The 72,089-nt window shown below is 37.4% G+C and overlaps 2 protein-coding genes, 1 long non-coding RNA gene and 1 other non-coding gene across 4 annotated transcripts; 3 read left to right on the forward strand and 1 right to left on the reverse strand.

Moving 5' to 3' along the window:
• Positions 1–5,339: 5,339 nt before the first annotated feature.
• On the forward strand, positions 5,340–7,795 carry LOC145594123 (uncharacterized). The gene is made up of 4 exons (XM_081650459.1): positions 5,340–5,447; positions 5,534–5,976; positions 6,482–6,575; positions 7,719–7,795. The coding sequence occupies exons 2-4, from the start codon at positions 5,626–5,628 to the stop codon at positions 7,793–7,795; spliced, it is 522 nt and encodes a 173-aa protein (XP_081506585.1). The 5' UTR covers positions 5,340–5,447; positions 5,534–5,625.
• A 4,721-nt stretch (positions 7,796–12,516) lies between these two features.
• LOC145596396 (small nucleolar RNA R71) lies at positions 12,517–12,622 on the reverse strand. Its single transcript, XR_014103235.1, has one exon. It is a non-coding gene; the product is annotated as a small nucleolar RNA R71 (small nucleolar RNA).
• Positions 12,623–28,652: 16,030 nt separating this feature from the next.
• On the forward strand, positions 28,653–35,056 carry LOC145594952 (uncharacterized). The gene is made up of 4 exons (XM_081651301.1): positions 28,653–30,201; positions 32,355–33,503; positions 33,641–33,836; positions 33,933–35,056. The coding sequence occupies exons 1-2, from the start codon at positions 28,672–28,674 to the stop codon at positions 33,159–33,161; spliced, it is 2,337 nt and encodes a 778-aa protein (XP_081507427.1). The 5' UTR covers positions 28,653–28,671; the 3' UTR covers positions 33,162–33,503; positions 33,641–33,836; positions 33,933–35,056.
• Positions 35,057–36,924: 1,868 nt separating this feature from the next.
• LOC145596052 (uncharacterized) lies at positions 36,925–39,001 on the forward strand. Its single transcript, XR_014103068.1, has 4 exons — positions 36,925–37,167; positions 37,285–37,438; positions 38,352–38,481; positions 38,578–39,001. It is a non-coding gene; the product is annotated as an uncharacterized LOC145596052 (long non-coding RNA).
• Positions 39,002–72,089: the final 33,088 nt, after the last annotated feature.

The raw sequence follows: 72,089 nt of genomic DNA on the forward strand, positions 1-72,089 counted from the left end.
ATCATCGTAAATTATATATTTTGCTATAGATATGGATAGTTTGGATACTAGTTGGATTGATTTACGAAAAGGCAACTCTGCCTATTATGACGGTTGCATGAAATTCTTAGAGCTTGCTAAGAAGAGTCTTGTAGAAGGAAAAACTCGATGCCCATGCAATAAGTGTAAGATAAATAAATGGTATCCTATAGATGAAGTGGGAGGCCACATTCTTTTTAACATTTTCTATAGGAATTATAGATATTGGATTTTCCATTATGAGGGTGAAGGGAGTAACACCTTAAAGCCCCTTAGTGATCATGGGAAGGAAGTAGCTCAAGATGATATGGATGGGCTACTAAGAGAAGCTTTTGGGGTCTGCAATCCACAGTTCACTACTGAATTCCAGGGCCCATCATTAAGTGAATCAGATTTTGAAGACGAAGGATCAGATGACATGATGCATGAAGAGTTTAATTTTCCTTGTGAGGTAGATGAAGAAATTCCTTCAACTAAATCCGTTGAAGAAGTGGCAAAGTACAAACGTCTTATGGATGCTTCTAATGAGGGTCTATATGTGGGGTGTACTACCTTCTCAAAGTTATCATTTCTATTACACTTATTTCACCTTAAGTGTATGTTTCATTGGTCTCCCGAGTCATTTAATAAATTGCTTGAAATTCTAAATGATGCATTTCCTCTTATCAAAGAGTTTCCATCGTCTTACTATGAAGGCATGAAATAATCAAGGACTTGGGATTAGGATATGAGAAAATCAATGCATGTCCAAATAATTGCATGTTATATTGGGGTGAGTTTGCTGATCAAACAGAATGTCATAAATGTAATACATCAAGGTGGAAAACTGTGAAAGGGATGGAGGGTGAGACAATTGAGAAAGGGAAAGAAACATTAAAGAAAGGTGAGCCAGCTAAAGTGATGCGATATTTTCCTCTTATACCTAGATTGAAGAGGCTTTACATGTCTTTTAAAACAGCAGAAGATATGAGATGGCATTCTGGTCGTGCAGATGATGTGATTCTAAGGCACCCGACAGATGGTGAGGCTTGGAAAAAATTTGATAAAAAATTTAAGGAATTTTCTGCTGACCCTCGTAGTGTGAGATTGGGTTTTTCTAGTGATGGTTTTAACCCATACCGTCTAATGAATACTAATTATAGTACATGGCCGGTGGTCTTGATTCCTTACAATCTTCCCCCATGGATTTGCATGAAGTCATCGTCTTTTATTTTGTCCTTGATTATTCCAGGTAAATATAGTCCTGGTATCGATATTGATGTATACTTGCAACCATTAATTCTTGAGTTGAAATTGTTGTGGAAAGGTGTAAATGCCTTTGATGCTTATAGTAGAGAAAACTTTAAGCTGCGAGTAACCTTACACTCCACAATAAATGACTTCCCATTATATGCTATGTTTTCGGGATGGAGTACTAGAGGTTATAAAGCTTTCCTTTCCTGTGCCCTAACTACTTACGCATATAGATTTGGTGGTAAAATTGTTTATCCTGGACATCAAAAATGGTTGCCAATTAATCATCCTTATCGCTCGGAAGCTCATTTATTTGATGGGAAAAAGGAGTATGGTGTTGCTCCAATTCCCTTAAGTGGGAGTGAAATTTTGAAGCAGCAAGAAAGGGTTAAATACGTTTATGGAAGCTCAAAAAAAGATTCTAAAAAAAGAAAAAACGATGATGATGATGATCAAGATGAAGCTGATAATGATCAATGGAAGAAGAAGAGTGCCTTTTTTTTGAATTGGAGTATTGGGAACATAATCTTCTTAGACATAATTTAGATGTCATGCACATCGAAAAGAATGTGTATGACAATATTTTAGGAACTCTTTTAGATATGGAGAAAAGTAGAGATGATGCGGAAGCTAGAAAGGCTCTAGAGAAACTAAACATAAAATCTAATCTTTGGCTACAATATAATCATAGCACAACCTGAAGGATCTATAGCAGAAGGGTTCCTTTTATGGGAGACAATTACATTTTGCTCAAGATATTTAGAAAGTGTTGAGACGGTGTTCAGTAGACCAAAAAGGAATGAGGATGGTGTTCCAAATACTAATAACTATATATACAATTCCGGTGGTCGTGTAATTGGAAAGAAAGAAAATGTACGTCTTGATGACAGAAGTTTAATGCAAGCACATCGCTACATATTGCTGCATTCAGATGAGATGAAACCAGTTCTTGAGTAAGTAGTATATATTATGGGTAATTTTATAGTATATTCACTTCTTCTCATGGTATTGACACAATTTTTCAATCTGAAAAGTGAGTTCATACAACAAAAACGACAACAAGAGAATCAAGTCGGAAGAAGTCAATCGAACGAATATATCGAAAGCAAGTGGATAATCAAAGAATTCGCCGATTGGTTGCAAAATCAGGTTATATGCTTTGAAAATGTTGAAAATTTGTCTTAAATAATTATTATTACCCATCAATATGTAACTTAATTCTTTCATAATTCTAGGTCCATAACCTAGATGATAGCACAACGGAAGGAAAATTGAGAAAGTCCCTAGCCGGTGGTTTAAGTAAGCGGGTAAAAAAGATGAAAAGTGTGGTGATTAATGGCTACAAATTTGATACCGTGTATCGTGAGAGATTTCGAAAGACACAAAATTCTGGAATTATGATTGAAGCCGAAGGCCAAGAGTATTATGGAAAGCTCAACGAAATATTGGAATTTGACTATTATGGTTCTTTCAAGGCTATAATGTTTCGTTGTGATTGGGTTGATGTACATAGGGGTGTTAAAACATACCCAAATGGTGGCGTTTGCGTCAGTTTTTCAAAGTTAATGCACACTAGTCGGAATTTGCAAGATGATCCATTTATTTTTTCGTCTCAAGCCAAACAAGTTTTTTACATTGAAGATGAGATTAAAAAAGGATGGCTTCATGTTATTAAAACTAAACCTAGAGACTTGTTTGATATACCCGATGATGAAGAGCTCTTAGAATGACATTATATTTCATTTGAGAATATTATGTTGTGGTTGATCGTATAAGTTCATAATTAGCTTTTTGATTTGTTTTAAACATCTATTTCATTATTTAATTATGGATTTTATTTAATTATATATTCTGATTTGTGAAGATTTTTTGAAGAGATGTTGATGGTCTTTATGCGACATAACTTGAATTATTTAGCTTGTACATAAATGCTGCCTTATTTAATTAATGATTGATGTGACTTTGATCTTGTTATGTATACTTTTTCTTTTATATGTTACCAAGATATGCATAACATGAGTTTATATACTGAGCATAATCATGTGTTACTTGTCATGCAGGAGATGACTTATCGAAAGAAGAGAGAGAGAGAGTTGCATCTACTGCACCCCCTACATCTATGAGTGAAGATGCATCACAACCAACAAAAAGGTATGCTACTGAGCAAACGTCCCAAGTTCCCACGACTATTAAATGGGGGCCATTTTCTCCACCAACTATCACTACATCAAAGGTTGTGGCTCCTTGTGTTAACACATTAAAGATTGCCCAAAAACCTCCTACTGAAAACAAAGTTGGACCTGTATGGAAAAATCCACCAATTGGTTCAACAGGAAGCTCACTAAAGGCACCAACAACAACCTCACTAAAGGCACCATCATTAGCAACCAGCTCACGTAAGGCATCAGAGGCATTACCACTCAAAGTACCATCATCATCCAACTCACCAGCTTCAAGTTCAAAGAAGGTACCTAATTTACCATCAAGTTATGAAGGAAAAAATTCATCCACTCTTTCATCCATTAGATCACCTAACATCTCATATTCTATAGCTTCAAAACCTTTGAAATACCCGTCTAATTCTTCTCCTAATTCTGACCAGCCCCTTAAATACCCTGTTACTAATTCAAAGCCTTCTACTTCTCCTAATACTGAGCAGCCCCTTAAATACCCTGCTACTAGATCAAACCCTTCTACTTCTTATCCTAATTCTAAGCAGCCCCTTAAATACCCTGTTACTAATTCAAACCCTTCTACTTCTTCTCCTGATTCTGACCAGCCCCAATACCCTGCTACTAACTCAAACCCTTCTACTTCTCCTAATTTTAACCAGCCCCTTAAATACCCTGCTGCTAACTCAAACTCACATGATTTACATGAGAAAAGAGAAGAACAACCTGATGTTGGTCATAATGAAGCATCAAATAAAGGCTCAAAACCATTGAAATCACTGCGGTCAAAGTCTCATCCTGATTGGCCTATGTTTATAGATTTTGATGACAAGGAAGAGGTTATGACAATAGGTATGTTCACTATATTCTTATCTATTTATTTATACACTTTATTCTTATCATGCAAATGTCATCTTAAAAGCACACATTTACTCAAATTTTAAGTCCTATTCCTTTATGCAGATGCAAATGGTCATATTGTACTGTTGAGTGGTTATATTCAGCCAATTGGTGTCTGGAGTAATAATGGTGTCAGATTCTATGTTGAATTTATTGATTTATACCAACCCATTCGGAAAGGTGGACATATTTTGATCTGATTCCTTGGTAGTATTGCAAAGATAGAGACATATTGTCCGGTAGGAGAGTTGAATTGGCATGCTCTTGATTAGCATTTTAAAAAGAAGATAATTAAAGAGATAAGAGTATGTGTAATCATTCTTACTTGAATTATTTATAGATAGATTTATATATTATTAACTTGTAACCATTCTTACTTGAATTATTTGTTTTTCATGCATAAGGATCGCTTTGTGATTCCAGAAGGTGAACTATATAACAAAGCAGCCCTCAAGCATGTCAATAAAAGTTAGAGGCAATACAAATTCACTCTTAAGAGGGATCACTACAAACCAGAAGAAAAAAGTTTAGAAGAGATGTGTAACGCTGCACCACCGCATGGGATTAGTAGTCAAAATTGGGTAAAGCTACTTAAGTATTGGGATTCAGAGACAGGAAAAGTAAGTACATTTTACTGTTTAATTTTATATATTTATGCAATAATTTCTAACGATCATCTAACATTTTATCAATGACTTGAATATTATGTCTTGCATCATATATATGTCTTTTGACTGTCTAGTTATGTATGTGATTCTTATTTATTATATACGTCTAATTATTTTATTTACAACTCTTTGAATGTGAGTGCAGACACTAGCAGCATGTGGAAAAGCAGCACGAGCCAACCTAAATCAATTACATAGATCTGGTTGTAAAAGTTTTGCGAACCGACCGATTATGTATGAAATAATAGTATTACTTACCATGCATAATAAGTATTAAACTCTTTTGTTATCGATTGATTATGGTACTTTTTCCTCATATTTGAAATAATTCTTGATACATTATTACTTATAGGAAGATGAGCATGGAGAAAAAATGAGCTTATTAGCTCTTTGGATACAAGCTCATACAGGAAAGGATGGAAGCTTTCTTCCAGGCACAGTCACTGAAGATTTTGTGGTAAAACATCTAAATAAGTTTTGTTAAGCCAAATAAATCTAGTAATGATGTTCTATTATTACATTATTATCTAAAATTTTATGTAGGATGATGCAAAAGCCAAGGTTGAAGAGTTGAGGATGTTATATACCCTTCTAAGTCTCCACAGGAACTCGAAGATGAAGCCTTTGAACAGACCATGCATGGTGGAGAAATCCCTGATCGTCCTATAGGTTACGGACTTGGGGTTCGGAAGAATGACATTTATGGGGTGCATGCTTTGCTAAGAAAGGATGGGTCTCGAAAAATTCGACAAAGGACTGTAGTAATGGATAATAATGTAAAAGAAGAAGTGTGTGCTCTGCAACAAAAAAATGAAGTACTTGAGAAGGAAAATGAAAAGCTAAAAGACCAAGTACAAGAGAATAACAATCTTCTTAAAACACTTATTGGACAATTCTCTCAAGTTGTCGGTGTAGTTTGTGAAGGAAAGAGTTCAACAGGACTTATGGATTGTGCTAAATCAATCTTGGGAGTGGCAAACCAACAGGTATCTATTTATTATGATTTTTTTTATATATATGGTCCTTTGAATCTAAGGAATTTCCTGTCAAAAAAAAAATCTTAAGAATTTATTATTTTTAGAATGTTTTTATTAGTAGTTTATAGTTGGGCTAAATGCTATTGTGAAAGAAATTTGCCACTTCAACAATACAATTTTATGTGTATGTGGATTGCTATGATATAATAGGTTTGGAGGTATTTGTTAAATTACTGTTGTGTAAGAAGAATGAGAGAATTAACTATTGTCGGATTTGATTCCTAGTCCTGTGTATTGTTTGTCTTTGCATGCCAATCTGTTTCTTCTTTATATTAGTGATTTTTGCTGAAATATCTTTTTCCTTTCTCCCACCATAGAGTGTTGATGCATGATATATCATTTATGTTACTTTAAATTTGTAATGATTTATGTAAATTAAATCTGATGTTAGTTTTCATATAGGCTATACTGCAGTAAAATTTGATTTAATAATTATATAAGTTTGGTCTTTCAGGGTCCTGTGACTGGCTTTGCTGTATTGTCTCCATCTGGGTTTGCTCCAAATGCACCATCCACAATGACAACATTTTTGCAGGGTGTTAACTCAGGTAAATTGGGTTGTTGTACTCCAAATTTCAGCACACTCCGAATGTTCAGCTTATATTTATTGGGTTTTAATAATGTGTTGAAATAGCACTTGATGGGATAAATTAAAAGACGAATGCTGCAAACTATTGTTTTTTTCAAGATATGGATGCAACGCTACAGGAAAGCAAAGCTAAGGAATCTTGAGCTGCGTACTTGAAACTAGCCTACTACAGTACTACCTACGTACACATTGATGCATCATGTGTAGTTAATTAGATTGTTCCTAGCTAGCTAGTTATAGCTTTTAATTTCAAAGCTTCAATCTAAGGGTTTTTTTTTTAGCTACTATATTGTACGTTGTTATTAGGATGGTATATTTTGACAGTTCGGATTGTTAGGATGGTAATTTTTTTTTTGACAGGATTGTTAGGATCGGATGGAATTTTGGATAAAGTTATGTAGCTAGTATTTTTGTTTGATTTTAACTTTAATCAATATAAATTTCATGTTTTAATCTGCTATGTTTAATTTGATTTATACATGTTATATATATATATATATATATATATATATATATATATATATATATATATATATATATATATATATAATATTACATAATTATTACAAAAAACATAATAATGTAGATATTTTTTATTAAAAAAAAAGCCTACAAAATAATTCTGGACGCTTTTTGCTGTCAAGTTTTATGACTTAAAAAATTTCCCACCATTATCATGAGGACAACAAAAAGCGTCGCATTATGTTTGGGACAAAAATTAAAGTCGACAATTTAGACATCTTAAAGCGTCGCGGTATTTGTAGATGGCGCATGAATATCAAATCTGGACGATAAATACTATTATATGGACATAAAAAAGCGTCCACAAAAACAACAGAAAAAAGCATCGACAATTTTTGGACATTTATAGATGTCGACAATTGCGTCACCAAAAAGCGTCGCAAAATTTTCGACTCAGTATTTTGCGACGCTTTTCCAAAGCGTCGACAAAATATTTTGCGACGCTTTTAACGTCGATAAAATAGCAAAAAAGCGTCTCAAAAGCACGGGATTTGTAGTAGTGAGCAATCTCCTTTGAGAATCCAGGTCTTTTTGCATCGCTGTCTCCATAATTGAAGTTGTAACAATATATTTTCCTTAGTATTAACTATATTTGACAAATACCTAGACGCATCTGAGATAGACTGTATTGCCTCCCCTTCCGCCAAAAGGTCTTGACTGAAATTCTTCTACTCTACATCCCAGAACTTCTTGTTATTGAGACACTAGTTTCTAATCGAGGTTCAAACCACGACTATTTTCTTTGAGAGCGAAAACATAGGGGAGCTTGTATTATTGAGATGCCAAGTTTGAATAACAAAGTCATGAAAATGTTGGTAATTAAGGCACCAATTATCCAATTGGTAAGGCATGTTTGAGTGTTGTTGAAAAGTAGAGTCCTCAAAAATAATAGCAGCATGATCCGAGACGAGAATAGGTTGGTTTAACAACCTACTTTCAGGGTAATTTGTGAACCAAGTGGGTGTCATATAGGCACGATCCAACAGTTTTAGAATGAGTTGGTCCCCTTCCCGATTATTAGACCAAGTATACGGTGGACCTTTGAAAGGCGTTGAGATGAGGCTTGCTCTTAGACGAAAATCAATTAAAGAATCCCACCCTCTAATAACATTAGAGTCACCTAGCCTATCATAATGATTTTCAATTTGATTAATATCTCCAATAATCAAGGTATTAGGTGCTATAGCTAACAAGTCTAAAATTAACCCCCAAACTTGGGGTCGATCTTCTAGAACAGGAGCTCCATAAACAAACATCACACACTTATCTATTTCATTAAGAGATTTTACATTACAAAGTATAACATCCCATTAGCAGAGCAAAAACACAAGAGATATCTTCCGAGCCATACGCCAAAATAACTAGACCACCACTAGTTCCTAAAGCATCCGAGCCCTTCACAAAGCTAGGATTAGTACCACCTAATAATAAACTAGAAGCAAAAGAAACAGGTACTTTAGTTTCACTAGGAAACAAAAAGTTAGGTTTGTACTTATGTAGTAACCAAAAAACATAAGGGAGTTTGGGGGAGTTTAAGTCATTAAGACCCCGAAAATTCCATGATGTAACAATCATGGTCACCTTGGAAGCTGTGAAGGGCCAGCCGCCAAACCAAAATGCACACGAGAACCATGAGACATAGCACCCGAATTAGTAGTACCATTCGAGCAAGTGCCTTTACCAAAAGAAGAAGCAAGAACATCTAACTTCTGATATTTAAGAGTCGAAGATACCCAGCTATCTGTAACCTTCCTTTTGCATTTAGAGCGAACAGTTACAGCCTTATTGAACTCAGCATTCAAGAAGCCCGAAGCAGAGGAGCCATGAAAGCCTAAGTCTGCAGCAACCGAGACATCCGAGTAGCACTTCTCTTGTGGCAAAGAGCCAGTTGGCGAAGGAGGGAATAAGGAGAAACCGCCTTTGCTGTATAAGTTGAGATTTTTTATTTTCCTCCGTTTTTGAGACCATGTCGAACCTGCATATCCGAAGTAAGGCAGCTGATCATAAGACCTGCACCGAGTAAAAGGGCCAAGACGATTTCGCTTCTTAGGCCAAACTGTTGCAGTAGAGTGTGATTGAGATAGTGCTTGTGTTGCGTGTGATGCGGGCTTGCTGGGTAGCCCATGTAAAAGGAGGTGAGCATCATAAATTTGCGAAGAAGAAGCAGCCTCTACATTAATAGACAAAGTGTCAAACAAATATGGAACATCAATATCCATCGGCATAGAAGAATCAGAGGAAACAGAGATTTCAGAGTTGAAAACGGAAGGACCATTAGAGCTTGTCTTCGAGCTGTCACTTAAAAAAAAGCCGTCTAGAGGTGCAGCCATACGCAACCTTCCCCCTAATTGAGAAGCCGTGTGCTGGTAGGTGAATAGGCCATAAAGATCCCCTGGAGGAATACAAACATGGCGCTGCTCAGTAGTAGCATTGGCAGCCCTATGCTCTTCAATATAAGCAGCTCTATTTTCTTCAATGAAACGAGCTGACAGCGGGTTGTGATACGATTTTGGAGTAGTAGGATCCGTTTCACAAGAATTAAAGGAGTCCGAACTAGGGTTTGAAGCAGAGTGATTCGAAGTAGAGTGACCTGAAGAAGATGAATTGGCAGCAGCCGCAAGTAATTGTTTCATGTAGCCATTTTGATAAAAACCATTAATGGGGATAAAATAAGGGTCGAAAATATCATTGTTATCAGAATCCTTATTATTCGCAGCCCCATGAACATGCCCATTCGGAAGATTATTATTTCCTGCCCCTGAAGAATCAGAGTCCGAGCTATCAGGCTCATTACCTGTGTCGGAGTCCGGATTATCATCACCATTGGCATCATTATCCGGAGGTTCTTGCTCATCCGAATTTTCATCAGTGTTGCCCTCATTATTATCTTCATGGTTCCCATCATTATCATCCGAATTATGTGCATCATTATCATCATCATCATTATCCAAATTGTCATCACCACCGTCCCCATTATTATCATCATCACCATTACCCGAGCTATCTTCATGATACTCAAAGTCTTGAGCTAAGATTAAAAGATTGACCCTTGTATTCCTTGTTGAGAAATTTTCTTGCGAACCCTCCACCATATTAGTATAAAAAGGTCGACGAAGTGGATCATAGTGCACCGCCCTCCCTTGAGCCTCAAAGGCTTCCAAATGGGTGTGAATTTGCCTGGAAGCTGCATGATGAGTGACATTTATGGCACTCATTTGGTCCCTTTTTGGATGAATTTTATTTCATTTTATTACTCTCTTCTTTAGTTTTCCTTAGTTTTATTCTAGTTTTCTTCATTTTATGCTTTTTGTAGTTAGTTTCTCTATTTTATGCATTTTCTAGTTTACTTGCTATTTTTCCCTTTTACTTGCTTTTTATCCTTTGATTGTAGGTTGTGATTGATTGTTCAAGGATTCCCGAGCTTCCTCTCCATAGTTTTCCATTGATTTTCATGCCTAAAGCTTGTGCAAGAAGTCTCAAGTCAAAGGGAGGTCCAAGGAGCATGCTTCAAGGTCTTGTATATACCTTTCTCATGGCTTATACCCTTCAAGAAATTCAAGAAAGTTCCTGCCTACCTTGTCCTCCATCACCATCATCTAGGATGTGTGCACCGCATGAGCTAGGACGAAGAAGAAGAGAAGGAAGCAGCAGCCTTGTGCGGGCGCACTCGAGGAGTGTGCGGCCGCACATCTGTCGAGTGCGGCCGCACACCAGGTGCGTGCGGGCGCACCTTTCTGGGTATGTTCCCGTGCGCACCACTCTCTCTCCTCCGAGCGCCCGCACCGGCGTGGGTCTATTTTTGGACGTCATTCCCAACTTGCTCTTTGTATTTGATAGTTATTTCTTTCCTTTTATAGAGAGAGAATTAGATCTTCATTAGTGAGAATTAGATTAGATTAGATTCTAGAGAGAGAAAAACACTAGTTCTTAGCATTTTAGAGAGAGAAAATGTGGGTTTGATGATTGATGATTGAAGATTGCTACATTTGATTTGATTTCTATCAAGTTTGTAAGGATTCTTTACTCTTTAATGCAATTTAATGTTTGATTTCATTAGTATTGTTGTTTGATTCGGTTAATTGATAGTTTGATTGATTTTGATTGAATTTGTTGGTTTCAATTTGATTTCAATTGATGAATTTGGGAATGATGATTAGTTTAGCTTTGATTTTGATGTTCTTCATGGATTGTTTGTAGTTTATTTGCTAGGGTAGTGGTGAAGCATGTATTGATGATGAATTGAGATTAATTTGGGGGAAATTGATTGAGTTGATAATGTGATTAAATTGGTTGATTGATTTTGTGCATGTGTGTGCTTGATTAGGCTTGATCACCCTTGTTATTCACACTAGATTGCATTGTGAGTTCACATTGATACGGACCATTGATTTGTGGCTTACATTTACTCGATTGAATATCTTGTGATGTTTCCTAGCTAGTGTTTGATGTAGTTGACGCTAATTAGACCTCTAGGAGAATAGCTTAATGTACTCTCTTGGTTGCAATTTCGGCTTTCCCTCACATTGCTTGACTTGATTGGTTGATTCCCCAAGTTGATTGAACTTCATTGTTGATGCATGTGGATCCATTCCCCTAGTGCCTTAGCATTCAATTAGTACTAGCTTTTTGCATTCCCTAGCTTAACTCTAGTTTCTACCATAAACCCCTACTAGATTTCGGAATAGCTTGACTTAGGCATTGTGCATTCGACCTTCATTCCTTTGGGTTCGACCTTGACTTAACACTACACTAAATAGGGGTTTGTTAAATTACAAATTTTGTTTGATTGGGGGGGGGGTGGTAGCCCAACGACCTACCGTTCTTCATCCCATCAAAATGGCGTCGTTGCCGGGGAATGGTGCTTTGAGTGCATGTTGTTGTTGAGTCTATTTCACTCTATTTGCAAAATACAAAAAGATTTTACACTTTAGGCTACACTTGTTGCCGTGCTACCAATATTTTCTTTGAGTTTTGTGTGCATAGATCCCAAGCCATGGGAGGAAATTCAAGAGTTGCCTTGAAGGAACTTGGAGTGCCCGGTGCATATAGGTATGAGAGCGGCATAGCTCCACCTACAACACCGGAAATTGACTTTGAAATTCGGCCGGCAATGATCACCCTAATTGAGAGGAGACAATATAGTGGGGCTAAGAACGAGAGCCCATTGAACCATCTTAAGGAGTTTGAAAAATATTGTAGCACAATCAAGGTCAATGGAGTATCTCAAGAGATTATCCGCCTTAAGTTGTTCCCTTTCTCTCTCATAGGAAGATCTTTGGAATGGCTAGATAAGGAAGTGAAGCCCAATTCTTTGAGAACTTGGGATGATGTCACCAAAGCTTTCTTGTTCCATTTCTATCCTCAAAAGAAGATGGTGGAGGCAAGAGCTTTGATTCAAGGGTTCAAGCAAAAGCCAAATGAAAGTCTCTATGAAGCATGGGAAAGATTTAAGGATTATCAAATGGAGTGTCCACACCATGGGGTTCCTACCTATCAAATCATACATATCTTCTATGGTGGGTTGAGTTCTCATGGGAGAGCAAGTTTGGATGCCGGAGCCGGAGGCCCAATCATGAACAAAACGGAAGAAGAAGTGGTTGATGCAATTGATGAAGTGGTTCGTCATTCCATGAATTGGCAAGAAGTGGAGAGAGAACCAACAAGCAAGGGTTACTCAATCGAACAACTTAGTGCCATCAATGATTTGACTACTTTGATTGCGGATTTAGGGAAAGAAGTCATGTCTCTCAAAGAAAAGCTTGAGAAGCCCCCTTCCCAAGCTCCAATTCTTCCCTCCCAAATTAAGGGGAGAGGTACATCTTCTCACTCTAACTCTAATCTTTCTTCTTGTTGCATGATTGTGGAATGTTGGCCTTGTGAATTATGTGGAATGAATGATCATAATGCTTCTATATGCCCAAATATTCCTTGTAGTGAATGTGATGGAAGTGAAATGGAACATGTGAATTATATCAATAATCATGCTTGTGAACCTAGAATTGATGTTCAAAGGAATGTTGGAAATAGGAATTATCATATGAATCATGATGATTATAACCAAAATGGAGGTTGTAGAAATCATGGATACCAAGGGATTGATGGTAACTATAACCATCATGGTTGTAATGGTCATGGTCATGGCCATAGACATGGGGATTATAATCAAGGTTATGATAACCATGGTCAACAAAGGAGCCAAAATCAAACTAGGGGTAATTGGAATAATCAAACTAGGGGATATTTTCAAGCAAATTTTCAAAGTGGTTCCCCAATTGATTTAGTTCCAAATGCTCAAAGTTCAAGTGATAATTCCTATGATCAATCATTTTCTTCTAGGGAATTTTTGGAAAGTGTAACTTTGGAAATTTATATGGCTTTGAATGAAGAGAAGTTTAATTACATGTTGGCCTATAACAAGGATTTAAGTGAAAAAATTTCTCAATTGACTAGTGTGTTCAAGGGATATGCAAACTCTTCTTCTTTGACTCCACCTAGCCTAGATTCTAGGAACCCTATGGATGCCATTGTTACTAGGAGTGGTAAGGTCCTTGAGGGAGGTGTGCCTAAGAAGAGTGTTGCTAGAGAGAGCACTAGTAAGAATCCCAATGAAGTTGAAGGTGATGAATGTCCTTTGAGTGAAAATGTTGATGAGGAACGAGTAGAGAAGGTGATAGAGAAAGAGAAAGAGGTTTGCAAACCAAGGCTTCCCTATCCCCAAAGATATAATAGATATAAGTTGGATGAGCAATTTGGGAAATTTGTAGAGATGCTTAAGCAACTTCATCTAACTCTTCCTTTCACCGATGTTGTTGAACAAATGCCAAACTATGCTAAGTTCCTTAAGGGGATTTTGAGTGGAAAAAGGACTTGTGATATGATGGAGACAATTAGCCTTACCGAACATTGTAGTGCAATTATCATGAACAAGATGCCTCCTAAGTTGAAGGATCCCGGAAATTTTTCCATCCCTTGTGCCATTAACAAGACCCAAATTGATAATACCTTATGTGACTTAGGAGCTAGTGTTAGCCTTATGCCATATTCGGTTTATCAAAGATTAGGTCTAGGAGAACTTCTACCTTCCAAGATTACTTTGCAATTAGCTGATAGGTCGATCAAGATTCCTAAGGGAAAGATAGAAGATGTGCCTTTAAGGGTTGGGAAATTTGTTATTCCGGTTGATTTTGTAGTATTGGATATGGATGAAGATGCTACAATACCTATCATCTTAGGTAGACCTTTCCTTGCTACATCGGGGGATATGATAGATGTTAAAAGTGCTAAGATTTCTCTTAAGATTGGAGAGGAGGTAGTTGAATTTGATTTGAATGAAGGAATGAAATATCCCTCTTCTTCTTTTGAGAATTGCATGAGAGTTGAAGTGCTTGATAATATTGTAAATTCCATGCATGAGCATTTGCTCACATCTAATGATCCTCTTGAGTGTGTTTTGTTGAATAAGGAAAAGATAGGTACCCCAAGCAAGGAAGTGCAATTGTATGAAGATTTGCTTGATGGAGGTAATATAGGGAGTGAAGAAGAAACTTGTATGGGGATATCAAGTCAAGATGCTTTGCAAGTGGCCTCAACCAAAGAAGGTAAAGGTGTTCCCATGGTAGAGCTCAAACCTCTACCATCACACCTTAGGTATGAATTCTTGGGCCCTAACTCTACATATCCCGTTATTGTTAGTGCATCCTTGAGTAAGAGCCAAGCTCAAGCATTATGTGGTGTTTTGAGAAAGCACCAAGGTGCTTTGGGGTACACAATTGATGATCTTAAAGGCATAAGCCCCGCCTTGTGTACACACCACATAACACTTGAGGAGGGCACCCTACCTTCTATTGAACGACAAAGGAAGCTACATCCCCAAATGGGAGAAGTAGTTAAGAAAGAGATCACCAAGCTTTTGGATGCGGGAATCATATTCCCCATCTCAAGCTCAAGGTGGGTCTCCCCCGTGCATGTCGTTCCTAAAAAGGGGGGTATGACCGTAGTTGAGAATGAGAAAGGTGAACTCATTCCAACTAGAACAGTCACCGGTTGGAGGATGTGTATAGACTATAGACGTCTAAACACATCAACCAAAAAGGATCACTTCCCTCTCCCTTTTATTGACCAAATGCTTGAAAGGTTGACTAGGCACAAATTCTATTGCGTCCTTGATGGATATTCGGGATTCTTTCAAATTCCTATTCATCCCGAGGATCAAGAAAAGACAACCTTCACATGCCCCTATGGTACTTTTGCATATAGAAGAATGCCCTTTGGATTGTGTAATGCCCCGGCGACCTTTCAAAGGTGTATGATGAGCATTTTTTGGGACATGCTTGAAGAAGAAATGGAAGTTTTCATGGATGATTTTTCCGTGGGAGGTGTTTCATTTGAGGATTGCCTCAAAAATCTCGAAAAATGTCTTGAGAGATGTGAAAAGGTCAATTTGGTGCTTAATTGGGAAAAATGCCACTTCATGGTGGAAGAAGGGATTGTTCTAGGACATAATATTTCTCATAAAGGCATTGAAGTTGACAAAGCTAAGATTGAGGTGATAGAGAAGTTGCCCCCTCAGGTTAATGTGAAAGGAGTAAGATCGTTTTTGGGTCATGCCGGGTTTTATAGAAGGTTTATCAAAGACTTTTCTCTCATTGCTAAGCCTTTAAATGATCTTCTCCAAAAAGATGTTGATTTTGTCTTTGATGATGCTTGTTTGGAAGCTTTTAATAGATTGAAGAAAGCTTTGATTTCTACTCCTATTGTCCAAGCCCCTAGATGGGATTTTCCATTTGAGCTTATGTGTGATGCAAGTGATACGGCCATAGGAGGTGTTTTGGGTCAAAGAATTGACAAAAAGCTCCACGTCATCTATTATATGTCGAAGACCCTCAATGGTGCTCAAAGAAATTACACAACAACGGAAAAGGAATTCTTGGCTATTGTTCATTCTTTTGAGAAATTCCGTTGTTATTTGTTGGGGTCTAAGACTATAGTCTTCACCGATCATGCGGCTTTGAAGTATCTCTTTGGAAAAAAGGAATCCAAACCGAGGTTGATTCGTTGGGTCCTTGAGCTTCAATCTTTTGATCTTGAGATCCGGGATAAAAAAAGGTGCGGAAAATGTTGTTGCGGATCATTTGTCTAGACTTGAGGATTTTCAAGTTCAACATGATGGGTCCCCTATAGAGGACCGGATGTTGGATGATTCATTATATGTTATCAATGTGAAGGAGCTCCCTTGGTTTGCCGATTTGGTGAATTTTCTTGCTTGTGGGGAGTTCCCTCCTTCCTTTTCCAACAATCAAAGGAGGAAGCTCAAGAGAGAAGCTAGGCACTATGTTTGGGATGAGCCAATCTTGTACAAAAGAGGTGTGGATGGATTGTTGCGCCGGTGTGTGCCAAATGAGGAAATACCAAATGTTTTGAAGATGTGCCACTCGGATCCTAGTGGTGGTCATATAGGTGTTTCAAGAACAGCCTCTAAGGTGCTTCAATGTGGATTATGGTGGCCTAACCTCTTCAAGAATGCTGGGGAGTATGTCAAAAGTTGTGACCAATGCCAAAGGACCGGGAATATTTCAAAAAGGAATGAGATGCCCCAACAACCAATACTTGAGTTGGAAATATTTGATGTTTAGGGTATAGATTTTATGGGTCCTTTTCCATCTTCGTATGGGAATCAATATATTCTTGTTGCCGTTGACTATGTGTCAAAGTGGGTAGAAGCGGTGATGAAATTGTTCAAAAAGATAATATTCCCTAGGTTTGGCATCCCCAAAGCGGTTATAAGTGATAATGGCTCCCATTTTGTGCACTATGCTTTCCGAAAAATGTTGAAGAAGCATGGAGTGAACCAAAGATTTGGTCTTCCTTATCATCCTCAAACCAATGGACAAGTTGAGGTATCAAATCGTCAAATTAAGTTGATTCTTGAGAAGACGGTTGCAAGGAGTAGGAAAGATTGGGCAAACAAGCTAGATGATGCCTTCTGGGCATATAGAACGGCTTTCAAGACTCCTATTGGTACCACTCCTTATCTCTTGGTTTATGGGAAGTTTTGTCACCTTCCGGTTGAGCTTGAGCACCGCACTCATTGGGCTATTAAGAAGATCAATTTTTATTTAGCTAGTGCAGGTGAGCAACGTTGGTTGGACTTACATGAGTTAGAAGAGCTTCGGTTGGATGCGTATGATTGTGCTAGCTTGTATAAAGCTATAACTAAGGAGGTGCATGATAAGCTCATTGAGAAGAAAGAGTTTGTTCCGGGGGATAAGGTGCTCCTTTTCAATTCCAAAATGAGGCTTTTCCCCGGAAAATTGATGTCTCGTTGGACCGGTCCTTTTGTTGTTCAAGAGGTGTTCTCAAATGGCTCCATTGAAATTTCTCCTTTGGATTTTTCGAGGACTTTTAAGTCAACGGACATAGGCTCAAGCGGTATTATGATGGAGTATTTGTGGGGGTCATCCATGATATGACTCTCTATGATCCACCTTGAAAGAGGTTGAGGATGTCTAGCTTGAGACTCTAAAATAAGCGCTTCACGGGAGGCAACCCGTGTTTTCTAACTTTTTCTTCCTTTTTCTTTTGATTTTTCTTTGTGTTTTGATGGTGTTTTTGTGACTTAATCTTGTTGTGTTTGATGTTGTAGGATGGTTTGAGTTGATTTCCAACAATTTTGATGCCAATATTGAGGTAAACTTGTCCCAATTCTTAAGTTGGAAAAGTGGGTAAGTATGGAGGATGGTGAGTACTTGTGTTTATTTTCATGATTTTCATGTTTTTCACTCTCCTATATGAAGTGTAGCTACTGTCTATATGGTTCCCCATGACCATCATAGGGGGTGTGCGCACTAGGTGAGGGAGGAAGGAACTCGGAGGAATAAACCCAGATTTTGTGCGGGCGCACACCAGCTATGTGCGGCCGCACACGAGCTCTGTGCGGGCCAACACCTCCCATGTGCGGCCGCACCTAGCTGGGTGTACGGGGGTTTGTTTTCCCTCCTCTTTTAAGCCCGATTTTCCTTCTCTCTCTCTCTCCTACTTCATTCTACTTCCTCCATAGATCTATTGGGGTTGCTCATATTTATACTTCATCTTCATCATATTGTTTTTCATCTTTCTACATCAAAATCTCCATAATTCTCACTACTTTGATACCCAAGTCTTCATTCTACATCATTAAAGGTAATTTTCTCACTCCTAGTTTGAAAATTTTGGGTATTTTTCAATTGGAACTTGTTGGTATGATTGTTGGAGATATTTATGTGTAGTAGTGTTTTTCTTGCTTTAATCTTGTGATTTCCTATCAATTGAGAGTATAATTGCATGTTTTATGTGATAAAGTTTCAATTTTTATACCTCATGAGGCTTTGAGCATGATTAGTACTACCCTCACTCACATCACCATTGTTACCACTACTTGTTCTAATGTTGATGACTATGGAAATGTTGATGTTGGTTTTGTGAAATTTAATTATGATGATGATATTATTTGAGCACATTATGAATTTTGGCATGAATTTTGTTGGATTTTCATATGATGAGTTTTAGGGCATTTTGTTGATGTTGATGGTGATAATGGAGATAATAGTTTGTTGGTAGTATGGTATATTGTTGCTTTTATTAATTGTGATTTGGGGTAATATTTGTGTGAATTGTGATGCTTTGATTATGCATTATTCAACTCTATTGAATTTTTGCTTAACTCATTGAATATTGTACACTTTATTTTTCCCCATATTCATGATTGATTTTTGGCATACTATTCCTATTTTTGAAGACATTCTCTTTGTCCATTATTTTGTAGATGGGTGGTTCAAGGCAAGCAAAGCGCACCAAGGTTACAAATTCAAGAGGAACTATTGATCCACCTTCCACCATCAAAGAAACATACGGCATCAAGTTTAAGGTCCAAAAGCATTGGGACCGATTCAAAAGTCTATCATCGAGGAAATTATATTCTACGAGATTTTATGATCATGATACCACCACTCTTCTAGGGATCGACGATGATGTCCGAATGTTAGCACGGAATTTGGGCCTTGAGCAATTCATCGATCTTAGTGCTCCCACATTTGCAAGGCTCACATATGAATTTCTATCATCTCTCGATGTGCATAAGAGTGGCAACGACAATGAATGTCCAACACTATCTTTCCAAGTGTTCAATGAGGATTATTCTATTCCCCTCTCATTCCTCAACTAAATGTTCCATTTTCCGGAGCCCATCGAGGGCGTGCCTTTAATTTATCCGGCTTATGAAACTCTTCATCACGACCATAAGTACGATGAGGATGATTGGTGGGATAGCATTTCTAATGAAGACGCTTATTGTGCTCAATCTTCAAAGTCGGCCTCAATAGTCCATGGTGCGATGCGCTATTTTAGCCGCATCCTTACTTATGCATTTTTCTCCAAGGAATCTCTTAGAGCCATGTCTCAAGAACAGCTAAGTTGGTTATGGTTGGCAAGTCGACCCAAGGATGATGAAGTGGAAGTGATCGACTTTGCAAGGCACTTGCTCGACCGTTTCATCGACATTAGGGACGGCTTCTTTCTCTCGGGGAGCATACAAATAGGGGGTATGATTACCATCATTGTGTTGTCACTTAACAAAAAGTATGCATCCAAGATTGGGAATCTTAAGGAGATTAGGGACCCAAGAGAGAAGTCTTCATCTTGCTTGTTGGGCACGTTTGCCTTGATCAACCAAAATTTCATTGAGCGCACCATCATGGATGATTTGTTCATTTGAAAAGTGTCGAGGACTACCGATTGGTGCCTTATCCCCTACGAAGGATCTATGGTGAGGGACAAAAATTCATCCTACCCTTGGAAGCCGCCCAAGAGAGATATTCCAAGTTCTTTTCGTCGGGTTTCCATGCCTTCTCCGGGAAATGCTCATCCAAGGTCTAAGGCCTCATCATCTAAGGGAGGTAACCCTAGTACTTCTTCTCCTACTCCTCTTTCTCCTTCATCTCCTTCCTTGCATGACTTGTCTAGCTTGCATGAAAAGATTGATGCCCTTACTTTTGCCTTGTCTTCTTCCTCTTCTATGGGGAATGGTTGTTTGGAGGGTAGCTATGATTATCATGCTAGGAGGGTATATGACTATCATGTTTCTAGGGGGGATATTGAGCCTTATGTGAACTACCCGTACCTCCCGGTCCAAGAGGGCCCTATCCCATAGTGGGAGCCTTTTGACAAGGCGGTGGGGCCCCGTCTCTGCTATCCCTGTTGGGAGGGCCCACATGTGGCACGTAGTGCCATTCGTGGGACCTCTAGAGGGGATTATGATTACAAGAGGCCGGGAGGGTGCGACTGGACTTATGATCCAGCTGTTTTGGATGATTAGTCTGAGTATTTTGCTGCTGATGCCCTTAGGAGGATAGGTAGGGCTAAAGGGAAGGAGGTTGTTTCTATGGGTGGGGGGTGCTCTAGTTCTACCCCCTACTTTAGTGCCGAGTGAGCCATGTTGGCTACCCCTCTCCGTATGCATGCTTTATGATTGTGTTTCATGTTTACCCTATGGTTGGGTTTAGCTTGGGGGAGGGGTAGCTCATTTCTAGCTTAGGGGAGTTGGTTTAGGTTGGTTGTGGTTTGCATGTCCTCCTCCTTGCTAGTGGTTCATTTAGCATTATTCCTTCTTAGCCTCCATGTCCTCTGTCTGATCTGATGTCTCTGTGATGTTTTATCTGCTGATTTCTCTGATGATGACTTACTCTGTTCCCTATCTATCTACTCTGCTGTTATTCCGACGATTCTTGTTGCTGATGATGTTTCCTGTTGTTTCACTGTCTCTGATATATATTTTTCATTTACTGTCGTTATGCTGCCGAATTTTCGGCTGATTTCATTTGGAAGTTACTGACAATTTTCTTTGTATATAGATTCTTTTATTTTCTTTTTCTCACTTGGTTTCTTGAAGAAGCTTTTGTTTATGGAATGCAATGAGGTGGTTTCTACTTGCTTCATTTATTTTTGCTAAGCTTGGAAGCCCGGTGAGATCTTTCTTATTTTTCTCCTTATTTTTCTTGGTTGCATAGAATAGGATTTGTTTAGGAGAAGTTGAATGGTTCGAGGATGAATGCTTGTTAACACGTAATGTGTTTGGGATCGATGACGTTGATGTCGATCGATCACTTGTTTGACGATTGGGATTCTTATGTGTTTAACTTGCTTTCTAGTCCTTTTCATACTATTTCTCCTATATTTCCTTTTCTATGTCTCCCTTTCTTTTACTTTGTTTTCTTTTATTTTCTTTTTCTTTTACTTTCCTTTATTTTTCTTTTCATTTTTGATGTGATTTTGAGGCATTATTTTTCATTTTTCTTATGAAGTGAACTTTGTACATTGGACTTGTCTTTTGCATGATTTTCTTCCTAGGTTGTAAGGGTATGCACGGTTTGAGACTATGTTCGGTTGACTCTAGGATAGGTGTATGCTAGGGTAGTTGGTTTGAACTAGGAGGATCATGAAGCCGGATTCTACTTGTTTGTGGCATGTTGGTAGTTGCTCCCTATAGTCAATTTGACACCACTAGTGAGTTTTTGCCACAACCTTGTGAGGTTACTGGTTTTTCTAGCCTTCAACATTTTTTGTATGAGCGGCGTGGATCCTTGACTATGCAAATCTAATCAAATAAAGCTTGATGTATGATTCTCTAACCCGAGACCGAACTATCTAGGGAGGACAAAGGCACATTTTTCGGGGTGGTATTTTTCATTTTTAGGATAGCTTTATTCATTTTTGTTATTTTTGGGTTTACATTTGCCTTCTTGTAACCATTTGAGCCTTATACCTTCTTTTAAAGCCACATCTTTAGATCTTTGGCCTTTTGTTTCATTCTCTTTCTTTTCTTGGTTTTTGTGAAGCAATTGATCATTCTTGATGGAGTTTGTGGTGGAGAAGTTAGAATGTTTGGTTTTTATGATAGCAAGATTGTGTTTTATTTTCTTTGTGAATAATGGCAAATGAATATGAGTAAAAGCCGTCCTATATTATAAAAGGCATGGACAAATAAGTGCAAAATCGAAAAAGTCGTCCAAAGTTAAAAGAGGCGAGGACAAAGCTTTATTGAAAAAAAAAAAAAAAAAAAAAAAAAAAAAAATCAAACATATTTTGGTGTGAGTTTTCTCCCTTTTTGAGCATTGAGGACAATGCTCCATTTAAGCTTGGGGGGAAGCGTTCTCACGCTTTTTGTGTATATGTTTGTGGTTTATGGCTTTAAATAAGCTTGGGGGTGTGAGTATTTTTGTTTGGATTGGTGATTACTTGATTGTGATTCTAAGAAAGGGCCCATTCTTTGCTTCACTTTTAGGAAAACCACCAAATTTCAAATTTTTAGCTTACCTTCACTCTTATTGCCTTACGTTACAACCTTGGGGAAAGACCTTTCGACCTAGATAGTTGAGTCACTATTCGGGGGAGGACATCATGGGTCATTGCCTAAGGAAAGGGGATGCATAGTCAAGATTGTCGAGTAACCTAAAAATAATTCTTTTTCCGGTTCCTTCGAGGAATCATTGGGACACTCACTAAGGGGAGATTTGAGACTAGTGGGGAGAACGCGGTAAGATTGTTTGGGATGAACGTGGATTGTGATGACTAGTTCCTATGCCTAGCATACCCTATGTTTCAATCAACCTTAGATATCTTGAAAAGTGCATACCTTAACTACTTGAGAAAGATTGTCATTCATTTGCATTATAGTCTTTATGTTAGTTCATTTCGCAAAGGTTTGTTTTCATTTTATTCTCCTTTCTTTTTATGGCTTGCCTCATTGATGTTTGGTGGAGAGTTATGGGTCAAACTCTTAGGATACCCTTATGAGACCTCACTCGTCCTCATAGGCGACTTTGGGGTTTAAAGGGCTTGTTGTAGCTAAAAGCAACCGTGATTCCTACGACAGTGAGTCTTAGTGTATATTCTTATCTTGAGTCTTTCTTTTTCATTTTCAATAAAATTTTCATCCTCTATCTTTCTTGCTTTGTTTTGCTCGAGGACGAGCAAAAGTTTAGCTTGGGGGAATTTGATGAGTGACATTTATGGCACTCATTTGGTCCCTTTTTGGATGAATTTTATTTCATTTTATTACTCTCTTCTTTAGTTTTCCTTAGTTTTATTCTAGTTTTCTTCATTTTATGCTTTTTGTAGTTAGTTTCTCTATTTTATGCATTTTCTAGTTTACTTGCTATTTTTCCCTTTTACTTGCTTTTTATCCTTTGATTGTAGGTTGTGATTGATTGTTTAAGGATTCCCGAGCTTCCCCTCCATAGTTTTCCATTGATTTTCATGTCTAAAGCTTGTGCAAGAAGTCTCGAGTCAAAGGGAGGTCCAAGGAGCATGCTTCAAGATCTTGTATATGCCTTTCTCATGGCTTATACCCTTCAAGAAATTCAAGGAAGTTCCTGCCTACCTTGTCCTCCATCACCATCATCTAGGATGTGTACACCGCATGAGCTAGGACGAAGAAGAAGAGAAGGAAGCAGCAGCCTTGTGCGGGCGCACTCGAGGAGTGTGCGACCGCACATCTGCCGAGTGCGGCCGCACACCAGGTGCGTGCGGGCGCACCTTTCTGGGTGTGTTCCCGTGCGCACCACTCTTTCTCCTCCGAGCGCCCGCACCGGCGTGGGTCTATTTTTGGACGTCATTCCCAACTTGCTCTTTGTATTTGATAGTTATTTCTTTCCTTTTATAGAGAGAGAATTAGATCTTCATTAGTGTGAATTAGATTAGATTAGATTCTAGAGAGGGAAAAACACTAGTTCTTAGCATTTTAGAGAGAGAAAATGTGGGTTTGATGATTGATGATTGAAGATTGCTACATTTGATTTGATTTCTATCAAGTTTGTAAAGATTCTTTACTCTTTAATGCAATTTAATGTTTGATTTCATTAGTATTGTTGTTTGATTTGGTTAATTGATAGTTTGATTGATTTTGATTGAATTTGTTGGTTTCAATTTGATTTCAATTGATGAATTTGGGAATGATGATTAGTTTAGCTTTTATTTTGATGTTCTTCATGGATTGTGAGTAGTTTATTTGCTAGGGTAGTGGTGAAGCATGTATTGATGATGAATTGAGATTAATTTGGGGGAAATTGATTGAGTTGATAATGTGATTAAATTGGTTGATTGATTTTGTGCATGTGTGTGCTTGATTAGGCTTGATCACCCTTGTTATTCACACTAGATTGCATTGTGAGTTCACATTGATACGGACCATTGATTTGTGGCTTACATTTACTCGATTGAGATATCTTGTGATGTTTCCTAGCTAGTGTTTGATGTAGTTGACGCTAATTAGACCTCTAGGAGAATAGCTTGATGTACTCTCTTGGTTGCAATTTCGGCTTTCCCTCACATTGCTTGACTTGATTGGTTGATTCCCCAAGTTGATTGAACTTCATTGTTGATGCATGTGGATCCATTCCCCTAGTGCCTTAGCATTCAATTAGTACTAGCTTTTTGCATTGCCTAGCTTAACTCTAGTTTCTACCATAAACCCCTACTTGATTTCGGAATAGCTTGACTTAGGCATTGTGCATTCGACCTTCATTCCTTTGGGTTCGACCTTGACTTACCACTACACTAAATAGGGGTTTGTTAAGTTACAAATTTTGTTTGATTGGGGGGGTGGTAGCCCAACGACCTACCGTTCTTCATCCCATCACTGCATAATCCGAGGTCCTGCATATTTCCTCAAATTGACCCACACAACCACATTTCTTACAATGCCTAAAAACACCTTCATACCTAAAATAATCCAAAGAGGAGCAAATCCTCCTGGAACAGAACACCCAGGAATAATCGGCTTAGAGATATCAACCATAACCTGCCCACGAAACTTGTGCTCCTCGGGAAGCCCATCCCCATCATAATCAAGAGTTTCAACCACCCCTACAAGGTCTAAGGTTTTGACAGCCCACTCAGGATCAAGGAAGCCAAAAGGAAGCCCGTAAACACGAATCCACATCCTAGTCATGTTGAAATTAATAGGATCGGGCACAGTGAACCTATTACACCTACGAACATTACAAATTCTACCATCTAAGACAAAGGTGTGTTGCTCAAGTAAAGCCTCTACGTCCGCCACATGAGAACATGCAAAAACAAAGTAAACACCACTACGATGAACAACAACATTACCTCTTTTGAGCCATTGAGTATCGACCATTTGTTGAACAATCGTGAAGCTTGGAGGATTGGGCCCAAAGAAACGACCAATAACCGCTTTGCTCCAATCAATATTTGTAAGATAGTACTCCAAAGGTTCATTTAAATAAACCCCCATCTGATACATGGTCCAATAAATAGCCATTAAAAACTAGAGACCAAAAGGTGGAATCTTAAAAGCTTTGTAATTAAAGAAAGTGAAAGAGCAAGATACCGAACAGTAGAACTTGAGGAGTAGAATGGAGTAAAAGAGGAAGATAAAATTTGTTTTGGTAAAAACCAAAAAAGATTAATCCTCACAAGAAGACTAAGACACTGATGTTCTATGCATGAACACCACGTGTAAATAATCTAGAAAAGAAGGGTGAGCAAGCTTGAAAGTGGGGTCTCAAGAACAAAGGCTTGAACACTAATAAGAAAGCCTAGTGATAAGGATTTCTGTAAATAAAAAACCTTAAAAAGGCTTGATTAGCTACTAGAAACGGCAGTTGAGCACTAGAATACTAAAAATGCAACAAGGGAATACAGATAACGATTGTTAAAGATCGAACTAGAGGAAAAACCCCAAGAACAGGAACAAAACCCTAGAAACCCTAGGAAAAGACTCAAACAATTGAGAGAGAAAGTGACATGTGTACTTATGACTTAAAATTTTCTTTGCCGATGCCGTCGTGCTAGTTGTTGATGTCGTATCATTTATACAAATATGAAACTAATGAATAGTAAAAGTGATCTTGGCATAACATAAGATCAATGATAATCCATACATATTCGATAACTCAATTATGATTGTGACATGATTTCTAAACTGATCATTGTAGACACCCATTTGTGTCTCCCCAAAACCAAACCCAGTGATGAATGCCTTGTGCGTCGAAACATAATCGAATTAGGTGAGAGTGATTCGAAAGTCAAGTGTCGCGGTTTAGTTTTAATTAATTTCTTTTCTCTCTGTTTTTGAAAATGGCCTTATTTATTTGAAAATGTCCATTTCAGTTTATTTTGGTCCATGATAAGGGTCCAATAATAGTATAGTTGGATGGGGCTTGAAAAGACCTTTCCAACGATATATTATAAGCCCAATTCCGATGAATATTGAGGAAGTTATGGCCAAAATACTAAACTGGGCCCGGTGCTTTATTTTAATACGGCCCAATGATCTAGAGGAGGGCCCAATATTAATTGTTATTCCTAAAGTTATTAGGATTAATTATAGTTTTCTAGAAGTTTCTAGAAAGTTCTTTTTAATTCTAATATTGATAGGATTAATAATTAATTATCTTTAAAGGTTTTTTTTTATTTGGAGTAAAATATTGTTTTATTATCTTAAATACGTATTTTATCTTCTGTACGGATTCCGTAGATCAAGTTGATTAAAGATCGGATTCCGTGTAAAGATAAAAACGCGCTTATACAGGCTGTCGCCAAACGACAAGTCTGTCGCCGCGCGACAGACCCTGTCGCCTCGCGACAGACATTGTCGCGTCGCGACAGAGTCCATTCCTGGCGACAGCGTGGAGTTTTATTCCTTATCAAATTCCGTGTTTTTCCGGATTATTTTCATTATAAATAGCGTCCGGATTCCTGTTTTCAGAATCATCAATTCCCAATCATCTCTCATCAATTCTTACTCAATTCTCTCTATCAACTCTCTTCCTTAATTCTTATTCTCTCTCCCTCTTTTTCTAAACTACCTTTTTACAAATACAATATTCCGCATACATTAGACTTAGAGTCATCTAGCCAAGTTCGAAGTTGCCTTCGCCCTAGACGTGCAAGGTTTGATATTTTCTGAGGGTTTGGTCCAAAACTAGTCAAAACTTTATTTAATTTGATTTCTAATTTAATTCTTTAATTATTGTTTATTATTTTCATTGAAGTTTACTAACTTGTGTATTTTGTTATTAGAAAGAGGTACGAGGCTTCAAAGTATGTAATCTTATTACTCTCTTTCAATGTAGAAAGCATGCTTATTATTGTCTTATAATTCCTAGTATCATGTTAGGATGTGTTTAACATTCCTAGTATCATGTTAGGATGATTTTAATGCTTTCTAGTATCATGTTTAGGATGCCTCTTATCTTTCTAATATCATGTTAGTACCATATTAGGTTAAAGCTTTGATCTTTATTGTTTAGTGACATGCTAGGGTTTGTTATTAACCTTGTTAGTATCATGCCTAGGATCTTGCTATTATTATTAAGCTTTATTATGCCTTATCATGCTATTATCATCGTTATTATTATTTATTGATTATTATTTATTTTTTATTGTTATTGCTTGATCACACCTTTTATGATTGTTAAAGGGAATTTGTACTTGAAACCACGCTTAATAAGATAATTATTAATTTGGTTTAGGCTAATGTGATTTTAAGTCAAGTGATCGCCAATAATAGATTTATTTGTGCATTAATATTCAACCAACATAGATAAACAGGGTAGGTTTAATATAATGTTTGTATGTTATTCGAAAAGCGCGCATGAATACGAGCAGAACAAAGTAGAGGCCTATTTTATAGGGCGGGTCCTTTCTTTTGTAGATTGGATTCGTACCTTCATCCCCGGACCCTATTTGGTTCAAGACCTTATGGAGTAGTTGACGGTCCTTTGGATTGTCTTTTGGGTATAAGTTCCTTAAAACTTGTTGGCGACTCTTTTTGCTCTTTGTCTTTCCCTTTGAAACGCCACCGTACTTAAGTGTATGATCACAGTGGGGTTCAAGTTTGGGGTTATCATAATGCTTGAAATATTCCCCACAATCATACAAATAGCCAAAAATGATGTGATAATGTTAATACAAAATGTAAAAATTTGTATAGTATAAAGTATGATAAATTAAGATGATAACAATCGATAACTAAAAATGAACTGATGTGTAAAAATCTTGAATCGAAATGAAACCATACCTACTTCAACCCGACAAAACTTTTCTAGACTTGTTTTAACCCGACCAAGATTAATTCAAATCAAATAGACCCATTTTTTCCCCACCTATCCAAATCGTCCCGCCAATAAAATGAACCCGGCGATTTAATCTGCTACTCGATAAACTAGACTCGTATAATCATCAACTCAATTATAATCACCAATCACCAAACCCGCAATATCCCAGGCAAACCCACTCGGCCGTTCCCAGAATGACCCGTTTTTAACCAACCTGAGTATGACCCGAACAATTTACGACCCCAAACAATTTACGACCTTAACCAAATAAAAACCACACAAAAATAAACTAAAATTGATTTAATCAGAACAGAACCGAACCGCACCGCAATGATGAACCCGTTTAAACCGAAACCATTTCATTCCGAACCAAATCCGAATTGACACTGCTAGTGCTAGCTTACGTAAAACCGAGTAATGAGCGGGAATTGCTGTTGGCGGCGATCAATGCAGCATTGTTGTGTTCGTGCTTTCAGAAAGCAGTTCTACACCAGTTCAATTACCAGCACAAGAATTGTAACACCGCCAACATCCAAGAACTTCAATACCCAAAAAAATTTACAGAATTTGAATCAACTTCAATTCTCAGACAAAGATATAATAAAATGGAATACCCAGATAACCAATTACATGAGAAGAGGCCATTTCGAATCAGCCCTCGAACTCTTCAATTCAATGCCAAGTAGAACTGTAGTTTCTTGGAATTCAATGATATCTGGGTATTTGTCAAATCGCAGATTTCAGGATGCCCACCAGATGTTTGATGAAATGCCAATGAGAGATTTGTTTTCTTGGAATTTGATGTTGAATGGATATGTTTTGTACCAGAATCTAGCTTCTGCTAGATGGTTTTTCGAGAAAATACCTGTAAGAGATATCGTGTCTTGGAATACGATGCTGTCGGGGTATGCCCGTGGTGGGTTTGTGGATGAGGCTAGGGAATTATTTGCTAGGATGCCAAGAAAGAATTCTATATCATGGAATGGAATGATAGCAGCATATGTGCAGAATGGGAGAGTTGATGAGGCTGCTGCGTTGTTCGAGTCAAGAGGAGGGTGGGAATTGGTGTCATGGAATTGTTTGATGGGTGGGTATGTGAAGGCCAATAGGCTGGTTGAAGCCAGAGAAATTTTTGACAGGATGCCTGACAGAGATGAGGTTTCATGGAACACTATGATATCAGCTTATGCTCAGAATGGGCAGCTATCTGTGGCCCAGAGTTTGTTTATGAAGTGTCCGAGTAGGGATGCATTTACGTGGACAGCAATGGTTTCTGGTTATATACAAAATGGTAGTTTGGATGAAGCTCGGAGAGTATTTGATCAGATGCCAGAGAAGGGTGTAGTATCATGGAATTCTATAATTGCAGGTTATGTACATAATAACAGAATAGATGTTGCCAGGGAACTCTTTGAGGCAATGCCTGCTCGTAGTACAAGTTCTTGGAATACTATGATTAGTGGCTATGCGCAAAGGGGTGATATTCAAGAAGCTAGGAATTTGTTCAATAAGATGCAAGAGAGGGATTCTATCTCATGGTCAGCAATGATTGCGGGTTATGCTCAAAGTAGTCATAGCGAGGAGGCTTTACTTCTATTTGCAAAGATGCATAGAAATGGAGAGAGGTCAAACAGATCGGTGTATACCTGCGTTTTGAGCACATGTGCTGATACTGGTGTTTTAGAATTAGGTATGCAAATGCATGGGCAAGTCACTAAAATCGGTTATGAAAGTGCAACCTATGTAGGAAATGCATTAGTTGCTATGTATTGCAAGTGTGGAAGCATTCATAAAGCAAACTGTGTCTTTAATGGCATACTTGAAAAGGATACTGTTTCATGGAATACTATGATTGCTGGCTATGCAAGACATGGGTTTGGCCTACAAGCACTGGCAGTATTTGAGTCAATGACTAAATGTGGGACTAGAGCCGATGATACAACCATGGTATATACACAAATCTATTTGTTTATGTACATAAGATGTCTATTCCAGACCCTTTATTTTATTTTACTTTCTTTGCTGTTGAACTGTTATATCATACGATGTATTAGACTAACTTTGTTACGTTATTACTCATCCTACCTCCCCATTACTTTGGTCGCCTGTGCTGAGAGAAGAGAGAGGGGGGGGGGGAATCCGATAAATTAACAGTAGTGTAGCAGTATAAAAGCAAACCTGCAAAGGAACACTAATTTTAGCAGGATTTAGGGTGCCACCAGCAGTCTCATTCAATATGATGGTAAGCTGCATCGTGACTGGTCAGTTCATTAACATTCTTATTAGGTGGAACATTTGAAACTTTTCTTTCCATAGAGAAGCGAATCCATTTATAGTGTTAAACCATTACACTATATGCATTCACATTTGTACAGTACTAGGACTCTGAGCATTATTTTTTTGGTGTTTAGAGAGCCACAAGGGTGGGGGTGAGAATTGATCCCAAGATCTCTTGGAACCGGGATAGAAGCTCTAACCACTTAAGCTATCCCTCACACTCACACTGAGCATTATTTGAATCACATGATATTTGCTTTGAATTACATGGAAATTTTCTTTTCTTTTCTTTTCTTCTTGTTGGGAGGATCACTTGATCAGCGGGGGTGATAGTAGACAGAATCTTCTGGTTGAATCATGATACAGGAACTTGTACAAGTTAGGATGATAATTAAAACAGAATTGGTGAAATTTGGAAAAAATAAATAAAATTCTGCCATCTAATGGCTATTCACAACTTGGACTGTGAGATGTTACCCCTTTTTATATATCCGTCCTTGATGTTAAACAAGAAGTAATATTTGTAACTATTGAGACTGCAACATTCTTGTTTCACATTTTCCATATTGGCATACCCAACTTCATACAGAGCATGGTCAAACATTCCCAAAATGAAGCTTCTTTGTGCTATACATTCCTTTTTCAGTCACACAAGCTTTACTTATTTCAATTTTGTGTCAAGCATAAAGTTGAATGTCTCTATATCATAGTAATTAAAAGATTCATATCTAAGCTAGAGGAATGCCTCCATACTGTCCATAGCTAATTTGGTAACTGCTAATTATAGATATTGACATCCAGCACATAATGCCCATTCCTATGTCTATATCTGATGAGGCTTACGTCACACTGTCACAGTCTCCGACCTGTCTCCTTAATAACAGTTTCTTGCAGCTCCTTAACATGCATGTTCAATTGTTCATCTCATTTAGGTCTGGTCTTTACTTCATGATTTCTTGTTTTCAGCCCAAAAAAAAAAAAAGGAAAAAGAGCTATATGATTCATTGTCATAAGAAATGCAAAATTTTAATTTAATAATTAATAACCAAAATATAATAAAGAAAATTTGACTCCAAAGTAGTATCCAAACATGGACGCTTCTGTGTTGTTATCTTAGCTTTTGTTGCAATGTTTATTGGATGGTTAATTTCGTCTTCTACACCCAAAAGGAGTATGCCAATTGCTATTCCATTCGCAATTTTAGATTTGGAGCATTTAGAGAATAAGAGAATTATGAATTTGTGATTGAGCTAGATAGATTGGGGCTGAAATGGTAGGTAACTTGAAGTGACAATGATTCTCAATTGTGTCCCTGAATTATTTTTTTCCTTCATTTACGTGTGATATTTCCAGGATTTCCACATGTATATGGATTTCTCGTTCCCTTGCCATTTTTGTATTTATCTCAAAATTTTTAGTAGCTGTCTGTAATTGGATTGAAATCTAATTTTAGGAAAGAGGAGAGGTAAAAAAATCATTGCTTGGCATTGTATTTTTGTTTACGCTTTGGTTTCTACTAGCTTCCTTTGTTCTTGAAACTATTATCAGTGGTTTCTAGCTGCACTATTATTTCCCAGAGACCCAGAAGATGTCTTCCCCATCTATATTGTGCTGGTAATCTGAGTCTAATATGTTTGAAGACTGCTTACAGCTAATGTTTTGCAAATACAGAACCAAATTAATTGCATGTACAGATATGTTCATTAATAGCTGTGACAAAGGAGTAAAACTGGAAACTACTTCCTCTTGTTCATTTTTCTTTTGCACTTTTTAATACCCTTGTTTATAAAATGTCTTGCTTATTGGATTGATTGGCCTTTCAGGTGGCTGTGCTGTCGGCCTGTGCTCATGCTGGTTTAGTTGACAGGGCCAAACAATATTTCTATGCTATGTACTCTGATTATGGCGTAGTACCAAGCCCACGACACTATACATGTATGATTGATCTTCTAGGCCGAGCAGGAAATTTAGATGAAGCACAGAAATTGGTCAGGAACATGCCATTTTCACCAGATGCTGCAACGTGGGGTGCCTTGCTTGGTGCAGCTAAGGTTCATGGGAATATCGAGCTTGCAGAAAAGGCTGCTGAGAATATCTTTGAAATGGAGCCTGATAACTCGGGAATGTATGTGCTTCTTTCAAATTTATATGCGGCTTCAGGCAGATGGTATGATGTTCGACAAATGAGATTGAAAATGAGGGACAAAGGGGTTAAAAAGGTGCCTGGGTATAGTTGGCTTGAAGTGCAAAACAAGATCCATACATTTGCAGCTGGAGATACTTGCCACCCAGAAAAAGACAGGATTTATTCATTCTTAGAAGAGTTGGAATCAAGAATGAAGCAAGATGGTTATGTGTCGTCCATAAAGTTGGTGTTACACGATGTTGATGAGGAGGAAAAAGAGCACATGCTTAAGTATCATAGTGAAAGACTAGCTGTTGCTTATGGGATTTTGACCTTACCGAAACACAAACCTATACGTGTTATGAAAAACTTGAGAATTTGTGAAGATTGCCATACAGCTATTAAGCACATTTCAAAGCTTGAAGGAAGGCTTATTATAGTAAGGGATTCTAATCGGTTTCACCATTTCAAGCAAGGTGAATGTTCGTGTGGGGATTACTGGTGAGAATGAAGAAATTCAAATTGAAAATAGTAAAAGATTCAAGTCATGCAACTACTTTCCATCATCTGGCATAATTTCATCTTAGAGTGGCTTTTGGAATCAATTGTGTGCCTTTTGTTGACAAACAGTTAAGCAGTATTGATTATTGAACAAGATTAATCTTTGGACAGTAAGGTCAATCTTGGGTATGTTACTGAAACTGGGTAGTCTTGTCTGCAGAAATTTTTAGCTATCACTCCAGATTAAGTTTGAAATTTGGTCTGAGACAGCTGTATTACATGGAGCTGCCTGAAGCAATTAATGTGATTTTGATTGAGAGAAATGAGAAAGTTTTTAAGCAACAATGTAAGTCACCTGAGCTAGTGTTCAGAAAAAATTAAGTAAATAAAAATCAAGTTGCTTGCAAGAATTCTACTAATTTGAAGGATCTCATATGTAATTTCTTTTTTTTGATGAATTGGTGCTTGTTAATTTCGGAGCAGGTCAGATTACAGATGATTGGAGCTGCGACAATATGAAGAGCTTGTTTTTCGATGTATATAAGTTGGTCAAGTAGACCCTCCAGTGATACTGCAGACGAAGTGGTGAAAATGATGTTCCTATGATGAAGCAATTCTTGTTATGTTAGAAATTATGGGAAATCTCTGTTTCTCCTATGTTATGCAGTTAAGTTTGGTGGTAAGTGTCAAGTCTGTTCATACTTAGCTCTCTTAATCAATTAAATAGATGCAGGAAAGAATTCTGATCTGAAACCTAAATACCTGCTACAATCAGATGCAATGGTGCGCTGAGGTCATGTGCAATTGTGCAGTGATGCTATTTCAAGGTCCTTAGTTGTTGAGAAGTCTGGGATTGTACAGAAAGTGGACCAAAAGAAAGCAACTGACTAAGCATAAATTAGTGATATTTCATGGTGCTATTTCCATCTTCACCTCTTCCTCGCAGCAGGGGTATGTATAAAAATTGATGAATTAAATAGTTTTGATGATACACTTCAAATTTGTATTTCACCACATAGTTTTGATGATACACCTAAATTAACCAGTTATGTTGGACAAAATGTTGTTTGGACTTTTTATATGATTCCTTAAAGATGCAGGAATATGAGATGTTTAAAGGGTATGATTGGCAAATGCCTTGGATGTGTATATTTCTGGCATGTGCCTGCTAATATTTGATAGCCTGCCTTTTCCTTGAGTACAGAGATTGCTTTTTGGTTCTCATGGCGGGGATGAAAGGCACTATAATTTAACTGATTGGATTACTTTTCTCCTCTTTTGTAACATATAAATCTTGCTTATGCGAAGAATTTTCTATGGAAATGGAACTAATGTACCTTTGTGGCTTTGTACATTACTAAAAATTTCAAGCAAGCTTTCACAGTTTATCTGATCTTTCCAGACCCATGGGAATTGGGAGATTGGGGGTAACGCTAATGGACTGAATAGAAGATAGGTATACACTGTAGGAATGACAGTATTGGACTGCTGGTGAAGAGGAAATAGTAAGATTGAACAGAATGGCGTCTTGCAACTTTGTACCATTGGATGCTGGGTCTGGAGCTTGCCTTACTTTTGGTTCATTTCCAGCTTGGCAGCAAGCAGTGACAATTGTCTGGCAGTAGAATGGTTAGAAATTATATGAGGACAGATAGATGAATTATCTTGTGAATAACGTCATTTTATTTTGATCGTTGAATTGTAATTGAGTATGATAGTATGCATCTGATGTTGTTATTTAGTCCTTTCCATATTTCCAATGACTCCAATCCAATAACTAACCTCCTCATATATTGATTGTTCAAGTAGGGTATCATTTGGATTTTGTGGTGCTCTGTTGTTAGAGAAAGTAGATGGAGTGAGCATTTTCAGCTGTTCGATTTATGCTAAAGGGGCAGATTATTTCTTGTTCCTCACCGGTACTCTCGATGTTTAAATCTGAAGATAGATGGTATAAATCATACAATACAATAACTATAGTAGATAATAAAAAATATTTCAAAACACAGTGAAAACATTAAAGGCTCCATCACCTGATTGACTCCACTGTCAGAGGTGGAAGTTTCTGTTGACAATACTATCATTGATTTCCTTTACCTTACTTTAATTGGTGTACTTTATGCCTGAATAAAAAAGAAAGGAGTGGCACTCCAGAGAGAGAAGAGAGTGAGAGAGGATCTGGGAGGGGAAGCATGCTGTTGAGTGGAGAAGAAACTATAAAGGATTGCAGCTTTGACTGAATAAAAATCTGGATGTAAGGAATATATGTCAGCAGTGACCTTTTTGTATGCTGGTTCTGGTGGAAGCATATCTGCATATGCTTTTAAGGCTTACTGTTAGTACAACTTAGTATCTATATATTGGCTCTTTAAAAATTCTGTAATCTTTTATGGAAATTATGAAGAGAAAAATAATTACCTTAATTCTAAACAGCACTACATTGCTACAATGTGCTACTTTGTCTTAATTAGCCTTGAGATTTGAGGTGTGCTCAATTTTTTCATTGCATCGTGAGCTGAATACGTTTGATCAGCTTTATTTGAATTTAGAGTTTATTCTTTCTGCTGTCTTGGCTTCTGTATCTACTGGAACAGAAGCTCCAGGGTGAATTTGATAACCTTAATGCTTAGCTCAGGGTTATAGATGATATTATTAAATCCCGAAAAGCTAATTTGGCAGCACTTGAAAACAACATTAATCAGTCAAACGATGGGTTTATCACATCCAAGGGGCAAAGAGACAAGCTACAAAATGAGCGGAAGTGAGTTCTGTTCCCTTGCCCTAATGTTTCCTTGTTTGTTTGGTTCTTTGTTCAATTTTTATTTTTCACCTTTTTTGTCTATCTGGATCGTTACACTGTTTTCTAATTTGAATATTTTACATGCCAGGTTGTTGTGGGAAAAAGAAATTGAGCTGTCTTCTGAGATTGAAAAATTAACGTCTGAGGTGATAAAGGGAGATAAGAATCTTGACCATGCCACTCCCAGAGTAAGTGCTTTTGAACTATCCATTTAGTATTGCATTCGCGTAAAAGTTGCGCGACAACTATTATATGCTCTATGGAACCTGATGTGGGAGTCTGATGTCTTGATGTTGGTGTTTTACCTTTTTCCTTTTAATAAATAATTTGAGCAAAATTATTGTTTTAAATGATTGATTGTCCGACTTTCCTGTGCTTGTGCTGGTATAGCTTTAGTTCAGGACATAAAGAGGCAATTTAAGAGAAGACTTGATTTATGCTTATAGTGAAGGTGTTTGCTGAGATCCAGCTTTCTGCTTGATCAGTCAATTAGGGTTTCGAATGATGGAACTTTGGGTTGTTATGCTTTGCCTTTATATAATTATATAGACCTATAAATTATGCCCTGGGCCTTTTATATCTGCTATACTTAAATATATAAGATAAAACTTTCTTGTAATCTGGAATTTCAAACAGCAATCTGCCTCCCTGGCTCCGCACTCTTCTTGTGTAAATGAAATTTTTTACTAGCAATGTACTGCAGTATTACTCTTCTTAATGTTAAGGACTAGCGAAAGTGGATTCCATGAGTTTGTTTTGCTATTTGGAGTAGATTTGTGACCACTGATTACTTTGGTACTTGTGGACTAGTGGTACATCTATGCTTTTTTTTTTTTTTTTTTTTTTTTTTTTTTTTGAGGGGGGATGGTACATCTATGCTTGTTGGTACCTCTTTCTTTAATTTTTAATCTATAGGTTGATGATCAACTTGGCATAGACTACCTTCCCTACATGGCTATACATAATTCAAGTATATTAAAAGGCCTTTGTTTTCATCTTCCTTTAGTCATGTATCAGCAATGTGTATTACTTGATTTTTACTTTCCTAAGATTTTCTCTCCTCTATTTTGTAGGATATTAGGAGGGGACTGACTTCTGTTAGGAGAATTTGCGACCAGTACCGGATTGAGGGTGTCTTTGGGTCACTCATTGAGTTGTTGGAATGTGATGAGAGGTTCTTTACTCCAGTTGAAGTTATTGCTGGAAACAGGTATATGCTGTTCCTGTCATGGAACTTAGCCTTGAAAAGCTTTGTCCAATCTCTCAGAGACTATGTTTTTTATGTGTTATTATTGCTATGGATAAAGATACTTCTCATTATTTGCAGCTTATTCCATGTGGTGGTTGATTCAGATGAAACCGCAACTAAGATTATTAGGCATCTCAATGCCTTAAAGGGTGGACGAGTGACATTTATACATCTGAACAAGGTCAGGCCTCCACATTTCACATGCCCACAAAATGATGTAGTACGATCTTCGGTGAGAATCTCTTTTCTTCTTTATATGAATATTTTGGATTTTATTTTGTATATTTTTATCTATGACATGTTAATACCTTCACCATTGACCATTTTAGTAACCTAACGTCTCTAAAGTCTAGCGAGACTACTGCATTAGAGGGGTGTTTGATTTATTTTGACTCATCTCTTATTCGCTTAGCAGCATGAAGGCTCTTTTAACTTTAGTCCCAAAATTACAAGCAGGGTGTATCTTTTTGGCCCTTGATCTAGAAAGCAACCAATAGCCTACTAGTTAATAGATAATTACAAGTAAAATATCTTACGAATATTGAAAATTTGCTCACAAAATACTTTGTTGTGAAGGGAGGGTGGAAAGTCCTTGTGCTTGTCAACTATCTTTCCATTGCAAATAATGTTAGGCTTTTTAAAGGATTGATAGTTGTCCTTTTTTTGTATCATACTAGCTACCCTTTTCCAAGTTCTAAGAGCTTTGGAACTGGGATACGGTTGTTGTAAATACTTCTTTCTTTGGCTACGTCCAAAGCTATTGATTATCTCTTTATTTTTATTTCTTTATTGGTGCGCAAAACAACAAGTCACTTTTGTATTATGTATAGATGTGTTTTTGCCATCAGTCTTATTTCATTTCCCTTTTTCTGTAACATATTTGAGCTTATAAAGCTGTATTAACTTGCCCAAGGTTTTTTTTTATTTTTTATTTTATTTTTTTTATTTTTTTTATTTTTTGAAAGAACTTGCTCAAGGTATTTGGAAGAACCATGGTCTGTCGAAATTTAGATGGTTCTGCCAGACTTGCTCGTACTGATGGTTTCGATTGCATTATGCTGGAAGGTCACCAAATTTTCTCTTTTCTTGCTAATTGATATTGCTGTTGTTAATTTCCTTTTTTTTTTTTTTTTATATTGGAGCAGGTGACCAAGTAAGCAAGAAAGGTGGGATGACGGGAGGACTTATGATTATAGGCGTTCGAAATTAAAGTTTATGAATATAATTAAGCAGAATACACGGGTAATTAATATGAAGAAGAAAGAGCTAGAGGAAGTAAGGCTCCAACTTCAAGTTATATATCTTTCTCTTAAGGCTTTACAATGAAAACTGAAGTGCTAACCCTGTTTTTATTGTTTTTGCAAATATTAGGATTGTGAATGGTTTAGAAAAAAACAAAAAATTCTCAAGAAATGGCTAGGATTTTTGGTCATGAATTTTTATGCTGAAGGTTTTTTCGTTGCTTCCGGCTCAACATATAGTACCACCAATCCACCTTAAGTAAGACCACTTTTTTGTTTCTATTTCTTATATATATATAAAGTTTCTTTTGTATATGTAAAGTTCACTTCAATTTTTTTTTTTTAATACGTGTGATAGATATTCCAAATTGTATGTTAAATTTTTGTGCTGGTATATAGATATATTTTACTTCTTATAAATATTCTGAATTTCGAATTCAGGATTTCTTGGGAATGTCACCAAATTTGTTAATCTTTGTGATCCTAATGTTGTTAGTCTATTCCTTAACAATGCCATCTATCTGATGAATTAGTAATATGATGGTAATATGATGTGAATTGTAAAGCCATCTATCTGTAAGTACTTTTTTGCTTAAGTCGGTTAAAGAGGATTCTAAAACTCTAATTCCATACTGGTCCTGGAGCTTGTAGCTTGTACAGAGGGAGGGAGACATTTTGATACTGAAGACTTTGACAATATGTCTACCGTTTCTTATGTCTTAACAATCATCACATATAGATCAGAAAATTACTGAGATCACAGAACAACAAAAATTAAATGTTGATCTTGCTCATCATAGATCAGAATCGGAGCAGCGTTGTCAGGATATTGTGATGCTAACAAGCAAAAGTGATCAAAATCTACTGCTCTAGAAAAGAAGTGACAAGGATATGCTTCTTGCTAGGCAGGAAGAGTACTTAAAGAGAATCAGAGACTTGGGTCTGTTGTCTTCAGATGCTTTTGACATGTAATTTGATTTATACGCTAAACAAAATATCTATCTTATAGTATATGCTGTAGTTTTTTTTTCTTTTTTTTGCTTTTTTTTTTTTTCATTTTTTGCTTAGTTGACAACCGTTTAATGTATGCTGATCAAGTCAGATAGTTTCAATGTTCAATTATCATAATGAGGGTCCTTCTTCAATTTAAGTAAATGTAATACCTGTTATTACATGAGTATTTGATAGAAACTAGCATAATTTAGCAAGCAGAACTTATGTGCTTAATATTACTTTTGAAAATGGGTGAATATGTGACAAGCTGACATGATAAGCGTGTCATGATAATCACTTTTGGTTCATATAACCAACCCCACTTGTGTGAAGTCTGTAGCAAGATAGTTTAGATGGTTTATGAAATTGTCTTTAAGTGCAACTAAGAATTAAGAACGTATATTCAGTTATTAGGGCCATTTTTCTCAAGGGGATTCTGATGATTGGGTGAGGGGAACTAAGAATTTGCATAACTTGGAGTCATCATTTCTATGGAATCCACTGCTGTGAGAGAGATGGTGAGCCCTGATTTTGTTAAAGACATAGGAAATATTCCATTGATTTTTTTATTTATTTATATTCAAATTTGAAAGCAAAGCTTTAAATTGCTCTCTTAAGAACTCTTTTTTGATGGTATGCTTGTATAAACAGGTATAGGAGGAAAGGTTCAAAAGAATTGCATACGATGCTTTGTAAGTGTAAGTGTAACGAAGAACTTCAATAGTTTAGCCATGTGAACAAAAAAGCTTTGGATCAGTATGTAAATTTCACAGAGCAACGGGAAGAGCTCAAGAAAAGGCAAGCTGAACTAGATGCAGGTGATGAGGTATTTTATACTTGTTTGTTCCTATTTGTTTTCTTTTCAACTTGATGACTATTAGAACAAGATCAACAATTAGTATTATATGCTCCTGGATCACGGTACTCCTCTACTCCATATCCAATATATTTGAGTTATTATGCCTAATACTTATGTTATTTTGCTTAAACACAAATGTTTAAAAAAAGCCGGTGTTCAATAAGTTAGTGAATGGCGGAAGTTGGCACAACCAACAACTGCCAATTAAGTGGTCATGCACGTGCGTCACAATGATTGCGAATATAAAGAACAAATAGAGCTTTCTCTCTCCTCATTTTTCTCTCTTCATTCATTCACCACTAGCTTTCTCTCTCCTCGTTTTTCTCTCTCTAAAAAGCAATTAACTGGCGATTTCTCTCTCTAAAACTTGGGTCTTCGAGCGTTTTCTCTCTCCTCCATTGTTGCTTTTGAGCTTTTTTTCTCTTCTCTTTCACTTGTGAAGTTATTATTTGCTAAATTCAGGTTCGTTTACTTATTTTTTTGAGATTTTTGTTAGTTTGAGTTGTTTTGATTCTTCGATTTTTAGGTTTTTTTATTTTGATTTTGTTTTCGATTTTTGTAGTGTTTGATTCTGCAATGGTGAAGAAGAAGATTACAAAGAAGGTTGTGGATGCTGAAGAAGGTGTACTTACTTATATTTTTCTTCATTTTTTAAAATTTTTTAATTGAATTTTCGCTTATATATGTCGAATTAATAGTGCATGTTATCTTTTATAGTTTTCAGTTGATTTTTATGCATATTATGATAATTGAATTTGAATTTTGAAGTTATTATGTTTAATTTTGCTTTATTTAATTGTTCATTGTATATAATTTGTTCAAAATTTGTTATACGTGTGTTGTGGTGTTGTTATACATCTGTAGATGCTTAAGAAGGTGTGCTAACTTTAATTTTTCATCATTTTTTAAAATTTTTCAATTGATTTTTTGGTTATTTATGTCGAATTAGTAGTGCATGTTATTTTTTATAGTTTTCAGTTGATTTTTTATGCATATTATGATAATTGAATTTGAATTTTGAAGTTATTATGTTTAATTTTGCTTTATTTTATTGTTCATTGTTTATAATTGGTTCAAAATTTGTTATACATGTGTTGTGGTGTTGTTATACTGATTTTAGGTTTAGATTTTATGTTTTAGTTAGAGTATGAGTATAGTATATTAGCATTGTGTTTGTGCATCTTTGTATGAGTAACAGGAACATGTGCATTGTGTTTGAGTAATAGACATTTGTGTCATTTATATGCTGTTAAAAGGGTCACTTTATGCTGTTAAAAGGGTCACTTTGTGGTATTTAAAGGGTTACTTGTTGTGGTCAAAAGGGTGACTTTATGCTGTTAAAAGGGTTACTTTATACTGTTAAAAGGGTGACTTTATGCTGTTAAAAGGGTCACTTTATGGTATTTAAAGGGTTACTTGTTATGGTTAAAAGGTTCACTTTATGCTATTAAAAGGGTGACTTTATGCTGTTAAAAGGGTGATTTTATGATATTTAAAGGGTTACTTGTTGTGGTTAAAAGGGTCATTTTATGCTGTTAAAAGGGTCACTTAATGCATTTAAAAGGGTCATTATGTATATATTCTGAATTTTTCCATGAGTACTTTAGGTGGTTCAATAGGTGGATATCGTTATAAACTGTCATCAAAGGGAAAAGCAATGCCTAAAGAGTCTGCCAAGGGCAAAGAAGTACCTAAAAAGACCCAAACAGTTGCTGAGAAGGCTAAAACAGTTTCAAAAAAGACTAAGCCACTGTCTGAGAAGGCCAAATCTGAGAAGGCTAAAACAGCTCCTAAGAAAGACAAGACAGTTCCTAAGCAGGCTAAACCAATTCCTAAGAAGGCCAAAATTGTACCTAAGAAGGCTAAAATAATGGCTGATTCTGGTTCTTATTTCGAAATGGTTTTTGATTCTGATTCTCAGACAGTTGTGTAAGTATACATGTTATTTGATTTTTAGTTTATATTGTTTATGTTTCGCTATATGTTGTTTTTATTTATATTGTTTAAGTTTTTTTTTTTTTTTGATATTATTTTTTAGGGAACAAAGACGCTTGATTGCAAGATGTAGACCACATACAGTGCAATTTTTGATGCAGAACTTTTCTCCTGATCAAAATCAAGCTGTTGAACAAATTGGTTTTGGTGGTATACTACATCTGAAATTGAAAACACTTAATCGTCAAATGCTGCCTTGGCTTGTTGAACACTTTAATGGTGGTAGCTGCATGTTTACCATTTCTAATGGTAAAGATTTTGTAGTTACTAGTAACGACATATGCGATGTGTTTTGCTTGCCGATGACTGATATTCCTATTCCTGAACTTAAGAAGAATGCTGAAGATGGAAGTGTAGATAAATATATCATTCAAGCATGGAAATTTGATTATGGTCTTTCTGGAAAGCAAGTGCTTCATTTGTCAAAGTTGGAGTCTCGGATGGTTGATTTGATTTATGGAGGGGAAGAGTTTAAGATGTGTTTTGTTTTTCATGCTATGTCTAGCTTTTTAGCTCCTACTACTAATAGGACTGTTTCATTAAGGTTGTTGAAGGCTGTTGAAGAAGTTGATGAAATAAAAAATTTTGATTGGTGTTCATATGTTTTGAAAAAGTTAAAGAAGGTTGTTCAGAAGTATAAGAATGATGAAAATGCTCAAAATGTTAGTGGTTGTTTGCTGGCTTTGCAAATTATGTATTTTCATCGTTTAAATTTTCAAGGAGAAAAGGAAAGTAGTCCTGTTCCTTTGATTCAGCATTGGACAGATGCTAAGATCAAGAAGCAGATAAATTTAGAGATCAAATGTAATACCTCGTATTTTTATACGTATTTTATTTAAAGCATGTATTTTATAAAGTATTTAAATAGTTGTAATTATTTTAATTATAGTATTTTAATTAATATTATTATAAAAGGAAAGTTTATTTAATTATTTTAATTATAAAAGTTGGGGTTTTATTTTAAGAAAGTTTAATTTTAACAAGTTTTATTAAGGAAGGAATTAGGAAAATCTAAAAGAGGAAAGTTTAGGGAAGAGGGTTACTAGAGAAGGGGTATAAATATCCCACTTGTGAGGCAAATCAACTTTGCACAGAGTGGAGAAAACCCAATGTAAACTTCTCTCTCTCTCCTCCTTATTTTTCTTTCTTTTTCTTTTCCCCTCTCTTTTTTTTTCAGCTCCCTTCCCCCCCTCCTCCGCTGACAGCCGCCGGCAGCAGGTGGCCGCCGCCGCTGCCAGCAGCTGGTGGCTGCAGTTTTTCTTCCCCTTTTTCCCCCTTTTTCGAGCAATAAAAAAAAACTTAGCTTTCCTATTTTAATTTAATCTATGCTTAGATCAAATTGTAATTTATGAGTTTTGGGATTTACTTTTGATGTTTGATTATAATAATTATGTTAATTAATTTTCAGATTTTGGTTTTAATTAAAAAGCCCCAATTATTGAAACCCTAGTGTAACACCCCAATAATTCTCCCTTTTCCAAACCACTTAATTTAAATAAAATAGTGGAGAACCATTGACGTGCTACCGCCACGTGTTAAAACGTTAAGGCTTTATCAAAGTATCGCAGCGGAAAATCAAACTTAAGTCTTTAAAATAACATAGTTTAGAAAATCAATAAGCCAAAGCTTACAAAGTGGAACCATATAAGGCCCTTATTTAAAACCATACCAATAATCAAAGTCCAAAACATAAATGAAATAGCAAAGCATAAATAAGTTCAACACAAAGAACGAATACGCTCAATCACACCATCCCTTGACAATGCGATTATCAAATCCCTGAACTTCACATCATCAAGCTAACCTGTGTAATACTGCTCCCCAATAATACAAGTGTAATAATTGGATCATCACAGGGTCATTGAAAGGCGAAGGCCATGACCAAAGAAGGACACACACACAAAAGCACGCAATCAGCAAAGCTGAGTACATACAAGTTACAACGTACCAAACCTAGCATGCTCAATTAATTAAAGTAAATAACATACAATGTGAATTCAATAATCAAGACTCCACACTTAAACAATTCAATTGACTCAACATACTTATGAACTAATTCTAAACACTTGACTCTTTATATATAATTTAATTAATTTAATTTGGAGTAAGCAATAGACCAGGTTGTTCAATCCACCAAATCATTTTGGTCCCAAATGACCATTTGAAATAAAAGTTTAGCGCGAAGCAAGAATGGGCGCGACTCCATTCTCACAAAGTTAGTCTAGGATCCCATCTAACTTTCATTATAAAATAAAATGTAAATACCAAAAGAGAAGAGGACATGTTGATCAAACAAGCCTCGAAAAGCCACGGGCTACCACCGTGTATCCCAACCCATAATTGTCAATACTCTAAAAGTGCACGCTTTCCAGAGTTTTATTGCTCATCCATGTTTCACTTTACGTGATTACAATTTTAATTAATAGCCGACTCAATCAAGAAGACCATACATAACAATCATACATCAATTCATTTTTAATCTTATTTAGGACAATGGTGATCACATCACAAATTGACCTTTAATTCTATTAAACTTCCAAATTATCCAAAATTGTTGAACATAGTCAACTCACCTAGCCATTTCGGCTTAATCCACCTTTACTCAACATACTAACAAGTTATGATTGAGTAATAAATAAATAATAATAACCTTGTGGAATAATTAATAAATTCATTCCACTTAAGCCATTCAATTCCAATCCTTTAATAAGCCAAATGTGGTTAACAAACCAATCCAATAAAATTATGCTTGTATCAACATTCCATACAAACATTTTATCCAATATAATTCAACATGTTTACATCCATAATTCCATACAAACATAATCAATTCACCAAAACATGTTTCATAAACATAAGCACATGAATTAAATCAATGTGTAACCAAACAATTTCCATCCAAGTGTTCCCTAATCATGAAACTAAGTTCTTTCCTTTTGGTACCTAACATGATACTACTTATAACGAAGTAGACATGTACGTACCTCGTACAAACAATCCTTTGAGCCACTTTTAATCACTTAAAATTGTCCTAGGGAATAATCACTTCCTAGAAAACAACCAACAATTAATATTACTATCCCAAGTAATTTCCAACAATATAATATGATGAAAAACTTATTAAAATAAAAAAAAATATTTATATGCTTAATTAACTTTAAACATAATTAATTTTATTAATCAAACTCAAGGATAAAATTTTAAGCATAAAAAAATCTTCGTTAAAAATCAAAAACTGCCCGAAAATCTTATTTAGAGGCTGAATTTGGCCACGAGAGGGTGGTGCTTACTACCAAAGGTAGTGAGTTTTTCTTAAAACATTGTTTCTACATGGAAAACACTACTTTTTTGTCAAAATCGGATGAGTTTAGAACCTGATCGGGATTAAAACGGGATTAATATTAACGAACCGAAAATCTAAACATTAAAACAGGAATTTACGTGTTCAAAATAATCTGGAATTAAGTTAAACTAATTAGTAGTATAATCACCAAAATTTTAAAACATCATTACTATAAAAGCCCTAAATCAATTGTTCATAAAAACCCTAAAATCATGATTTTCAATAATTAAAAACCCTAGGTTATAAAAATTACAAAATCTGAAAATTATAACATTTATAAAATCTGAAATTATAAAGTTTAATCATCAAAATACAATTTGATACTAATTAAATTGATTTCAAACAATAAAATCAAAACTCATAATCAATAATTATAATTACACAAATTAATAAAACAAAAGAGAAAGAAAATAAAACTAACCTTTTGTGTGGGGAAATTTTGGGGATGTATGGGGTATTTATAGGAGAGAGAGTGGTGTAGGGTTAGTTTTAAGATTGGGCCTCATAAAATTAATAGGCCAATTAAGAAAGGAAAGTGGGTTTGGTTTGTTTGTTGGACATAAATTATTGAAGAAAGGTTCATAAAAAGTTCTTTGTAATAAAATCGTTCATCAAACCCAAAAATAATTTGAAACTTTTGAAATTAAATCCGAAAAAAATACAAATAAATATTATGAATAAAATATAATTTCATTAATAATATATTTAAAAATATGGGGGATTGCACCTAGGTTCTTGATTTATGAACACTAGTAGAAAAATACAAAAAGGCACCGCTCTACGGCCACCGGTTTTTGAAAACCGGTGGCTTAAAAAATGGGGGGATAGGCTAATTCACATTGCCACCAGTTCAAACCGAACCGGTGGCATAAATGGTAAAGGCCACTGGTTTGAACCCGTGGCAATAATAATCAATTAATAAAAAAAAAAGGACGCCCCCTTATAAACCCCAAACCCTACTCTCCCCCTCACAGCAGCCGTTTCTCTCTCCCCTCTCCTCCTCTTTCTCTCTCCTCTCTTTCTCTCTCCTCTCTTTCTCTCTCCTCTCTTTCTCATCTCCTTCAATCGGTCTTCTCCTTCGATCTGCACCACCACCACCAACTCTTCTCCGTCGATCTCCACCACCACCTCTTCTCCTTCGATCTCCACCATCATCTCTTCTACGTCGATCTCCACCACCACCACTTCTCCTTCGATCTCCACCACCACCTCTTCTCCTTTGATCTCCACCACCACCACCAATTTTTCCACCACCCCCGCAACAATAACACCACCGCCGCTACAATAACACTACGAACACATGCATGAGCAACACCGACTTTAATCGAGGTTAGGGTTTGATTTTAATCGATTTTTTTTAAAATTTTAATTCGATTTTAATTCGGTTGTGGTGGTGGAATTCGTGGGTTTTGGTGGTGGATGGGTTTAATTATTCGAGGTTAGGATTTAATTTGATTTAAATCGATTTTGGAATTTTCTGAGTTTTTCATTCGATTTTAATTCGATCTCTTAGGTTTAATTCGATTTTAATTCTGGGTTTTTTTTTTTTTTTTTTTTCTGAGTTCATGAAAATTAATTTCGGGGTTTTTGCTTTTATTTTTGTGGGTTTTTTCTGGGTTTTTTAAAACTAACTATAGTTGATTTATTTTGGGGTTTTCATCCTTTTCATATTAATTTTTTCGGATCTGGAGTTCTTGTGTTTTTCGGATCTACATACAAATTTTTTTTTTTGGGTTTTCATCCTTTTCGTATTAATTTGTTATGCGATTTTTATTAGGCGAATTTACTGGGTTTTATTAGGCATTTTTTTGTGAGTTTATTAATTTTTGGGTTTTAATTGATGCAGGTGGTAATTGATGCAACAAGATTCAAGACTTTGATTTTGGAATAATGTTTTTGATGTTGTAATTGTTATTATTTTTTTTTTTGTTTTTGTATTGTACAATAATAATTTGAAGTTGAATTTCATTGTTATTGTAATTCATTGTAATTTTTTTTTATTTTTTTTTGTATTGTACAATAACTATTATAGTTGAATATAATGAGTGAAATTATATTTCATTGCTCTCCTATTTTATTTTCCTGATATTTTACACGATTTTTTTTTATATTATTATTATCATTATAATTGTAGCAAAAAAAAAAAAAAAAAAAAAACAATCATGTATGTTATTGCCACCGGTTAACCGGTGACATTTATATGTAATATCAAAAAAACAAAAAGCAGGAAGCATTATTGCCACCAATACATGTTTTTGCCACTGGTTTTTAACCAGTGGCTTTTTAGAAGATTATTGCCACCCCCCAAATGACCACCGGTTCAAAATCGGTGGCATTGGGGGGTTTTGAACCGGTGGCCAATTCATATTTTCACCTAGTGGAATTATTGAAAGTATATGATGTATTAATGTTTAGATCTTCAATTAAAGTGTTTTAAGGTTAAATTACAGCAAGTTTTCATTAATATAAAGTGCTAGAATTTTATGTAGAACACTTAATATTATGTTCTTGAAGGAAAATTTAATTACCCATTAATTGGACTTAATTATGGTGTTTTAAATATAATTTCAGCTTACTCTAATTAATTCATGAGGGGTTTTAAAATAGTATATATTGCTGGAAATTTGTTTAGAGTGAATTTTAATACTCTATTATAATTTTAATGTGTAAGAGACTTCGAAGTAAGCAATTTTTACTAGTCATGGCGATTTTAAGATCGTATTCAAGGTACATTCGCGTACTTACCATAATTATGTTGATGTAGTAGCATGCTAAATGTGTTTGATTGATTATAAGTAATATCATGCTAGGTTTGGAATGGAAATTATGATTTGAATGTTATTAGTGATTGGATTATGAAGCATGATTAATGTATGATGGATTATTGTTTGGAAAATAGTAGCTTGGAACATTGTTTATGTACCACATATTTATTTATGGCATGATAAAGAGCATGTTTAGTTAAACTAATTGTTTTGGCTTGGAATATTGAAAAGGAATTTTATTATGGTTCATATAATTTTTATTGATGCTCTAAGCATGAGGAAGGAGCTATGTAAGTGTCTATGTACACAAGGAATAAATAGTATGTTGGTGCCTTTGTGCACTTAAGGTGTTTTTAACACCGAGGGATAGGATTTTTTTTGGTGCTTTATGCGTTTAAGGTGTCTTTGACACTGAGGTAGAATTAAAAAGGGTTCAAAATTAAATAATATGTGGTCACTAATTATTCAAGAATTAAATTGGTATGTTTGGTTGATTGAATAATTATTTTTGATTGATTTATTATGCTTTGAGAGTCATCACCAAGTCTAATAATATGTAAATAACGTAAAGTGAAAGATATTACGCACCAAAACTCTTGGAACGTATATACCTTGAGTATGAACAATATGGGGAGTTATGGAGTTTTAAATTTAACCATAAATTGTAATGGAGTACAGGACGCTGTACATTCCTTTTTATTTATTATTATGCGTAGGAATTCCGCCACCTTTGAGTGGTTTTGTCGCTGGCACAGTTAGCTCCCGTGTCAGTTAACCTCAATTTATTTGGGGGAGGTATAGTTGGAAACCCGTTCGATGCGTATTCAACACTAAATGAATTATCTAGTGTCTAGTTAAAGTGAATTATTGATTTTTGTGAATGCTTGTTAACAGGTGCATTGAGGTAAGCGTGTGATGATAGGTGAAAGCATGTTAGTGTGTTTAGTTACGCTTATGTACTCAGTTTTGCTGATTGTGTGTGTTGTGTGTGTCTGGCCATGTCTTTATCTTGGCCCTATGATGACCCATTTTTAATGGAGAGTAGTGGGGGCAAGTAGAGATACACTTTTCAGGTATTTAAGCATGTTCATGATGGGGCATGAGTGAAGAGAAAATCATGCTAGCTTCCATTAGGTTACGGCGTGTTTTATGCTTTAATCATTAATGATGTTTATTTTATGGACTAACGCAAAAGTTTGGTTTGGTACGGTTTTTTAATAAGGGTCTTCAATTGTTCCAAGTTGTAGTGGATTTTATTTGACTTGGTTTGTTGGTTTTCAACTTTACTTTCGTTGGTTTGGCTTTTGAATTGATTTATTTAAATAGTTTTAATTATTAAGTCTTCCGCTGTGTATCTTTGATAGTTGCCTTAGCCGTTTTCACGGCGGTGGTAATGTCTTAGATATTCCTAAAACGTATTTTAAAAGGGTAAAGTGTGTATTTAAGGGAAAGGAATTTCTAGGGTGTTACATCAAAGCTGGAGGTTATGGGCAGGGACCATTGGATACCCTTACATTTCCTGTGTCACAGCCTGTGATTAAGCAAATTGTTGTTCGGCAACCTCGCACTATGGGATATTGTAGGCGTCGTTTGAAGTGCGCCTATTAAAAGCATGTTGTGAATATGCTTGGCACTCATAGGAAGTGGGAATTGACATATACGATTAGGGACACGATTAGGGACAAGGAAAGTAGGGAGCCGCCAACAAGTTTTTAAGGAACTTGTAAACCGTTCACGGATCATTATAAGGCAACCGCGATAAAGGGACAACGATTGACCGGTGAAGGTTCCACCCCATTCATAATCCATGAGATTACTAACTCCATATGGTTCGGAACCACGAAAGAAGGATCGGGGATGATGGTACGAAGTGAGTCATGGAGTCACATTCATCCGTATTGGCCTCTACTGGATTCTTATTGTGAAAAGTAATTCTTGCGATCTCAAAGGCATGCAAAAAAATATTCAATTTGCTCCAAACTATTATTAAGCTAAATTGGTTGAATATTAATGCAACATATAATTCTAGAATATTGGTGATCACTTGATTAAACAACAAGATTAAAAAGGAACCTAAACCGGTTGTCCAAATTATCTTATTAGTCGTGATATTCAATTACATATTCCCATTAACATGCAATATGGTGATCATACATAAATAATAATATAATAAACATTAATATTGGAAGCAATTCAACAATAATAGCGTTAGTCAAATCAAATAATAATAACCCTAATCATGATACTAGCAATAAGAAATAAAAATAAGAGTAATTAAGTGATTAATTCCTCACTTTCCGCGTTTCCTTGAATTGCTACATCATGAATAAACTGTTAGTAACCTCAATACATAATAAATCAAATGTAAATTAAAATAAATTAACGTAGAGTTGATTTGGTCCAAACCCTCAGTTAATTCTACCTTTCACGCCTTGGTTTAAGTATAGAAATTTGGGTCAAGTATGGACTCCCCAGAGTGCTTAAGGGATATAAAATGAGAGAATAGGGTGGCTAGAGTTTAGGCTAGAGCAAGAGAATGATTTTTGGTGTAGGGAGAGAGAATAATTTTTGGTGTAGAAGAGAGGAAGAGAGAATGATTTGGTGATAAAGCTTGTGGATGATTGAAGAGGTGTGATATGACCTCTATTTATAGGGAAAAAAGAGGGATCGAATAAAGAAAAGATAAGAATTCGAATCGGATAAAACTTTGCGATAGACAACAGTTTTTGCGGTTATTGTTTTTATCATATCTTTTGATCCAAAAATCGGAATAAGATCAATAAGATATCGTTAACATGCTCTTGAAGTCTAATTTCTAACCCAATTGGAATCTGATTAAAATCTAATGTAGAATAAAAGATATAGCCTAAATAGTGGGACGGTGTCAGTTTTGGATAGAGTTTCGTATTTTGCTCATATCTTTTTCGTTATAGCTCGGATTTAATATTATAATATAACATTGGAAAGATAATTTCAAGAGCTATCCAACCATATAAGAGTTAGATAAAATCTATGAAGCAAGGAAATAATATCTGACAATATTTAACGTCTTTCAATTCGAATAGAATTTGGACTTTAAAAAAGAAAAGTTTTATTCAATTTCAAATGCTTTAATCTTATCTTTTCAAAAAGTATAATTAAGATATTTTAGAAACTTATAGAAGCTTCTAATTAATCCTAATTTGTTTAGGAATGAGATTAAAACCTTTGGACCCTCCACATGATCATTGGGCCGTAGGTAAGATGGCCTTAGGTTCGGTTTGAGCTCAGTTTAGTATTTTGGCCATCACTTATTCGTTATAACTCGGATTTGGGCTTATAATATATCGTTGGAAAGCTCTTTTCAAGACCTATACAAATATTTAATCATTGGACCCAGATTATGGACCAAAATAAACTGATCTAAATGTTTTTATAAAAAGGACACGAAATGAATTATTTTAATGGACACGAAATGAATTATTTTGGGTTTAAAGGCACGAAAACAGGAAAATAAGTTTTGGTTTGGGGAAATGGGCTAAGAATTGGATTGGTTTTAAGAAATGTCTTGGATTGACATGGATTTAAGCACTCCAAAGATTAAATACTCAACCCGACCAATAATGGTGGTGAAAGGTTGTTCATCATCGGGTTTGGTTTTGGGGAGATATTTTTAGGTGTCTACAGAAGCCCCCACTTTGACTGAGTTTGTAGAAACGTAAATTTCAAAAACGATAGTCAAAGTAGTCGATAGGGACAGAGAATGATTTAAGACATTCTGCGATCCTAAATCACTCTATATACGCCGATACCTCCAGAAAAATGTTAGTTCCACAAATAAAAGAGTAAAGGGATAGAATACGTATCTGACACGAGTGTATCGGTGACAAATGAGTTTGGTAGCTTCCTATGCTTGAAGAAATCCATCGGATGATACTTTCCGTGCTTGAGGAAAGTCGACATATGATGTTGGTAGTTTTCTGTGCTTGAAGAAACCCACCGGTTGAGATACTTTCCATGCTTGAGGAAAGTCGATAGATGACAATTTTCCATGCTCGAGGAAAAAACTTGTCTAATGATGAAATTGCAAGTCTCTGTGTATCGAGAAGCTTGCGCCGTGAATCGTCTTCGCTTGGGAGATGATCACTAAAATGATGATGGTTCGATTGTCCCCGAACGTGGGCTGTAGTTGGTTCGCTTGTCCCAGAACGTGGGCTGTAAAAGGTTCGCTTGTCCCCGAACGTGGGAGGTAATTGGTTCGCTTGTCCCCGAACGTGGGCTGTAGATGATCCGCTTGTCCCCGAACGTGGGCTGTAGATGGTCCGCTTGTCCCCGGACGTGGGCTGTAGATGGTCCGCTTGTCCCCGAACGTGGGCTGTTAATGGTCCGCTTGTCCTCGGACGTGGGCTGTAAATGGTCCGCTTATCCTCGAACGTGGGCTTTAGATGAGACCTGCAAAATAAAATTTGCCAAGGGACTCGTATAGACTATGATTGAATCGACCAACTGACTTGACCAAGTTTAACTTGACACGACACGACATGACATGTGTATGACTTGTGATTGTGTGTGTATGAGTATGAGTGAGTGCACAGACACAAACAACCGAAAATGCAAAAGAAAAAATTTTCCGTCATTTTCGTCATGAGATGAGTGGAGGGTACCGACTTTCTCTCGAAAAAGAAAGACGTGAAAAAAAAGTTTATTTTCAAACATCCCTCAAAAAACAAATTTGATTTTTTTTTTTTTTTTGAAAAACTTCCCCAAAGAAAAGATATGAAAAAGGGAAGAAGTTTAGAACTTCTCGTTCAGCAAGACGAAATGGATCGCATGCATAGATCGAATTGCTTTTCTTGCATGATACATGTTCTTAGGCCAGGAGGCTAAGGACAATTACATCATGTGACACGAGTGATGAATTAACTTAGGTCATGGAGCTAAGCATCATATATGGTGTAAAGAAATGATCTTGAACGTTGCTAAGCACGTATATAGATGAAGTGATTATTGCATAATGAACGTTGTTTTGGTCAAGGAGCTAAGCACGTTATGCTTTGTATGATTACAGATCTTTGATAAATTTTGCTTAGGTTAGGAAGCTAAGGACAACATACGATGCGTGAAACAATGAATATTGCTCAGCTCAGGAAGCTAAGCAAGTATACAATGTTTTAATGAATGTTTTCTTGAAACAAGATTTCATGATAAGGGGTTCCTAAGGGAAGGTGATATGGCTATGTATGTGTGAGTGAAGTGTGTGAGAGTGATACTAAGGCTGGCTGCAAAGGCTATGGTGATAGAAATAGATGAGAGAAGAGTCGAGATGGTGACTCTTTTAGGCTGGGTAGGCTAACTAATGTGGGTTCAAGCCCCCAAGTCTAGCTCTAAATGGGTAGGGATAAGCATTGGATATTCTTTGACTCAATCATGCATAGATATGAATATGAATGTGGCCGCACCTTAATGTGAGGTTGCCTACGTATCCGTTAGGAATCAGGCCGAACATAGCTCTAACCGAACTTTGCACAAGTACATGTGCATCTCAAAGAGGTCTTTTGAGGGTTGTAATGTAGTTAAGCTGATGGTTTAAGGAAGAAAGGGGTAAAAAAGGCTCAAGACCCGAGAGAATCCCCCCGAGATGTGTAATTGTGTATTTGAAAACTTTGAATTCGCAAGTTTTATTTTTCATATATTTTTTTGCTTTGAAATTCTTTTCTTTCTTTTTTTTTTCATTCTTTTGAATCAATGTAGGCGATCTCAGATCATGCGGTTCATCACTCACTTAGCATTCATGTTTCTCAGGCACGGTACCAAGAACTCGATGAGAGACGCAATTTGAGACGTGTTCATATCAAGGACATTGGAACACTTGCCTTTAGACATTGTTTTTATATTTCTTTGCCTTTTTGTTTTATTTGAACTTGCTTTTTGGATGTTACACAAATTGCACACCTTCCCATCCCATAGTTAGGTGAATGTGGGTTGAACAAATAAGGTCAATCGTTAGACGAGGCTCAAAGTGGTTGATGAAGAAATGGATGTGATTGAAAATGGTTTAAGGAGAATGACAGGGTTGCAAAGGTGCCTCAAATCATTGGTATACCTTGTGTTTAGTTCGTCAATTGATTTTTTTTTTTTTTTTTTTTTTTTTTTTTTTTTTTTTTGCGAATGACATGATCAAATGCAAAGGAAAGAAATGCTGATTGATGGAACATGGCATAGAGACATAAGGATAAGGAGAACCTATGCTAGACTTATTAGGGGAAAAGGGTTGGAACAAAAGAAGAAAAAAAAATGCATGAAATCTTGTATGGAAACTTGTTTTGTGCTTCGTCTTCATGGATGCTTATGAATTACTTATTATCGCCAAGAAGGACAAGAAATTTGCTGCTATTGATGCTTTGATTAGAAGAAAAGAAGGAAGGAATGACGTTCCCCTTATTCTTCCAACTCGTGCCTAGTGAATCTTGAACTCGAGTACTATGGAACAGAATGAGCTCACTTAATGCATTGACTCAATACTCGGATTGGAAAGGAAGAGTGTATCAAAGAATTTTCAAAACCAATGTGAAATACTCCACTCATTCCTATTATGACGGAAAACGACGCATGCCTGGTCCTTGTATACGATCATAAACAATATAGTGCATTACTCGAAGACAAAGTGTGTGCAACGACTCAACATGTGTGATTAGGTGAGTTTATTATGACTCGTGGTAGGAACGCATGACGACGTTATGAAAAACAAAGGAGCAAAAGACTAAATAGCACGGAAGACTAAAAGACAAACTAACTTGATTAATTTTGTCCAATTTTAATGTTTATGCTATTTACTAGGTGGAAACGGTCCATTGGCAACCGTTAGTCATAAATACGATCAACCACAATCAAAGACAAAGAACACATGTTAAGGTTAGCACAAAAAAAAACACAAGAAACTAGGAAGAGGACTAGAATTCTAGAAGAGTTAAGACTCATGGGTATAAATAAATAAATAAAAATCTATAATACCATATTATACGAGTTGACACGGATAAAAGGACTTGGCTAAGACTAGCTTGACACAAAAAAAAAATTAAAAAGAAAGAAAGTTGACGCTAAAAAGACAACTAAACTGGACAGACTATAGTATATCGGTTATAATTTTTGATATGTGACTCTGATTGGGACTAAATTAATGCCAAATGAAAGATAAAACTCGGGGCTACAGATCCATAGGTGACACGACACGTAACTCTTTCTAGAACTCCGGCTATGACCAAAACAAGTTGACACTTGTGCAGTATACGGGAATAAAAAAACCGGGTTGACTCAAAAAAAAAATCTATGATCGACTCTAAAAAAAAAGGTTTGGTAAGAGAGATAAAAAAAAGAGAAGAAAAACAAATAAAAATATGCACACATAAGCACATTGTCACGAATGATGCAATGAAGTTCGCAACCTAAAGTCAAGATCTATGTTCTACTATGGTTAAGCTTATTGGGTGTCAAAGGGTACCATGGTTAAGAGTTTGGACGCGTTAGCAAGGCAGCCTCCCTTGAGGGTGTATGCCAACGGGCGGCTCCGCGAGTTCGTGATGAAATCGAACTCGACTCCATGGTTTGGGTGGATTTAAACACTCGGATGAACCCTTATTGTCATGAACGTTTTTGGGTTGATAGAGCTTAAATCTCCCGGGCTAGCCACGTACGTAGAACACGTACTATTGTGGAAAAATTGGTAACCTAATATGCATATGCATATGTGACAATTCCAATTAAATCGTAGGAATACAATTCAACAATCTTTCAAGTCTCATCCACTCATCTCAATTAAATACCGATCACTCAAATCGATAAATAACCAAGAATCCTCCCTAGTGGAGTCGCCAAATTGTAGGCGTCGTTCGAAGTGCGTATACTTAAAAGCATGTTGTGAATATGCTTGGCACTCATAGGAAGTGGGAATTGACATATACGATTAGGGACACGATTAGGGACATGGGAAGTAGGGAGCCGCCAACAAGTTTTTAAGGAACTTGTAAACCGTTCACGGATCATTATAAGGCAACCACGATAAAGGGACAACGATATGAAACAACGATTGACCCGTGAAGGTTACACCCCATTCATAATCCATGAGATTACTAACTCCATATGGTTCAGAACCACGAAAGGAGGATCGGGGATGATGGTACGAAGTGAGTCATGGAGTCACATTCGCCTGTATTGGCCTCTACTGGATTTTTATTGTGAAAAGTAATTCCTGCGATCTCAAAGGCATGCAAATAAAATATTCAATTTGCTCCAAACTATTATTAAGCTAAATTGGTTGAATATTAATGCAACATATAATTCTAGAATATTGGTGATCACTTGATTAAACAACAAGATTAAAAAGGAACCTAAACCGGTTGTCCAAATTATCTTATTAGTCGTGATATTCAATTACATATTCCCTTTAACATGCAATATGGTGATCATAAATAATAATAGAATAAACATTAATATTGGAAGCAATTCAACAATAATATCGTTAGTCAAATGAAATAATAATAACCCTAATCATGATACTAGCAATAAGAAATAATAATAATAAGAGCAATTAAGTGATTAATTACTCACTTTCCGCGTTACATTGAATTGCTACATCATGAATAAACTGTTAGTAACTTCAATACATAATAAATAAAATGTAAGTTAAATTAAATTAACGTAGAGTTGATTTGGTCCAAACCCTCAGTTAATTCTACCTTTCACGCCTTGGTTTAAATATAGAACTTCGGGTCAAGTATGGACTCCTTAGAGTTCTTAAGGGATATAAAATGAGAGAATAGGGTGGCTAGAGTTTAGGCTAGAGCAAGAGAATGATTTTTGGTGTAGGGAGAGAAAATAAATTTTGGTGTAGAAGAGAGGAAGAGAGAATGAGTTGGTGATCAAGCTTGTTGATGATTGAAAAAGGTGTGATATGACCTCTATTTATAGGGAAAAAAGAAGGGTCGAATAAAGAAAAGATAAGAATTCGAATCGGATAAAACTTTGCGATAGACAACAGTTTTTGCGGTTATTGTTTTTATCATATCTTTTGATCCAAAAATCGGAATAAGATAAATAAGATATCGTTAACATGCTCTTGAAGTCTTATTTCTAACCCAATTGTAATCAGATTAAAATATAATGTAGAATAAAAGATGTAGCTGAAATAGTGGGACGGTGTCAGTTTTGGATAGAGTTTCGTATTTCGCTCATATCTTTTTCGTTATAGCTCGGATTTAATATTATAATATATCATTGGAAAGATAATTTCAAGAGCTATCCAACCATATAATTATTAGATAAAAATATGAAGCACGAAAATAATATCTGACAATCTTTGAACGTCTTTCAATTCGAATAGAATAAGGACTTTAAAAAGAAAAGTTTTATTCAATTTCCAAATGCTTTAATCTTATCTATTCAAAAAGGATAATTAAGATATTGTAGAAACTTATAGAAGCTTCTAATTAATCCTAATTGGTTTAGGAATGGGATTAAAACCTTTGGACCCTCCACATGATCATTGGGCCGTAGGTAAGATGGCCTTAGGTTCGGTTTGAGCTCAGTTTAGTATTTTGGCCATAACGTATTCGTTATAACTCGGATTTGGCCTTATAATATATCGTTGGAAAGCTCTATTTAGGTTGGACCCAGATCGTTAAAAATCGTTATAACGTATTCAAGACCTATCCAAATATTTAATCATTGGACCCAGATTATGGACCAAAATAAACTGATCTAAATGTTTTTATAAAAAGGACACGAAATGAATGATTTTAATGGACACGAATGAATTATTTTGGGTTTAAAGGCACGAAAACAGGAAAATAAGTTTTGGTTTGGGGAAATGGGCTAAGAATTGGATTGGTTTTAAGAAATTTCTTGGATTGACATGGATTTAAGCACTCCAAAGATTAAATACTCAACCCGACCAATAATGGTGGTGAAAGGTTGTTCATCATCGGGTTTGGTTTTGGGGAGACAATTTTAGGTGTCTACAGATATGATCATGGTGCTTCTACAAGTGGTAGACTGGCCGCATTCTTGCATTTGAGCTTCTAGAAAGTGTGATGACTGATGATGAAATTAAAGAAATTTCAACTGATGTAAGTGTTCTGTTTTTTTTTCTTTTTTTTTTATTTTTTTTATATTGAGTTATTATCTCTTTATGTCCTTTAAAGCTACCCTTTATGTGCACTAAAGTTACCTTAAATATTTGGTTACAAGGGTTACTTTGTGCATTTAAAAGGGTGACTATATGCATATAAAAGTGTTAATTTATGCATTTAAAAGGGTCACTTTATGCATATATGTTGAATTTTCATTTTTTTTTTGTTTTATCACATTTGTTTATTTTGTTCTTTGTTCATATGTTTGTAGGCTGTTCATGAGACATTTCTTTTGGTAAAAAGAAATATGGATGTTTTATTGCTGGTTCAAACACATGGTTTTGAAACCTTGACTGAGATGATTGCTTCTCGCAGAACTGCTTCATTATCTTCTGATAATGCTATTGCAGTTTCTTAAACTCAGCATCTACTCTCTAATCCTCATTATCTGAAGCTTTTAGATGGTTTAATTGAAGAGTGTAATAATATGAAGTATGTACATGAGATGTTTTGTGGTTTTTATGAACCTGAACAACGTCGTACAGAAGATTTTCATGAAGATGAACCTGCACAAGGTCATAAAGAAGATGAACCTGCACAAGAAAAAGAAGATATGCTGATGACAATAAAGTTGTTCCTAATGAGCCTGCTAAAGAAGTTGTTAATGAAGGTGCTAATAGTGGTAATGGTGGTAATGCTGCTGGACCTTCTAGCGAAGTTGTTCCTGGAAATGTCATCAGATCCAATAAATCTCAATGCTCTCTGGACTGTGGGTCAGTAGGTGTGGATGTGTTTTTTGTGACTCTGTTTTTGAAGGCTAATGCGCGGATTTACAAGAGTATGCCTCAGTTATATTTGGAAATTCTGGATTATTGTTTGTTGAAGGATGATTCATTGCCGAGGAAGTTAAGTGTCATTTGTTATGATAATTAATTTTTTATCTATTTTTTTCCTCTATTTTTTTTAATAGTGATCTTATTTTTTATTGTTCCAGTGAGAACCTTGTTACTCTTGGTATGAATTTTTTAATTCCAAGAGAAGACATGGTGTCGCTTGCTGCTCCACTTAGAATTCGATGGTGCATTATTGATTGCTACTGTCTATATCTGAATGAGAAAGCATGTTTTGAGGCTTTTGGTCCTCGAAAATTCTTCTTTGGTGTGAGGCAAAGTATAAGTAATATATATATGTATATGTATATATGTATATATGTATATGTATATATGTATATATATATACATATATATATATATATACATATACATATATATATATATACACATATATATATATATATACACACATATATATATATATATATACACACACACATGTATATATATATACACATATATGTATATATATATACATATATGTATATATATATACATATATATATATATATACATATATATATATATATATATATATATATATATATATATATATATAAGAACCCAATCTTATATAAGAACCAATCTCAGCCCTTTATTAGTTTTGATCTAACCATCTAAAATGATCCTTTAGTAATGGCATTTCTGTAATTTTGAAGAATTTATATTTTGAACATATAAACAAAAATTTAGAACATAGGAAAATTTTTAGAACATAAGCTAAAAAAGTTTAGAACATAAGCAGAAAAAATTTAGAACGTAGAAAAAAGATTTAGGACATAAGCAAAAATTTAGAACATAAGCAAACAAAAATTTAAAACATAAGAAAAGTAATTTAGAACATAAGTTGAAAAAATAATTTGATTTATTTTCATGTTATACTATTTGTGGTTTACTTTTAAAAGTTTTTATTTATTTTTTATTGATTTTTATAGAGATAACCTATGTAGGAATCGAACCTACATCCTCTATGCATTTGCATAGTGCTCTACCAATTGAGCTAATAGGTTTTAGCATTTTTTTTTCTTCATTTACCTATGTGTTTTATATGTTCAAAATTATCTTCCTATCATTTAAACTTTTTCATCCAATACTTTAAATTTTTCCGTCTATGCTCTGAATTTTTCGTATATTTCTGAATATTTTCACTCTATGTTCTAAATTTTTTCTATCTATAATCTTAAAATTTCTCACTTCTAAATTTTTTCACCATATGTTCTAAACTTTTTTCCTATGTTCTAAATTTTTTCACCCTATGTTCTAAACTTTTTTCCTATGTTCTAAATTTTTTCACCCTATGTTCTAAACTTTTTTCCTATGTTCTAAACTTTTTTCACCCTATGTTCTAAACTTTTTGACTATGTTCCAAACTTTTTTTTCATATTCGACATTTTTTTATCTATGCTCTAAATTTTTTCCTATGTTCTAAAATTTTCCATCTATGTTCTAAATTTTCTGTCTAAGCTCTAAATATATGTTTAAATTTTCATATGTTCTAAATTTATTCACTCTATGTTCTAAACTTATGTTCTAAATTTACTTTTATGTTCTAAATTATGATTCCTATGTTCTACACCTTTTTTAAGATCTAAATTTTTTTCCCTATGTTCAAGATTTTTTTTCTACTTATGTTCTAATCTTTTTTTTCCCTATGTTCTAAAATTTTATGCTTATGTTCTAAATTTTTTCTTATGCTCTAATATATAATCTACTTTTTTTTTTCAATTTATTTATATTAGCAAAAAATTGCATTTCAAGTAAAATAATGAAAACAAAAAATAAGCCAAAAACAATGATAAGAAGCGACTATCGAAGTTCAAATTGAAAAAAAACAGAGTGCAATTTAGAACATAACTATGTAATTTAGAAAATTCATGTGAACACTCCCCCGATTTCTGAACAAGGCAAGAAAGGCATACTTCCCACTATGAGTAAAAACATGAAAGACACTTGAAACAACACTGTATGTTCTAGAAAGATTTGCAGTCTTCAGTTTTCATTACTAGCTGACACCCTCACAATTCCAATTTCCCACTATGCATGTACACATTCAAACAATAAGAATCATTCGTATAAATAATCATATCCAATTAAAAGCATGTTTCATTTAAGTTTACCTAGATTACAATTGTTGTAATGAAGAAGTGAGAATCTCAAACAAGAACATCTCAATAATGGCAGATTGCTAAATCAGATATTGCTCACAAAATTTGTAATCAACACTATTTGGAAGAATCAATAATTTGGCCTTATTACAAACAAACAATGGTTAATATAATTAGTGTGAGTGTGTGACCATACCAATTCTTCTAGAATCATACACAAAGAACTATAGAAGTAGCCAAATTATTCTCAATCCTCAACACAACCCAAAATTCCAATTTAATTAATCTCAATTAACACAGTAACATCAAATTACCTAAAACCGTTGAAATTCGAACATTAAAATCTATGAAATTCGAACCTTAAATCCGCTGAAAATTCCAGCCCTAAAATCGCCGAAATTTGAACCTAAATCGCCGAAAATTATTGAAAATCAAATCAGAAACATCAAAATTCGACTTGAACTCCTGCGAAATTCAAGAAAATCAAATCAGAAAAATCGTAAAAATTGGAAAAAAAACGCAAAAATCATGCAAAATTCATGAAATTAGAACAAAATCGAAAAAAAATGTACCTGATTTGAGTAATTTAGGCTGTTTTGGCGAAATTTCAATGAAAATACTTTAATTGACAGCAATTTGTGTTTGGTTTTGGGATTTGAGGAGAGGGAAAGTAAATAGGCTTGAAAACTGAGGAGAGAGAAAATTTTGGCTGGTGGATTAGGGGTTTGAGGGAGGGTTTTGTATATTAATCTTAACCGTCCAAATCAACTTAATCCTACGGTTGAGATTGGTTCTTATATAACTAAGGTTCTTATATAAAGTGTGGTTCTTACCAGATCCCTCCCCTATATATGTATATATGTTTATATATATGTATATATGTATATATATGTATACATATATATATATATATTTACATATATACATATATACATATATATATACATATATGTATATATGTATATATATATATATATGTATGAGTTCTTGTACTTTAACAGTTTGCATTCTTGCATGTTTGTGATCACATTGGCCAAGGTGATATTTCTAGTGCTGTGAAGGATTTGCACGAATTATGGGAAGGTTGGCTGTGCTATAAGAATCCTGAATGTGATATAATGGATGTTGAACTGGTATATTTCATGTTAAATCACTATCATAATTTGAAAAGAGTTCTGTTTACGATATGCTAAGTCTAAATCACTTTTAATTTTGCTGTTTTAGAATCTATTATCCTGTTTGTTTCGGGGTTTTTTGTGATTCCCTCGGATACTGGTCACGCTCTGCTGACAAAGACTCGGACACCTGCAAAATAACGAATATTCCGGTGTTCGGAATATTCGCCTCCGACGCTCAAGTTAGTGAACGGAAACGGAAAAAGGCTAGAGAGAGAAAGTAGAGAGAAGTTGGAGCTCTTTTATGCTCTATAGTTATGTTATGTCGCAAAATCCCCCTCCCATCATAAATGATTGGGGTATTTATAGGGGTGAGAACATGTACCCCTCTAGGGTTTATACCCTAGAATTTCGTGACATGATTGGCTGCGCAATCAGAAGTCGCCACGTGTCGTAAGGGGCGCCGTTTTACGGCTTTCAAGGTTTTCTCGGGATTTGGGCCTGAGGTCATCAGGGCCCTTTTCTCTTTCTGATTTTAGCATTGGGGCATTTAGAGATGGCTGACATGTGTCACTATGACCAGTGGACACGTGTCACATTCTCATAGGGCCACGTGTCACCTGTTTATTGGGCCACGTGTCACTATGAGATTGGGCCACGTACCTGGGGTATTTTTACCCTAAACATTTGCCCCTCAGAGGGGGTGGCTCGTACACCTACTGGCCGCCTCCTCTGATCTTGCACTCTGGACGTCCTGGTACTATGGAAGGAGTTGATCTCCTAACTGACCAGAACGGCCACTTTAGTGGGACTGGACGTTCTGGTACTCTGGGAGGAGCTTATCTCCTAACCGACCAGAACGGCCACTTTAATGGGACTGGACGTTCTGGTACTCTGGGAGGAGCTTATCTCCTAACTGACCAGAACGGCCACTTTAATGGGACTGGACGTTCTGGTACTCTGGGAGGAGTTGATCTCCTAACTGACCAGAACGGCCACTTTAATGGGACTGGACGTTCTGGTACTCTGGGAGGAGCTTATCTCCTAACTGACCAGAACGGCCACTTTAATGGGACTGGACGTCCTGGTACTCTGGAAGGAGTTGATCTCCTAACTGACCAGAACAGCCACTTTAATGGGACTGGACGTCCTGGTACTCTGGGAGGAGTTGATCTCCTAACTGACCAGAACGACCACTTTAATGGGACTGGACGTCCTGGTACTCTGGGAGGAGTTGATCTCCTAACCACCCAGAACGGCCATATATCTTCTTTGGGGTAATCTGGGCTTCCATGATTTCAGATGTACTTCCTGGCTTTCTAATCATGCTTTGTACGTCCGGGAACTGGGCGGACGCTTTTCCTCTTAGATTTTCTCAATTTTTGGAGACTAAGTGCTGACGGTGTTAATTGTTCATCTGGTCTCTTTCACAAGTTAACAGAACCCTAACGTCGTCCTGGCCCTTTCTTCAAGTGATTTCTTAAGAAATTACCGTTTGAGTGTTTAGGCGGGAAAGATGGTTTTACCATTTTGCCCTCCTGAATTCACTCTATAAATATGGGAGGTGAATTCTCATTTTCACACTTTACCCAATTGTGAATTCTAGAGAGAAGTCAGAGCGTTCTAGTGAGAGAAAGTTATTTTTCCCTTAATCTTCAAGAGCGCCGCCGTGAGTTTGAGTTTTCCGGGCATTTTTGAGCTTTCCGGTCAATCTTCAAGAACTTCACCACCACCTTCAGAACTTTCAGAACGTACAGAGGTAGGCCGTCTACATTTTCTCTTTTACTCGTTTTCTTTTTCTTTTACTTCAATTCTGGATCCATACTCGGCTTCGTCCGACTCTTCTCATGAGGCCGGCCGTTCGCCTGGGACTGAGGAATCTAGAGTGGACGGAGAAGAGTTGTCTCCTCCCTGGAGTGAGTCTATGTCTGATGCGTACATACTCACCCCCACTTATTCTTCTCTGTCCCAACAGGCAATGGCGAGAACCATGCGTACGCGTGAGCTTAACGCGGCCAGGAACCCAGACGGAAGTCTGGTTCATCCTAGGGTCCCTTATGACCCTAGTGATCCAAGTACAATGGTGGAGACTGACTCCACCGCCCAAACAACGACCGCCTCCACTGGCTCTCATCACTTGGCCGTGGAGGTCACTTCTTCCTTCGAGGAACGCCTTAGAGCTGAAGGCGCCTCGTCCGCACCCGCTCCGGAACTTAGGTTCCCTCAATTTGCCAATTCAGTCATGGATGGGGCTGAACTGGTAGCCTGTATGGACAACCCTTCCAACCCGGGGGCGGACGCTTCTGGTTCGTCCGTCCCTTCTTCTCAACCTCGGCCTCAACTGGGTGAGGCGGACAGATCCTTAACAGGAATCTCAATCCGTGAACCGTCCGCTCTGCCTATTCGCAACGCCCCTCCTTCGGGAAATGGGGCGGACGCTGCCAAGGATAAAGGCAAGCGTCCAATGGTCGAGGAGGACGTTCCCTCTTCAATGGGCGTCCCAAGCTCAAGGGGCCGAAGCTCGGCCGAGGCAGCAGATTTGGACAGAGTGCTGTCTTCAGAGTTTGGGAGTGCCCCTTCTCACCAAGTGGAAGAGGAAGAAGTTGAAAAAGAGGCCGTAGGTGAGACGGCCGAGGGCGAGGAGGCGGCCGAAGAGACCGTCGCCAACATTGATAACTTTAGGGACCCGTACGCCTGTACGGTTGGGGAGACAACCCTAAAGTTTTTAAAGAAGGATTTTGAGAAGTATAAGGAGTCCCTCCATTTGGGGGAGGGATTCGAAATTCAAGTCCCCAGGAAGGCCATTGCTGTGGCTATCTGGGATGAGGAGAAGCCGCGCAAACGAGCGTTTTGCGTTTACCGGGCCGCCTTTGATGTGGGGCTCCGCTTCCCTCTTCACCCATTCGTCCGGACTGTCCTGGACGAGTATGACATCGGCCTCTTCCAACTGACGCCAAACAGTTGGTTGAACATCTTTGGGTACTTAGTGACGTGCATCGCTAAGAAATTTACACCAGACTTTGCGGTCTTTTGTGAGATGCACTCACTCACTCGGCTGGAAAAGGAGGTGGATGGTTGGCTTATCTTGAGTGCATCCAGGGATTACATGGTCGTGGTCGACCGTGTCAGTAAGTGGAGGGACTGGAAGCACCGTTTCTACCGTATCAAAACTCAGGACGCGGAGTTCAACCTCCGCATGAACAGGTGCCGTCCAGAGCCTATTCAACTCGGACGCGGAGACCTCAAGCCTGACAAGCCGCCCATCCACCCAAGCCACGAACACCAGCTCGAGTACTTCAAAGTTAATCGAGTCAGGCGGGGCAACAAAACTGAACGGGTTCCTAGCCATTGGGTTCCACTTGCCAATTGGCTTAGGGACCCTATCTTCATGTCTGCGTACGGCCTGTACCAGAACATGCCCCAAGGTGGGCACCTAGATATATAAACTTTTCTGTACGCACATAGAATTCTTCAGAAAAATATTCTAACACTTTTGCTTTCTGTTTTTGCAGCGGAGGCGTACGCTATGCTTGACTCGGCCCAAAAAGCGGAGGTTGAGATGTCCGAGGTGGACTTGGCCAGATACAAAGCTCGCTTCAAGATGTACGAGCAAATCAAAGAGGTAAACACTTAGCTTATTTTTTGAATTTCTCATTTCTCAATGCGTCCGTTCTGCTATATAGGAAGGAGCCTACTTCCTGAGTTTGCACGGACGCTTTATGTTCGTTCATGCATGCTGGAAGGGAGCACCTTTCCTAAATCGCACGGACGCCATCAAATTTTTCTAACTTGGTGTTTTTGCAGACCTCCTCTTCCACCCCGAAGGCCAGGCGGAAGCAGCCGGCCACGTCCACTCCTGATGCGAACGCATCGAAGAGGAGAAAGACGGTCGCTTCCAAGACGTCTTCTCAAGCAGCGGCAACGGCAAAGTCGCAGACTGCTGCAACGCAGTCTAAAGGAGAACAACCCCGGCTGACACAAAGCGGGGCCTCCAAGCCCATGGAACCTGTTGCTAGTCAGGTCCATGAGAAGTCCGTCCCTTCGGACGGTGGGGATAGGTTAACCCCAGAACAAATGACCGGTCGCTGGATCGGGACGGTGCTGGTCAACCCGCCGTCCAGCGACGCAGAAGGGAGCCGTCCGGAGGAGGAGGAAGCTCCTTTACCGCCTCCTCCCGCCAATCTTTCTCCTCCAACCTTCTCCACTGGTTAGCCATCTTTTTCTCACTTTTTATAAGTCTGTTGAAAAATTCAGCTAACTTTTCTTACACGATCGTCTGCAGATATATCAGAGGAGATGCAGTTGAAGGTACCCGGCCAGTCACTGACTGGCGCGGACAGAAAAGCCATGCGCGAGGCCATGGTTCGCGCGGTCCCACAAGCGCAGCGTGATAAGCTGCGGGGGATCAACGAAGGCTTCCTCGGCCCCATGCTGAACTGCAGTGCCGAGGTATACTTCTATCTCCTTATGTTTTTGCTCTCCAACACTTAGCCAACTTTTTATATTTTTGACTGAGTTTCTTCCTTCTGTCCGCAGCTCTTCCTCCGTTTGAACGTCTTCCTAGATTGGAAGGACAAGGAGAATGAACGGTTGAAGAACGCTTGGATTGAAATCAGGAAAGCTGAGGACGCTGTAACTGGGACGGCCGCCGTCCAAAGGGTACACTTTGAGACCCAAATAACCGCGCTGTCCGACAAAGCGGCGCGGCAAACAGAGGACCTTGTCAGACTGGGTCAGGCACTCGAACAGGAGTCCTTGGCCAGGGAGGCCATGAGGGTTGAGAGGGACGAGGCCGTCCTGGAAAAGGAAAAATGGCGGTTGGGCTTCGAGGCGTCCGAGGCCCTGAAGAGCGAACTGAAGATGGCACAAGCCAACCTTAAGTCTGCGCTAGATGAAGCGGACGCGCTGAAGGCCGAGGTGGAAACCCTAAAGAAGTCCCTTGCGGACTATGAGGAGCAACTTAAAACTCCTCGGCCGATCAGCGTTGAAGAAGTCATCCGCATCGAGCAAAATGCAGAAGACAGGCTTAAGGCATACTTCTATGATGCCTTCAACTTGATGGTGGACGAAGGTGAAGCCGCCTATTACGAGGAACGCTTTAAGAAGCGGCTTCAGTACGTCTGCCAGAAAGAAGAGGCAAGGAAGGCCGGCATGCCTCCTCCAGACCTAGTAGTTACTTCCCCCGCGTCTGGAGGGGAAGGGGATGAGGAGGAGGAGGAGGCGGACAAGAAGGCTGCCCCGGCCAAGGACGCCAAGATAGCGGAGGAGCCTGCCACAGATAACACGGCTAAGTAGAGCTCAGGTCCTCCAGCAGCCGTCTGCTCAGCTTTCCTTTTCTTTTTCAGCTTACTGTGTACTTAGTTTATTTTGTACTTTTTTTTTTTTTTTTGAGGCCGCCTGTACAAGCGGTTATGTAAGCATTTCGGCCGCCTTTGTGCGGTCTTATTAATGAAAGCTTTGTCCGCCTTATGGCGGCTCTTACTTCTGTTTCATACTTAGCAATTTTTTGCAAATTTTATGCTTTTTGCAAGTTTTCCGTACGTCTCAGTATTATGCCTTTTCGTACGTTCCTAGGGGTATGCCCCTTTATTCGGTGTTCGCCTAGTCCATTTTCTAAGTGGTTTGATTAACTTGGTAGTTTTTATGCCTTAAAAGGGCATGACGGCTAGCAGGTTAATCAAATCATAGTAATGATTGCCCTTGGGCTAGGTGAAGCACCGAATTAATTTAATCGGCCGTTCGGCTATCATTGTACGAGTGGTCCGTTGAATCTATCGCTCGGACGTACCCTAGAAATCCTGAGTATTATCTCAACTCAAAGATTCCTTGATTGGCCGGGCTAAATGCCTAGGTATGCCCTTGCCCTATTTATAAAGGACACTTGTTCTCTACACAAGTTCGGGATACCTTGCCTCAATCGTCCGCCTAGATTTGGGCGGACGCATTGATCTCTGAATTAAATCAGCTTTTTATTTATTTTTATTTATTTTTATTTTTTTTTTGTGGCCGAGTTGCTATATTGGGAGCAACCTTGCTTCCTTTTTGATTCGGCCATTCAAAAGGAATGATAGGCCGTGTTACTATATTGGAAGCAACTTTGCTTCCTTGTTAACTCGGCCTTTAAACATAAAAACAACAAACAATTCAACAATGCCTGACTTCATTAATTTTTGTCAAAAGTACATTGTTGTGGCCGTACGGCTTTAATTACAAGGCTCGGTCAGTAGACCTAGCTGTATAAACAGCTTTTTGGCTAAGTACTTAAAGAAACTAAGCTCAAACATGATACTTTTTCAAGTTATCAGTGTTCCATGTCCGTGGGATCTGACGGCCATCAATTGCCTCAAGGCGATATGTGCCGTCTCAGACTTCTTCCCTGATTCTGTACGGTCCCTCCCAGTTTGGAGTCAACTTGCCGTCCTCATTGGCACGACCAACAGCTTCCATTTTTCTCAACACTAGATCCCCCATCTTGAGCGGCCGCTTAGACACTCGGCGGTTATATGCCCTTGTCATCCTTAGGCGATAAATTTCATGCCTAAGCGCCGCATTGCCCCTAGCTTCCGGAAGGAAATCTAGGGCGGTCTTCATGGCCTCCCAATTGGCCGATTCATCATAAAGCATTACCCGCAAAGTGGGCTCATACATTTCAATTGGGAGTACGGCCTCAGCTCCATAGACCAAAAAGAATGGAGTCTCCCCTGTAGAACTCTTTGCTGTTGTCCGTATGGACCATAGCACATTGACCAGCTCGTCTGCCCATAGGCCGCCTGCTTTTTCAAGCTTGCGCTTGATCCCATTTGCAATCAACTTGTTATAGGCCTCAACTTGACCATTGGCTTGTGGTCGGCCGACCGAGGCAAAGCAATGGGTAATGCCTTGGTCGCCCAGCCATTCTTTGAGTTGACGTGTCTCAAATTGGGGTCCATTGTCGAACACCATTGACTGAGGCACCCCATACCGAGTGATAATGCTTTTCCAAATGAAGGCTGACACATCCGTCCATTAAATGCCCCGGACGGCCTCAGCTTCAACCCATTTGGTGAAGTAGTCTACTGCCACCAATACATACCGTCTCTAGCCGGATGCAGGAGTATACGGTCCCAAAATGTCCATGCCCCATTTGGCAAAGGGAAGTGGACTATTGATGGCTGATAGGCTATTTGCTGGACGATGAATAAGGGTTGAAAATCTCTGGCACTTGTCACATTTTTTCACCATTTTCATGGCGTCCGACTTCAGGCTCGGCCAGTAATATCCCAACTGTGTCGCCTTTTCAGCCAAGGCTCGTCCTCCAATATGCGAACCACAATGCCCCTGATGAAGGTCATCCAACACGTCATGCCCTCTTTCGGGAGTTATACATTTAAGGTAAGGCTTCACAAAGGCTCTTTTGAATAGCTCTCCGTCCTTCATCTCAAACCAGGCCGCCTTCCTCTTCAATAGCCAACCTTCTTTCGGATCGTCCGGAAGTATTCCATCCCTTAAGTAGGAAATGATTCCGTCCATCCAGGTTGAACTTCTATCTATTATATGAACGGGCTCGGCATCAATGCTCCTTTTTTCCTTTACCTCCCAAAACACTGATCTAGGAGTATCACATGACGCCGAGGAAGCCAATTTGGAGAGGGCGTCCGCTTGATGATTCTCTGAACGGGGAACTTGCTTGAGAGAGAAAAGCTCTAGGCCTTCGGCCTCATTTTTAACTAGCTGCATGTACTTCATCATGGCCGGCTCCCTGGCCTCAAAGCCACCATTGACCTGATGGACTATTAGCCGGGAGTCCGAGCATACTTCAATTTTGGTTGCCCCGGCCGCTTTACACATCCTTAGGCCGGCCAACAATGCTTCGTACTCAGCTTCATTGTTTGACGCTTGGAACTGAAACCTCAACGCGTACTCATACTTGTCTCCCTCAGGAGATTCACATATAATACCAGCGCCACACCCGGTCGCTGTTGCACTACCATCCACAAACACTTTCCAAACTCGGTCCCCGGCCGGCTGAAGGTCAGGCCGTGTCATTTCAGCCAAAAAATCTGCAAAGGCTTGCCCCTTGATCGCCTTCCTTGGCTCAAATACAAGGTCAAAACCTCTGAGCTCTAAGGCCCACTTGAGCATGCGGCCACTTGCCTCCAAAGTTGAGAACGGCTTCTTCAAGGGTTGGTCTGTATAGACCACGATTGAATGTGCTAAAAAATATGGCCGCAGCTTCTTAGATGCCATGTACAAGGCCAGGCCAAATTTTTCAATTGGAGGGTACTTCAGCTCAGCATTGTGAAGTACATGGCTGATAAAATACACTGGGACCTGATGGCCGTCTCTTTCAGCGAGAAGGACGGCACTTAGAGAGTGTTCAGAGATGGCAAGGTAGATGTATAGTTTCTCATTCTTGAGCGGACTGACGAGGCGAGGCAATGTATGCAAGTGATTTTTCAACTGTACGAATGCTTCCTCGGCCTCCTCTGTCCACTCGAACATGGCTTTCTTCTTTATGGTTTGAAAAAAGTAACGACACTTATCCCCTGACCTTGACAAAAATCTTCCAAGGGCTGCTAAACAGCCGGTCAGTCTTTGCACTTCCTTGACTGTTCTTGGAGACTTCATGTCAAGGACGGCTTGAATTTTTTCAGGGTTGGCCTCAATTCCACGTTGATCAATCAAAAATCCGAGAAACTTGCCGGACTCAACACCAAATACACACTTCTTTGGATTTAACATCATCTTATGCCGCCTGAGTTCGGCGAACGTTTCTCGTAGATCCTTGAGATGGTCGGCCGGCTCTTTTGACTTGACAATCATGTCATCAATGTACGCCTCCATGTTCCGGCCGAGCTGGTCTCTGAAGACTGTATTAACAAGCCTCTGAAATGTAGCAGGGGCATTCTTGAGGCCGAATGGCATAACCTTGTAACAGTACAACCCCTGCTCGGTCACAAACGCTGTTTTCTCTTGATCTTCTTCCCACAAAGGAATTTGATGGAATCCGGAGTATGCGTCCATGAAGCTCATGAGGGCGTGTCCGGCTGTAGAGTCAACCAAGCGGTCGATCTTAGGCAAGGGGAAACTATCCTTAGGACACGCCTTGTTCAAGTCCGTGTAATCCACGCACATCCTCCAAGTCCCATTCGGCTTTTTCACAAGGACTACATTGGCCACCCAATCTGGGTAAAAGCATTGCCGAATGAAACCGGCGTCCAGCAGCTTTTTTACCTCTGCTGCGGCCGCCTGATTCCTTTCTTCTCCGTGATTTCTCTTCTTCTGGCGGATAGGCTTTATCATAGGATTCACGGCCAACTTGTGCACGGCCAGGTCAGGACTTATTCCTGGCATTTCGCCAACTTCAAATGCAAACACATCTTTAAATTCTCTTAACAGCCGCACTAACTCATCCCCAAGCAATTCCAAGGCTATAGTGCCGACACTAATTGTCCGTTCTGGGTGGTTGGAGTCAAGCACTATATCCTGGTG

The sequence above is a fragment of the Chenopodium album genome, chromosome 19, assembly GCF_948465745.1.
Source record: "Chenopodium album chromosome 19, dcCheAlbu1.1, whole genome shotgun sequence".
Taxonomy (NCBI): domain Eukaryota; kingdom Viridiplantae; phylum Streptophyta; class Magnoliopsida; order Caryophyllales; family Amaranthaceae; genus Chenopodium; species Chenopodium album.

What these genes read in the sequence shown, in the direction of transcription:
- LOC145594123 (XM_081650459.1), top strand. Translation starts at nt 5,626, where the DNA reads ATGCATGGTGGAGAAATCCCTGATCGTCCTATAGGTTACGGACTTGGG. An exon ending in TGGGAGTGGCAAACCAACAG is followed by an intron (nt 5,977 to 6,481) that starts GTATCTATTTAT and finishes TTGGTCTTTCAG; the next exon opens with GGTCCTGTGACTGGCTTTGC. An exon ending in TTTGCAGGGTGTTAACTCAG is followed by an intron (nt 6,576 to 7,718) that starts GTAAATTGGGTT and finishes TATTTTCCTTAG; the next exon opens with TATTAACTATATTTGACAAA.
- LOC145594952 (XM_081651301.1), top strand. Translation starts at nt 28,672, where the DNA reads ATGAGCGGGAATTGCTGTTGGCGGCGATCAATGCAGCATTGTTGTGTT. An exon ending in GAGCCGATGATACAACCATG is followed by an intron (nt 30,202 to 32,354) that starts GTATATACACAA and finishes TTGGCCTTTCAG; the next exon opens with GTGGCTGTGCTGTCGGCCTG.